Here is a 72,089-nt window from a genome sequence, read left to right as displayed (position 1 = left end):
GTTCTGATAGTATTTTGACAAAAAAGTTGCTTTGCCCATATTTTTCAAAGGTTATGCTTATTCAAATATATCTACAAATTTCAGTTTCTCATTAAAAATTTAATAACGGAATAGAGTGAGACAAAATTTTCATTTATTATATAATGTCCATCCTATTACGTCTTCCCTTTTCGTGGGCATTCATCAATTGACTGTAGATACGCATTAGAAATTTAGGCATAAGAAAGAGGTGACAACTTTCATAGGCACTGTTAGGTTTCTGCTAAATTTAGCAAGATCTTTGTTTTTCTGTTGCATCTCTTCACTTGTGCAATATCTTCTTCTTCGGTAAAGTCTCTCCTCCAGTTATACAAGTATTTATAAACTGATGAGTGTTGTTACAGCTTTTTTATGGCAGTTGATGAGATATAATATGCTTCAACTCCTGAATAACTTGAGAGCTCACTCTCAAGGGAAAGAAGTAACTGATACAGATATTTTGAAGTGGGTGAACAGGAAGGTTAGAAGTTCGGGCAGAACTTCTCAAACTGAGTCTTTTAAGGTTGGTTATTGTGGTACTTATATTTATGTCAAATTTTGTATCCTGAATCTGCATGTTATAATTGCTGCTAAACAAAAAAAAAAAAAAAATCCGCAAAATTTCAGGACAGGAGCTTATCAAATGGGATTTTCTTCCTCGAACTTCTTAGTGCAGTAGAGCCTAGGGTGGTAAATTGGAACCTTGTTACCAAGGGTGAAATTGGTATGTGAGGTGCAAAAATTACTTATTAATTGAGCTGTGAAGATTGAGTAGTCGTGTTTATTTATTTTTACCTTTTGCTAGTTACACTGTTGAACTTCCCCAACCTTCCTCAGAATAATTTTGAAAATTACTGATCGTCTATACTCTTTTTTTTTTTCAATATAGACGATGAGAAGAGATTGAACGCTACATATATAATCAGTGTTGCAAGGAAACTTGGCTGTTCCATTTTCTTACTGCCTGAGGATATCATGGAGGTATGGATGATTTAAGTTCATAATTTTGTTATTACTTATCTGGGAGAGCACGGAAACGACATTTTGACCAACTTTGGCAAGTCTTGTGGTTTGTGAAGAATGTGGCAATAATTTTTAGAAACTAATTGAATAATCTCCCAAGAATTCTGTGTTTAAATGTTTCAACATTCCAGAGAAAGATCATGTGGTTCTTTTTTGTAAAGAACAAGCCTTTCTAAACTCGATTATCTTTTGTCATATGGTGGCAGGTAAACCAGAAGATGATTCTGACTTTGGCAGCTAGCATAATGTACTGGAGCCTGCAAAAGGCAATAGAAGAGGGAGTTTCGTCTCCAATTCACTCAAATGGCGTTGCAACACCTGAGGCATCTCCAGCACCCTCTGTTTCTGGTGAAGATGAGAGCCCTTCCATTGGGACTGAACTTTCGAATTTAAGCATGGATGATGCTGCCTCGGATACTACAGTGTCCTCGCTTATTGAAAACGAGGAAGCACTGACAGGAGAATAAATGGTGATAGAAGCAGAAGAAGAAAGTGAATATAAATGTGCAGTTAATAGTTTATCTCCAAATATGAAGAAGCTAAAAAGATTGTTAAAAGAGGAAATGCAAAACGAAAACCATAGGACGGGAAGAAAAAAGAAAAGAAAATCTGTAAACACGATCCAGGGAAAGAAAAAGAAGTTTTGACTTCAAAATGTTATTTTCCCATGCATTCATTAGTAGGAAGTTCTAATTGTTAGATATATTCATATTCTTTAGACATGATCACGATCACGATCTTGGCAATAATTGAGTTGATGAAGAAAAATTAAGTCCTAAATGTGGCCTTTACCAGTTCGGTTCTGATGAGATGTATCCTGAGTTATTTCTTAAAGAATAATTCCCCTATTGCGTAGCCAGGATTTTGAAGATTTGCTCTCTAATTTAGGGAGTGTTTGGTTTCATCTTTCAAAATTAAAACTATATGATAATAAAAAACACAAATGTATATCATCAATTGGAAGAACTGAACATTGTATTTTAGTTCTTTCGTTTAACCTAATTTTAATTTTAATTAAATTGCAATTTTTTTCGAACATTGCAAGGCTTTTTTTTATGTTATTTTTGCACTTGACTATTTTTTCTTATATCTACTTTTTCTTATATTTGTTTTCCTCGTTAAATGAAAGCAAACGAAAGAGATAGCCATGCGTTCAGGAAATTTTTATTTTTTTTTATTTTTTTTTATTTTTTTTTTTGCTAAATCAAACTTGTTTATATATATATATATATATATATATGCGTGCTATAATTTGAATGGTCAAGAATCAATTTAAATATTAATATATAATTTCTCAAAATTAAATTAGATTTTGTTTGATAGTCCTAACATGTAAAAACAATTTGGATTTAGGAAGGACTGAATATATAAAAAAAATTAAAAATTTTGATTTTAGATGGCCTACCAAATCCAAAAAAAATAATAATTTGGATTTAAGGAGGTTTAAGAGACCAAAAAAATTAGAAATTTCAATTTAGAGAGGTCTAATAAGCCTAAAAAATTAGAAATTTGGATTTAAGGAGTTCCTAATAGATCCAAAATATTGAAATTCTGAATTTTGGACAAATCTAACACGTAATTGGATATATTTAATTTTTTTATTAGTTCAATGCTAGTTTCTAAAAAAATTATAACATTTTTTTTATTTTTTTATTTTTAGTTTTAAAATTTTAAAATTTAATTTAGAAATTAAGTTGTTTGAGTCTCAAAAATAAGAAATTAATTTTTTTTAATGAAAAAGACATAATAAAAACGAGTTCAAAAGTGTTATGAAAATAAATAATTTAATTAATAATGGTAACGTAGTTTTATTTTTATTTTTTTGGTAGGAAAGGGAAAGAAAAAACAACAAAACCAACACCTAACCCGGGATTAGCCTAGGGAAGCTAACCCCCACCCGATCATCCGACAGGATCGAACAAAGGAAGTTCAGAGGAGAAGAGAAGGTTGAAATTCCCGGCATCCTTTCATGGCGCTCCGCAGCAAGGCGATCAGCCACTCTATTCTGCTCCCTGTACACATGACAAAAGGAGATGATATCGAATGAAGAACACAATCTTCTGATCTCTTTAACAAGGTTTTGGCTACTCAAGCACATAGCCTTGTTGTTAGCAATCATATTAACTGCTTCAAGGTTGGTAACATAGTTTTATAACTAGATTTAGGCTCGTACAATGCACAGATTACATGATCTTACTATATTAAGCAAATATAATTTTGATATTAAATATTAACTAAAGTTATAAACACATATAGATGCCACCTATTGTGTCATTCTTCGACTTGTGAGAAATTTTTTATAATCAAATAATCTTTGGTGTAATTTTTCAGTTACATTTTGTAGCACTAATTTCTTCAATGTAGTTATATTTGGAGACATGTTTTTCTAATTTTTTGAGTGGTAAAAATAATAAGAATATAAACTTGTGCTGAACGGTTACATATGTGAGATTCTACTTATTCTCTTTTTAATGTGTGATATTTGAGTTTAACTCAAACTAAAAAGTTAGATTGGAATTGACAAATTATGCTTATCTATTGTAATTATAATTGAATTAAATGTCAATTTGGGACCTAAAGTTGGCTCACATTCAGTTTTGCCCAAAATTTAAGTATCAACTCAGCCTTGAAGTTAGCAATATTTAACAAATTAGTTCAAATTTAATAAGTTTTTAGGAATTAAAATTGATTGTATTTGGGATAATTTGTTAAATATTACCAACTTCAAATCTAAACTTTAATTTAGACTAAATTGAACATGTCAATCAACTTTAGATGTCAAACTGACCCTTAATTCGATTATAATTTGACAAACAAATAAACTCATTTGTATTTTTATGTATATCTAATAAAATGGATATATTAAATTATTCTCATATAGTTTAGTAATTTTATATTTGAAATAAATAAAAAAACCTATTTTCTTTTTGATATGGTTTTGTAAATATTATTTGAAAAGAATCTTTTTGTTTGGGGAAAGGAAACTATGAAATTATAGAAACAAATTCATTGCAACTACATGAAAACAGAGAAAATAAGAAAATAGAACATATTTCTGGAAGTAAAGCTACAATAACTTTTTCAGGAAGCAACAATTTCTATTGTTGCATATTTAATTTTCTATGTACAAATTATTACGGGTGCAAAAAAGAAAAAATAAGACAGAAAGGGAGAGAAGAACAAAAGCTTCAGGAAGGTTGGCTTGGGTAATTATTCAAATAAACATTGCTAAGTGTAAGGGTAACATCTAATTTATTAAGAACAAATAAACATAGCAATAGCAACAAATGAAAGCATCAAATATGAAAATCTACAGTAATAAACCAAAATAAAAAAGAGTAAAACATGTTGAAGACCATCCATATAATAAATTAATAAAATAAATATGCAGTTTACCTATATTTCTGTTAATTGAGAATTGAGAGGAGATAATAATCTGTATATTATATTTGCTTAGTTTGTGTTACAGTATACTTGTGTATAAATAGTAAAGAGATGCTAGCCCTAATTAGTTACAGAGAAACCTAATCAGAGTAGACTTGTGAGAGATGTATTCTAAGTGTACTAGGAAAGGTAAGGATAAGTGCAACTATGTGCTGTATGGATATATACGGTTAAATACAAAGTATATCACTAATACCCCCCCTTAAGCCGAGGACGAGAGCAAAGCGTAAGTCGTTGGCGAAGTATGTTGAACCGCGAACTGGAAAGTGGTTTGGTAAGTATATCGGCGACTTGATCCTCAGTAGGAATGAAGTGAACTGATAAAAATCCGGAGGCCACTTGTTCTCGGACGAAGTGATAATCAAGTTCAATGTGTTTGGTGCGAGCATGAAATACTGGGTTAACAGTGAGATAAATCGCACCGACATTGTCACACCACAATCGAACCGGTCGCGGGATTGGGAAGCGAAGCTCAAGCAGAAGGGATTTGATCCAAAGAAGTTCGGCAGTGGCATTTGCAACAGCTTTGTATTCACTTTCGGTGGATGATCGTGCAATGGTTGGTTGCTTGCGAGTGTTCCATGAGATAAGGCTTTTGCCTAAGAAGATGCAGAAGGCTCCCGTGGAGCGACGGTCATCGGGGCAGCCACGCCAATCACTGTCTGAATAACAGTGAATAGCTGTGATTGGTTAACTAGAGAATTTTATACCGCAGTCCTGAGATCCGTGAATGTATCGTAGTACTCGTTTGACCCCTTTCCAATGTTCGTCTGTTGGACAATGTAGGAATTGACACAGCTTGTTGATGGAGAAGGCAATGTCAGGACGAGTGAGAGTGAGGTACTGTAGAGCTCCAACAATACTCCTGTATTCTTCTCCGGATTGCAGACGAGTTCCCTGTTCACGAGATAGGTTGGGAGTTGTGGCCATGGGTGTGGAATAGGGCTTGCAATCGAGCATTTTGACTCGGGCAAGGATATCGCGAGCATATTTAGTTTGGGAAAGATGAATGCCATATGCAGAATACACAATTTCAAGGCCAAGAAAATAGGAAGCACGCCCTAGATTCCGTATTGGGAATTCCTGTTCAATCTGTAATATAGTTTTCTGAATCAAAGATGGATTAGTGCCAGTAACCAATATGTCATCGACATAACACAGGATGAATGTTTTGTCATGTGAAGTGTGATTAATAAACAAAGAGTTGTCAGCTCCAGACATAGTAAAACCAATGTTACCCAAAAAGTTTTGAGACGCAAGAACCATTCTCGAGGTGCTTGTTTGAGACCGTATAGGGATTTACGGAGTAAACACACATCATTTGGTCTGTCTTTATCGCGGAATCCTTGTGGTTGTTCCATATAAATTGTTTCTGTCAGATTGCCATGAAGGAAGGCATTGGACACATCCAATTGGTTAATGGTCCAGTTGTGAGCAGCTGCAAGAGTAAAGACAAGATGAACAGTGGTGGCTTTAACAACAGGACTAAAAGTTTCCTTATAGTCCAGTCCAGATTGTTGGCTGAATCCTCTAGCCACAAGTCGCGCCTTGTGACTGTTGAGCGATTTCCGCAAGTACACGGTATACGCTTGTAGTAATAAAAGATATCGATCCCATAGGGAACGTTTTTTTAACAAAACTTATTTATAATCGGTTAAATTTACTTTTAAGGTTTATAATATGGGAAAATCGTTTAATCGGTTTTGGTTTTGAAATTGCTAGAATGAGAATTAAATTAGAGTATGAAAACGTTAGAAAATATTCTGACTTAAGAATGAATTTGCAAGATAGGAACTTTTAGTACTTTTTAGAAAAGTAAACGAATGTATTCGTTTGCATTAAGCAAAGAAAACAACTTTAAACTTTGTACGAATTATAAAGATGAAATAAATGACGGAACCTCTAATTAATTGGCTTTGAACATGACAAAACCCTTTCGGGATAGTTGCCCTTAATCAAATTAAAACTCTTTCGAGATAATAATTTGCCTAAGTGTTCAACAAAGTTTCCTTGTAAAGATTTTGAATTAAACTACGTTTTAATGAAAACACCAGAATCAATCCACTTCGGCTCATTTACCAAAGTGCTGCATAAGAATCTATCGAATAGAACAGACTTTATTAGATGAAATATAAATTGATACAAGTTTACAGAGAACATGGAGCATTGAATTCTTCGACGGCGTGCAAGTGAACGGGTTGTCAATCCTTTCCTTGGGTTTCGTTAGAGTTTGTCAGGCTCAGGGGCGAATCCTCTACTCAATCTTCTCGCTGAATCTTCGTAATAGAGACTGGGTTGGTCCACTACCAAAATGAAAACTAAACTGGAACAATGTCTAAACGCTACTAAACTTGTTATTATTGAATAAACAATATGTGTACATCATATTGCTTTGAACAGAATCAAACTTCTAATCTCTGACTCATTTCCGAGTCAGAGTTTCTGCATAACTCTTGCACTAATCTTAAATTCTAACTCTCTCATTAATCATTTTTCAACTCTCAATCAACTCTTTATTTATAGATGTTGAAGAGTCGTGAATGAAGTGTCGTGTCCGTTGTGAAGAGTCGTGTCCACTGTGAAGGATCGTGTCCGTTGCGAAAGGACGTCTTTATCCACCCGAACGATCGCGTTTCTTGGAATTAAACATGTGTTCATTGTACTTGGCAGAATTTCTGCTCTTACCGAGAATGGAAATTCTCTGCCGAGAATGGGGGAGCATCAATTTGTACTTCGGACGAAGGGAAGGAGGGGCTGAGGGACGCATGTCGCGACCGAGAATGTGGAGGCCGCGGTCGCGGCATGGAGAATTTTTCATTTCTTCGCTCTCGTTCGTGTCCTCGACTTGGCGTTATTAATTTTCGTCGTCTTCGACTCCTTTTGTAGGGCTTTTCTTCTATTTTTGAGCTCTTTTTACTCCTATTTGGATTTTACCAAATATTTATGTACCTTGCATGAAAGAAACATATTCGAGAGTAAAAGCTTTCTAAATGGTTATAAATATCATAAATTCATAGCAATATTGATGTAATTATTGATGATATTTTAGGTATATTTTGGGCTTAACAAATCTCCACACTTAATCTTTTGCTAGTCCCGAGCAAAATTTCTCTGAATTTATTCTTAAACTAATCTCTTTATGAAAATAAAACATATATCTCTGTATTACCTTTTGAATTAGTTAAGCCGAAAAGACTAACTTCGCATGGCAAATTTATACGCAAAACATCAAACTAACTGAGTATAAATACGATATATCATTCGTCTTGTATTTCTAATTTTGAATTGAAGCATTCGGGACGATATAAGCATGCATGTTATTGAGTCTTTCGTCTCAAGGCATTTCAAAGCACAAAATTTTCTTTCCCAAACCTAAACTAATATATGAGATATATTAAATTTAAATAAGTACTTGGGTTAATTATTTACTTAGTTACGCCCGAGATAAGGGTGGTCTTGATCGTAACCTTATACGTATTTTATTGCTTGGTGTTTGCTTAAGAGGTACCGACTATGCCATGGGTGGACGCAATCGTTACTTTAAACTTATACACGCTTATAATTTTTGCTTTAAACGTTCCTTCCATACCTCGATTGTGATAAGGGTGGTCGCAACCGTGGCAAAAAGTAAACGGTACTTAATTTTCTTCCCTTTCATACCTCGATTGTGATAAGGTTGGTCTCAATCGTGGCCAAAAGTTAAGAATTCAACTAATTGATTAATTAATATGAATTATAAAATTAAAATTGAGAAAAAGAAAGATAGCACATTCATCCTATATTGACTTAAAATTCAACATGTATTATGGCTAAAGTTTCCTTAAAAACTTCAATTGGTGTTAATGTAAGACGAAATCAAACCGAGCTAAAAATTGTTAGTTCAATTTAATGTCTATAAACCTAATTGAAAATTTAAAATAAGATTTATTGTATCATGAATTGCATGATAAAAAATAGAGATTGAAATAAAGAATTTATTAACTTAAATACATTCACCCGTATACGTATAGAAATTGCCCAAAATAGGAGGTGAAAAAATTTGAAAAATATTACCCGTATACGTATAGAAATATTCTTTCTAACGATAATGATAACCTAAAAATAATCATATTAACTTATGATTAATTTTAAAAATATATGAAAATGTTAAGTTAATAAAAATAGTGTTAAATACATTGTGTTGCAATATATGTTGCATTTGCATAAAACAAGTGTTGCATTTATAAATGTTGCTTAAAAATTTATTCGTTGCATTTATTCGTAATAAAAATAAAATGATATATGCAATATCTCCTCCCACACTTAAATTGGACCATGTCCTCATTGGTGCAAAAATTGATAAAATACGAAAAATTGTACGAAATAAAGTATACGAAAAGAAAATAGATAAATATGAAATGGATTTTATCAAAATAGAAACTGAAATTATAAACTCCGCCTGTGAGGGTCACTTGGTGGCCTTTACAGCCGGTCCCAAGCCCGGACAAAGGAGGAGGGTTGCGGTAGGTTTGTGGCGGCCAGCGTAAAACTTAGCCACATCTTATGACATGAACCATAATATAAATACCGTTGGGGCGTTCCCTACTCAGCGACGCGCTGCACTTCCTAGACCCGGGTGTAGTGATAAATGTGCAAGGGTTGCTAGGTCGTCGCCCCGAAGCGGCGCGCCACCCCAGGACCCGGGGGTGGTGTCAAATATGCAAGGGTTGCGGGTAAATAAGCTAGTCCACGGTAATGGTAGGGGTAGGGGTAAGGGTACTAGGTTACGCTTTGGGACATGGAACATAGGTTCTTTGACAGGAAGATTAGCTGAAATTGTAGATGTTATGAAGAGGAGGAGAATAAATATATTATGCCTACAAGAAACCAAGTGGGTTGGAGCCAAGGCTAGAGAGATAGCTCCTTGGGGTTATAAGCTTTGGTACTCAGGAAAGGATAAGGGTAGAAATGGAGTAGGTATTCTTATTGATAGGGAGTATATTGATGAGGTAGTAGCGGTGTCTAGGAAGAGCGATAGAATTATGAGTGTTAAGCTAGTGATAGGGGATGAGGTTGTGAATGTCATTAGTGCATATGCGCCACAAATAGGATTAGATGTGTCTATAAGACAAGCTTTTTGGGATGACTTAGAGGAACTGGTGCAACAGGTTCCTAGGGATGAAAAAATGGTACTAGGGGGTGATCTCAATGGACACGTGGGTTCTAGGCGAGATGGGTTTGAGAGTGTTCATGGAGGGTATGGCTTTGGAGATAAGAATGAAGCAGGAAATGATATTTTGGAATTCGCATCAGCCTATGACTTGAGTATCATGAACACATGGTTTATGAAGAGAACATCCCACTTAGTGACTTATCGGAGTGGCGGTAATGCGAGCCAAATTGACTTCTTCTTAGTAAGGAGTGCTTGGAGAAAGAGTTATATTGATTGTAAGGTGATCCCTGGTGAGAGTACGACAACCCAACATAGAGTAGTGGTGCTAGATTTTCGAAGTAGGAAATGTATAAGAAAACAAACACCTCAAGTAGAGACTAAGATTAAGTGGTGGAAATTGCAAGGGGAGAATCAACAAAAATTTGTGGATGAGATGACCAAAAAAGATATTTGGACTTGCAATATGGATTCAGATATAGATTCGATATGGAATAAGATGGAGCATAGTATAAGGGAAGTAGCGAAGGAAGTTCTAGGGGAATCTAAAGGTAGCATGCCACCGGGTAAGGACACATCTTGGTGGACAGAAGAAGTACGACAAGCAGTAAAGAGTAAGAGAGAATCCTATAAACTATTGGGGAAATGTAGGAGTGACGAGAACTACGAAAAATACAAAGAGGCTAAAAGGGAAGTAAAGAAGGTCATACGAGATGCTAGAGCAAAGGTGAATCGGGATCTGTATACAAGATTGGATACGAAAGAAGGGGAAAGAGACATATATAGAATTGCTCGGATGAGAGATAGGAAGACGCGAGATCTCGGAAAAGTTAAATGTGTGAAGGATGTGGACCAGAAAGTCCTAGTTGGAGATAAGGATATCAAGGAACGATGGAGGTCCTATTTTGATGACTAATTTAATGGAGATCGCCAACAAGATGTTGGAGATATAAGTATCCATCACGATATGATAAATCATGAATGCCTGCGGAGAATTCAAAAGGGTGAAGTCAAAATGACATTAAGTAAGATGAAGTTGAAGAAAGCAGTAGGAGCATCCCTATTGAGATTTGGAGATGTTTGGGAGAAAGAGGAATCGAATGGTTGACGACGTTCTTCAACAAAATTTGGAGAAACAATAAGATGCCATCAGAATGGAGGAAAAGTACCTTAATCCCTTTGTATAAGAACAAAGGCGATGTCCAAGATTGTGCCAACTATCGGGGAATCAAATTAATGAGTCACACTATGAAACTTTGGGAGCGAGTGATTGAACAAAGGCTAAGGAGGACGGTGAAGATCTCGGAAAACCAGTTTGGCTTTATGCCGGGAAGATCAACTATGGAAGCCATCCATCTAATGAGACAATTAATGGAGCACTATCGAAATAAGAAGAAAGACTTGCATATGGTTTTCATTGACTTGGAGAAAGCATATGATAAGGTACCAAGGGAAGTACTTTGGTGGGCCTTGACAAGGAAAGGCATTTCGCGGAAATATATTGACATCATAAAGGACATGTATGAGGGAGTATGCACGAGTGTACGTACTAGTGTTGGGAAGACTGAAGAGTTTCCTATTACGATTGGAGTGCATCAAGGTTCCGCACTAAGCCCATTTCTTTTTGCCATCGTTATGGATGAACTAACAAGTTCACTTCAAGATGGTATACCATGGTGCATGCTGTTTGCAGATGATATTGTGTTGGTTGATGAGACGAAAGAAGGAGTGGAGATGAAGTTGGAACTATGGAGGCAAACTCTAGAATCTAGAGGCTTTAAGTTGAGTCGAAGTAAGACAGAATATTTGGAGTGTAAGTTTAGCGGCCGTAGGAGTAGGGAGGTAGGGACAATCACCCTAAATGGGAGAGTTGTTCAGGCCTCGGATTGCTTCCGGTATTTAGGATCTATTATCCAAACGGATGGAGAAGTAGATGGAGATGTTGCTCATAGGATTAAAGCTGGTTGGTCGAAGTGGAAGAGTGCTACGGGTTTCCTTTGTGATCCCGGCATGCCTAATAGATTGAAGGGAAAATTCTACCGGACGGCAATTAGACCAGCATTGTTATATGGTACGGAGTGTTGGGCAGTGAAACACTGCCACATCCATAAGATGTCGGTGGCGGAGATGCGTATGTTGAGATGGATGTGTGGTCACACGAGAAAAGACCGGGTGCGTAATGAAATAATTAGGACAAAAGTAGGGGTCACATCTATTGAGAATAAAATGAGAGAAAACCGACTAAGGTGGTTTGGCCATGTGAGACGTAGAGCGCTTGATGCGCCGGTTAGGAGAACCGAATAGTGGCAAAGGGATGTAGTGGTGAGAGGTAGGGGAAGACCTAAGCAAACTTGGAGGAGGGTGATCGAGAGTGATATGATTTTATTGGGAATTGAGGAAAATATGGTAGTGGATAGGACGGAGTGGAGGGAGCGAATCTGTGTCGCTGACACGACTTGATTTTCACGGTTTTATATGATGGTTCATGTTAGCCGACCCCGAATCATTTCGGGACTAAGGCTTTGTTGTTGTTGTTGTAGAAACTGAAATTATACCAAACGTTAATTAAAAACAACAATTTAAGATAAATGAGTGGAGGAAAGATAAGATAAAACCTATTCTTGTGAAAGTGAACCCAGTGGAGACGGAGTGGTCATAATGTCCTGACGATGAAAAAAATGATAATAACCGGCGTCATGGTTGACGTGTGTTCGCTCCGCAAAGTATGTATATAGGCATCCACCGCGTTTAATTGTGAACTCATCTCTTGATTGTTCTCCATAATATCATCAAACCGCAAATTCATTTGGTTCAAACTTTGTTGAAAATTAACTTGATCATTGACATTGTGCTCATCATCAACAACCCCTTGTGCTTGTGCTTAGGCATCAACATGCTCATCTGTCTCACCTTTTTCTTCATCATCATAATGCATATCGTCATCCCCACCAAAATTTGTCTGCTCATTACCATCCTTTGTAATACCATTACCATGTGAACTTGGACTTCCAACATCGAATTCCATAATACTCGTAGCATCCAAAACAATACCCATAATCAAAGGACACGAAATCCTTGAAGATGTAATCCAGAATAAACAAATAAATCTTGACTTCAAATCCTTTACCCTTTTTAATATGCCCAAAAAGAAAATAGGATAAAAATTTATTGAAAATAGAAATTACTATTATCCTTAATGAGCTTGCTAAAAGTGTACTTGGAAGTAAATTCATCTAAACTAGGCAAGATTTGTCCAAACCGGATTGGTTTGAAAATTGATGGCTTAACAATAAATTGTTTTTGTATGATATCCAAACCAAATACTCATCTTGTCATCCCCAACTTCATATATTAACCGAAATCCTAAATGTAATCCGCACATTCTTTTTAGAGTAGGAAAGAGTAACCAATACAATAATGTCTGTTTCACTATGCACGATGTCCATAATAGTGCTTGTACCACGTGCCTAACCCCATCTGAAATAATGCTGAATGGATCCATATTCAACATGCAAACAATTATTAGATGTAGAGGAAACCTGGTTAGTAACCTACTGATGTTTAGGCATTGTTGTAAAAAGAGTTATGTTATGGATGTGGTGTTTGGGAAAGATGTATTTTGGAGAAGGAAAAATTGGTAAAAAGTAAAGGTGATATGGTGTGGAATTAATTGTACTGGGAAGAGTTTGGATTGTGTAATTTGGGAAAAATAGGAGGTGATGTAAAGTTTGTGTAAGGGATAGGTAAATAGAGTTATGAATATAGGTGTGAGGAAGTAGTGTAGGAATAGGAAAAGGTTGCAAAATTGGATAAATTTGTGCCTATACCCGTCCTACAGGTCGCGTGTCGCGATCGAGAATTGCCTAGCCGCGGTCACGGCACGCGAAATTTAGAGAATTTTTCACTCTGATTTCGGCCTGTTTTCGCTGGACTTACTGAGAATATATAATTCTCGGCCGCGGATAGGTCCAAAGTGGCTGTTTATATCCATGTTGACTTGGTTTGTGTAATTTAATTGGTTAAATGTGTCCTGAATTTAATGTAAACTGTACCTGCACTTAAGAACACAAATTTAAAACATTAAATTCAAGGTAAACCATAGGTTTAGCCTTGATAAATACGGAATTAATGAATCAATTAAATGACCGAACTGAATTAAATGAATCATAAATTATCATTAACACTGTTAGAGAATTGAATTTAATCATGAATGTGCATTAATTCACATAAGGTAAATTAATCTGCTAAAAGATAATCAATGTAAGTTTATGTAGGTATTTATTCCTTCTTAAAACTTAAACATGAACCGTTTTCAAATTAAATCAGTATTAAAATAACGAAACATTTAACTGCATTCTATCTGATACAGATTCATATGAAAAATTGTATGTTTCATAATAATAAGTTCATACTGATATATGTAATAATCAACACGATATAAGTTAAAATTAAACTAAATAATGAAAATTTAATATAGTTAATAATGATCATAACTTATTAGCATTAAAGCGGTTCATACAGATTCATGTGATAATTGTGTAGAAATCTGAACAGACATAATGAAAAATTAAAAGTATGAAATCAAATGAAGTTTTATTGCATAACACATGTGTACATAAATGAACAAGAACATATGTACTAGAAAAATTAAAAACGATCCTATATACAATAACAAACAAATGAACAATTAAACAAATCAAATTTATTAATCACTTATGCATATTAATTCCGAAGCATTGAAACTGATACAGAGTAAAATTAATGGCAGATTCATGTTATTCTGGAGGTGTGCTTAGAGATGCAGGGGGCGCCTGGCTTTCTGGGTTCTCCCAGAATTTAGGGTTAGGTTCTTCCTTTTCTGCGGAGCTCTGGGTTATTCTTACTGGAATCAATCTTGCTAAAAGGCTGGGTGTTAAGAGGCTCTCTGTGGAGTCTGATAATTTGGAAGCAATCAAAATGATTTCTGAGAATCATTTTATGGGTCTTAACAGTCGCAACCTCATCAAAGCTATTAAAAGGCTTTGCTCCTCCTTTGAGTTCGTAGAGTTCAGACACATTTTTAGAGAGCAGAATCGTGTTGCTGATCGCTTGGCGGCGGCAGGCCATGAAGGGACGTTAGGCGTTACTACCCTTCCTGTTTCCCCTAGTTTCATCTCTCCTCTTCTCTTAGAAGATAGAATTGGGGTTAGCTTCCCTAGGCTAATTCCTGGGTAGTTTGTTGTTGTTCGTTTTTCTTTTCCTTTTCTACCAAAAAAAAAAAATTATAGACAAAATCATGGTGAAGGTTATATTGTTCCATATCAACATATATATATATTTAGTCAAATAATTTGCATAGTTAACATATACTAATAAAAATAACCAAAGAATCAAAAGTGGATATGTTTATCAAAATTGAAAAACATATGTGCAGAAACAGACTCAGATTTATCATATAAAATGAATGTTCATGAACTTGTTCAATAGTTATGAATGATTATACCGTATTAGTATGTAAAATATATGAAAAGTCAGATGTTCAGAAACATTTCTGAAATGAATACAGATTTATGAAAAATAATTACAGATTCTTGGACAAGGTTCAACTGTTTTAAGCAAAAAGAATTAAAGAATCAAACTTGACAGTTTTATTAAAATTAGAAGAACATATATACAAAGAACAGAAAGAACAAATACAAAAATAAACCTATATACAAACTATATACAACAATTAGTTTTATAATATCTTCGTTCTTCATTATGTGTGTAAATGGGAAATGGTGCATCATAGCATTCTAAAAAATCAGGACGCTTGTTGCGTGCAGCAGTAATCTTCTTGGAAGATTTATGCTTGGAATTCATGGTTTTGAGAAAAGGAAAAAGGCTCTGGAACTTTTTGAAAGGTTTGAATAACTGGAGAAGAATATCAGATTTTGTCTGAAAGAGATGAAAAAGTATGGAAATCTGATCATCTCTAATTATTTAATGATGTTAGGATGAAATAAAGAGAAATCAGATTCTGTCTGATAGAGATGAATAAAAAAATGTAAGAACAGAAGTCTGAACTTTGTCAATTACTTTATAATCAATCCAGGACAAATCAAGGTGTCTGTTGGGATTAAAAAGGTGTAAATTCACACCATTTGAACATGAACAAACTTAATTTTTCGAAATGTAAAGCAAAGTTTCACGAATTTAAAGAAGAAAGAAGGATACAGGTCTGATAGACGCCCGTGTCGCGACCGTGAATGGCGATTCGCGATCGCGGCTTTTTTTTTTTTTTACTCGCTGAAGTTACCGAGAATTTTAAATTCTCGGCAGAGAATTTCGATTCTCGGTAAGTTAAGAATTTTTTTTTAACTTCCTTTCCCTTGAAATTTTAAAAATCCTGAATTCTCTACTGAGAATTCACATTCTCAGTAAGTTCAGAAATTTTCAAAACATCAAACAAAAGTCACAATAGAGATTTTAATTATGAAACTTAAATTTTGTGTAACTTTTAAAATATAAACTAAACAAAAACGAAATGTAGGAAATTAAAATTTGAAAAACTAAAAATGTGATAATCCTTAAGAATTCCCAAGGAGAATCTAAATCGTGGACAGAATCAATTACTTAGACCGATTTTAAATAATGGTCATGTCCATGTAACTTACCTGGAACAATAATAATTTTTTTTACTAGCATTTTTTAGCGCTTTTTTTAAGCGTTTTCTCAATTTAAGAATCTAATGATTTCGGTTGAATGTCCGAACTTCTGGTTCAGGCCTCGAACAAAAAACTACGCAGATGAACCGAAACTTTCAAAACAATATTAAAAGTATACAATTCCTTCCTGGCGGATAAGGTAATTTCATCCTCCTTTTGATATATCTTTCTTTGATTAGCTATTTCTTAGAGAGATAAATGTAGGTGTTTGTAAGGAAATGATAAAAAAAAAGGAAATTATTTGGGTTTAGTGTATGAATTGATATCTTCTTAACAAAGAGATATGATGTTTTGGTGAAGGATTAAGTGTATAGAAAAGAGGTAAAGGTGTTTGGGAAAAGGTAAATTTTCTGGAAAAAATTATATGTCACGTCTGACATGTTGCTTCAAAATTTTTGCTTTCCCTTCGGATGTATCTGCATGCTTAATTTCTTTTCTGTAGACTCCTTCTGTGAATTTCATTAATAATCAAATCTCCAGGTTATCTGTGAAAAAACTTGAAATTTTTTTTTATCTGCAAACATCTAATTGCAAACGTTAAATAACAACGAGGATTTAGTCCTAGTGACCATCCTCAATAAATAAAATAAATACATAAAATAAATAAATACATAAAATATTATAAACCAAGGTTCGAAATAAAACACGAAAAATATAAATTTTTGTTAAAAATTTGGCGTTCCCCGGCAACGGCGCCAAAAACTTGTTGAGCGATTTCCGCAAGTGCACGGTATACGCTTGTAGTAATAAAAGATATCGATCTCACAGGGAACATTTTTCAACAAAACTTATTTACAATCGGTTAAATTTACTTTAAGGTTTATACTATGGAAAAATCGTTTAATCGGTTTTGGTTTTAAAATTGCTAGAATGAGAATTAGATTAGAGTATGAAAACGTTAGAAAATATTCTGATTTAAGAATGAATTTGCAAGATAGGAAAGTTTAGTACTTTTAGAAAAGTAAACAGATGTATTTGTTTGCATTAAGCAAAGAAAACAACTTTAAACTTTGTACGAATTATAAAGATGAAATAAATGACGGAACCTCTAATTAATTGGCTTTGAACGCGACAAAACCCTTTCGGGATAGTTGCCCTTAATCAAATTAAAACTCTTTCGAGATGATAATTTGCCTAAGTGTTCAACAAAGTTTCCTTGTAAAGATTTGAATTAAATACATTTTAATGAAAACACCAGCATCAATCCACTTCGGCTCATTTACCAAAGTGCTGCATAAGAATCTATCGAATAGAACGGACTTTATTAGATGAAATATAAATTGATACAAGTTTACAGAGAACATGGAGCATTGAATTCTTCGACGGCGTGCAAGTGAACGGGTTGTCAATCCTTTCCTTGGGTTTCGTTAGAGTTTGTCAGGTTCAGGGGCGAATCCTCTACTCAATCTTCTCGCTGAATCTTCGTAATAGAGACTAGGTCGGTCCACTACCAAAATGAAAACTAAACTGGAACAATGTCTAAACGCTACTAAACTTGTTATTATTGAATAAACAATGTGTCTACAGTATATTGCTTTGAACAGAATCAAACTTCTAATCTCTGACTCATTTCTGAGTCAGAGTTTCTGCATAACTCTTGCACTAATCTTAAATTCTAACTCTCTCATTAATCATTTTTCAACTCTCAATCAACTCTTTATTTATAGATGTTGAAGAGTCGTGAATGAAGTGTCGTGTCCGTTGTGAAGAGTCGTGTCCGCTGTGAAGGATCGTGTCCGTTGCGAAAGGACGTCTTTATCCACCCGAACGAGAATTAGATTAGAGTATGAAAACGTTAGAAAATATTCTGACTTAAGAATGAATTTGCAAGATAGGAACTTTTAGTACTTTTTAGAAAAGTAAACGAATGTATTCGTTTGCATTAAGCAAAGAAAACAACTTTAAACTTTGTACGAATTATAAAGATGAAATAAATGACGGAACCTCTAATTAATTGGCTTTGAACGCGACAAAACCCTTTCGGGATAGTTGCCCTTAATCAAATTAAAACTCTTTCGAGATGATAATTTGCCTAAGTGTTCAACAAAGTTTCCTTGTAAAGATTTGAATTAAATACGTTTTAATGAATACACCAGCATCAATCCACTTCGGCTCATTTACCAAAGTGCTGCATAAGAATCTATCGAATAGAACAGACTTTATTAGATGAAATATAAATTGATACAAGTTTACAGAGAACATGGAGCATTGAATTCTTCGACGGCGTGCAAGTGAACGGGTTGTCAATCCTTTCCTTGGGTTTCGTTAGAGTTTGTCAGGTTCAGGGGCGAATCCTCTACTCAATCTTCTCGCTGAATCTTCGTAATAAAGACTGGGTCGGTCCACTACCAAAATGAAAACTAAACTGGAACAATGTCTAAACGCTACTAAACTTGTTATTATTGAATAAACAATGTGAACTAATATGTGTGTACATCATATTAGTTCACATTGTTTATTCAATAATAACAAGTTTAGTAGCGTTTAGACATTGTTCCAGTTTAGTTTTCATTTTGGTAGTGGACCGACCCAGTCTTTATTACGAAGATTCAGCGAGAAGATTGAGTAGAGGATTCGCCCCTGAACCTGACAAACTCTAACGAAACCCAAGGAAAGGATTGGCAACCCGTTCACTTGCACGCCGTCGAAGAATTCAATGCTCCATGTTCTCTGTAAACTTGTATCAATTTATATTTCATCTAATAAAGTCTGTTCTATTCGTAGATTCTTATGCAGCACTTTGGTAAATGAGCCGAAGTGGATTGATGCTGGTGTATTCATTAAAACGTATTTAATTCAAATCTTTACAAGGAAACTTTGTTGAACACTTAGGCAAATTATCATCTCGAAAGAGTTTTAATTTGATTAAGGGCAACTATCCCGAAAGGGTTTTGTCGCGTTCAAAGCCAATTAATTAGAGGTTCCGTCATTTATTTCATCTTTATAATTCGTACAAAGTTTAAAGTTGTTTTCTTTGCTTAATGCAAACAAATATACCTGTTTACTTTTCTAAAGTACTAAAACGTTCATGTTTTGCAAATTCAATCTTAAATCAGATATTTTCTAACATCTTCATATTCTAATCTAATTCTTATTCTAGCAATTTCAAAACCAAAACCGATTAAACGATTTTCTATACTATAAACCTTAAAAGTAAATTTAACCGATTCAGAATAAGTTGTTGTTGAAAAACGTTCCCTGTGGGATCGATATCTTTTTTTGCATGATATTTTCCCCGGCAACGGCGCCAAAAACTTGTTGAGCGATTTCCGCAAGTGCACGGTATACGCTTGTAGTAATAAAAGATATTGATCCCACAGGGAACGTTTTTTTAACAAAACTTATTTATAATCGGTTAAATTTACTTTTAAGGTTTATAATATGGGAAAATCGTTTAATCGGTTTTGGTTTTGAAATTGCTAGAATGAGAATTAGATTAGAGTATGAAAACGTTAGAAAATATTCTGACTTAAGAATGAATTTGCAAGATAGGAACTTTTAGTACTTTTTAGAAAAGTAAACGAATGTATTCGTTTGCATTAAGCAAAGAAAACAACTTTAAACTTTGTACGAATTATAAAGATGAAATAAATGACGGAACCTCTAATTAATTGGCTTTGAACATGACAAAACCCTTTCGGGATAGTTGCCCTTAATCAAATTAAAACTCTTTCGAGATAATAATTTGCCTAAGTGTTCAACAAAGTTTCCTTGTAAAGATTTTGAATTAAACTACGTTTTAATGAAAACACCAGCATCAATCCACTTCGGCTCATTTACCAAAGTGCTGCATAAGAATCTATCGAATAGAACGGACTTTATTAGATGAAATATAAATTGATACAAGTTTACAGAGAACATGGAGCATTGAATTCTTCGACGGCGTGTAAGTGAACGGGTTGTCAATCCTTTCCTTGGGTTTCGTTAGAGTTTGTCAGGCTCAGGGGCGAATCCTCTACTCAATCTTCTCGCTGAATCTTCGTAATAGAGACTGGGTTGGTCCACTACCAAAATGAAAACTAAACTGGAACAATGTCTAAACGCTACTAAACTTGTTATTATTGAATAAACAATGTGTGTACATCATATTGCTTTGAACAGAATCAAACTTCTAATCTCTGACTCATTTCTGAGTCAGAGTTTCTGCATAACTCTTGCACTAATCTTAAATTCTAACTCTCTCATTAATCATTTTTCAACTCTCAATCAACTCTTTATTTATAGATGTTGAAGAGTCGTGAATGAAGTGTCGTGTCCGTTGTGAAGAGTCGTGTCCGCTGTGAAGGATCGTGTCCATTGCAAAAGGACGTCTTTATCCACCCGAACGATCGCGTTTCTTGGAATTAAACATGTGTTCATTGTACTTGGCAGAATTTCTGCTCTTACCGAGAATGGGGGAGCATCAATTTGTACTTCGGACGAAGGGAAGGAGGGGCTGAGGGACGCGTGTCGCGACCGAGAATGTGGAGGCCGCGGTCGCGGCACGGAGCATTTTTCAGTTCTTCACTCTCGTTCGTGTCCTCGACTTGGCGTTATTAATTTTCGTCGTCTTCGACTCCTTTCGTAGGGCTTTTCTTCTATTTTTGAGCTCTTTTTACTCCTATTTGGATTTTACCAAATATTTATGTACCTTGCATGAAAGAAACATATTCGAGAGTAAAAGCTTTCTAAATGGTTATAAATATCATAAATTCGTAGCAATATTGATGTAATTATTGATGATATTTTAGGTATATTTTGGGCTTAATAGTGACGTTCAATGGTTCCATCTGCTTTTAACTTCGTGCGAAACAGCCATCACGAGGTGATGATATTTCTGTCTGTTGGACGCGGAACCAGATCCCAAATGCGATTGGTGATTAATGCTTGTATTTCGGATGCCATAGCATCCCGCCATTCTGCTTTTTGATTAGCAGACGTAAAACAATTGGGAGTAGAATTTTTAGATGAGACATTAGTTTGAAGAGCCATAAATTTTCCTCTAGATTGAAGCGAGGAAAGCCGAATTTACATTGGATAACGTCGGACAGGTTCCGAGGTTCCCGGGGCAGTGCATAAATTTATAGGAGAGGAAGAAGGGAGTGATGTCGTGACCTGAAGTTGTGGGCTGGAATTTTATGCTGATGAGTTTGGCAAAGAGATTGGAGAGGAGAGGATGTTAATTGGTGAAATGGGTTCAGGGATAGGTTGAATGTTATTTGATGAAGAAATAGGCATGGTGAGGTGATGGTGAGAGTTTGATGAGGTGTCTAGCGGGTTAAGGCATGGTGATTGGTGAGTGGCATGATCAGGAGAAGAAGTGGAGGGAGATTCAGTGGCTGTTGGCTGAGATGGTGATGAGGGCGAGATTGTGGGAGAGTGGGAGAGGTGGTTATTGGGTAGTGTTGTGATAGTGGGAACCAAATCAGGAAAGGTAGAGGAAGGATTTGTTGTGGGAGTTAAGGTGGAATTTATGTGAGCAGGTAAATTAGTATTGGTGGATTTTTGGTGATGTGCAGGAATTGTATTAAGTGGTATTGAGGAATGTAAAAAGATGTTACCTGGATAAGGCCCGAGTAGAGAAGGAACCGAGACAGCAGCATTTGTGTCAGGAGAAGCGAATTCTGGTGTATGCACAGTGGTCGAGGCAGCTTGAAGAGGAAAAAGACTCTCACGAAACACAGCGTGTTTGCAAATGTAAATGCGATTGGAGTTGAGATCAAGACAAATGTGACCATTGTGATTGGGGGAGTCCCCGAGATAAACACATAAGCGAGATCAGAAGTCAAACTTATGTTTATTATATGGACGAAGTAAAGGCAGAATACCACATCCAAAGACACGTAATTTTGAGAAATTCGGTGTTTTGTTGAATGCTTTGGTGAATGGAGACACAGACCCAAGGACTGAAGTGGGTAGAAGATTAATTAAGTAAACATTGTGTATGACGGCATAATTCCAAAATTTTAAAGGTAGTGAAGCATGAGCTAAAAGCATTGAAGCTGTGTCGACAACGTGTCGAATTTTCCGTTCGGAAATACCATTTTGTTCGTGAGTATAAGGACACGCTAATTTATGCAAAATTCCTTCTTTAGCAAAAAAAGATTTTAGTTTTTGGAATTCACCACCAAAGTCTTAGTAAAAGTTCTTAACCCTAGCCTTATATTGACGAACAATCATTGCATAGAATTCAAGAAATAGGGAATAAACATCACTCTTATTTTTCAAACAATAAATCCAACTAAAACGAGTAAATTCATCAATGAAGATAACAAAATAACGATGTCCAAAATTTGATAAAATAGGGGAGGGTCCCCACACATCTGAATGTATAGATTCAAACATGTAAGTACTTGAACGAATAACAGACTTTAAATGAGATTTGGATAGTTTGCCCATTGGACAAGAAGAACACGCCTGAGTACTCTTGGATGAAGGAAGCTGATGTTGACAAATGATCTGAGATGCAGTTTGTGAATGACAGTGACCAAAATGAGCATGCCATTGTGCAAACGGAATCCGTTCTCCAACCAAAGCTTGCTTCAAAGCAGGAGGCATGATGTACAGTCCGTCTCTACTCGGTCCTCGCAAGAGGATTTCCTTGCTGGCCTGGTCCTTGATAAGAAAATAAGATGGCCAAAATTCAAAATAACATGAGTTGTCACGTGAGAATTGTTGAACAGAAATTAAGGATTTAGTTAAACGAGGCACAAGTAAAACATCTTTAAGATTGAAGTTGTGGAGAGAAGAAGACCCCATATGGGATATAGGCAAACCTTGTCCGTTACCAAACCGAATATTATCATGACCCTGGAATGGAATCATATTTCGAATATGTTGAGCATCATTGGTCATATGGTGAGTGGCTCCTGTATCAGGGTACCATGGCTGTTCCTGACCCATTCCATCATCCAAGGGAGGATATCCCTGAAAGTCCATACATGTGATGTGTGCCTGAGGACGAGAAGCTCTGTTTGGTGGCGCGCCAGGATGAAGTGTCCCCCGATTTTTCTTCTGAGGACATTTGTCAGCCTAGTGTCGAGTATCATTACATATGAAGCAGTGTCCCCGCTTGCGTTTAGGTTTGAGCATGGAGGCAGAAGAATCTGTTTTGACAGTGAAGTTCGCCATGGGAGATGGATCAGGACTGTGCTGAAGTAGTTCTTCTCTAATCAGTTCATCATATAACTCATACCAGTGAACAGGTTCTCCACGTCTGACATTGAGAGCCATTAAGACGGAGTGATACTCCTTGCCAATGTTTTTGTAAATGGTGGCAATTAACTGAGTGATAGACGGTGGACTGTCGGCTGATGTAAGTTCATCGGCAAGAGCTTTGATTTTCTAAAGATATGCGGAGACACTCATATCATGGCGTTGAAGTGAATTAAGCTCAATAGTGAGTTGGATACGTCTATTTTCTGAGACGGCACCATATGTGCGTTCTAATGCATACCAAACTGCACGAGCAGAGGTGAGATTGAAAATGGTGGAGACGACCTCCTCACTAAGAGAGGCCAAGATAGTGGCACAAGCAATACGGTCACGCTGTTCCCAGTTAACATAGGCCGGATTGAGCATGAAATCATCGGACTGAGTTGGATTTGCACTAGCAAACCGAGGAACATATTTAGGAGGTGAGGGAATCGCACCAGTGTAATTTTCATCGAAGACCCGCATTGCATCAAGGGTTGCCACAAGGTAAGTATGCCAAGTGCGATAGTTACGAGATGTCAGTTTGACACTCATGACAGGGATTGATGTTAAGGATGATATGGGATAAGAAAGCTGACTTGCAGGAGGTACAGAATCAGTATAGGTACCAATTGGGGGAGGGAATGGTGGTTCATGGGTTGTATGAGAAGGGAGATGGGGCTGGAATGGCTGGTAGCCACCCCTAGAGGTAGGAGGAAGCATTTGGTGATGATTTTGTGGGATTGGAGCAGGTCCATGTTGATGAGGAAGGCCAAAATTATTGCTGGTTGGAATAGAGGAGAAAGGAACAGGTGCACCAATGATATTTTGGGGTGGAAGATAAGATGAAGAATAATCGTATGGGATATACGAGGATTGAAGGAAACTTTGATTTTGGACAGGAAACAGATACGAATCAGTTACGGATTGTATCGGTGTAGTCGAAGGTGGTAGTGTCGTGGTGGCTGCCGGAATTGACTGAACCAGACCAGACATGGGGTGAGATAGGAAGGAGGATGTCGTATCAGTAATAAGAGTAAATTGGGTATCTGTTTGCATAGACGATAGGGAAAGAGAGGTCGTGGGATTCTGAAGAGAAGCAGCCGCAGTGATTGTTGCTGCCGGAATTGAATCAGAGGGGGCAGCGGAATTATACGGCGGGGAGGCGAAAGAAGAGGGACTTGCCGTGGCGACTGATACCATGTTAATTGAGAATTGAGAGGAGATAATAATCTGTATATTATATTTGCTTAGTTTGTGTTACAGTATACTTGTGTATAAATAGTAAAGAGATGCTAGCCCTAATTAGTTATAGAGAAACCTAATCAGAGTAGACTTGTGAGAGATGTATTCTAAGTGTACTAGGAAAGGTAAGGATAAGTGCAACTATGTGCTGTATGGATATATACGGTTAAATACAAAGTATATCACTAATAATTTCCCCCTACACCACTTCACCTGTTTAGTATAGTAAAAAACTGAATACACTTGCAGCTGAAAATTAACAAAAATGAAGGATAAGTAGAAGGAAATAGGATCTGACAGTGAGTGAAAAAAAAAATCTGTAGATTTGATGCAGGTAAACCAATCGTTTCCATTGAATGTCGAAGGCTCTCTCTAAAAATCTATCAAAATATTGATGTTGTTAAGTCTTACGCCAGGGTTTACTTCGACTTGTGGTTCACAGAATCTAACAGATACAATATATAGTGGAGAGGTGAAGGATAATTTAGAGAGATTGTTTTAGGGAAGGATTCTAAGAGTCGGTTTTGCTTAAATGTAGCTTATGGATAGAGAGGAAGTTACTTCCGTCGTAAATGTAGCTTATGGATAGAGAAGGAGTTACCTCCATTGGTTTTAAATATATGCTGGAGAGAAAAATCTAGCTTATGATTCAATAAACTATAATTTTCGGTTAATAATAAATAACAGTTTTAAAAATTAAAAAAATCTAAAAATTACATTTTAACCAAAACTCTAATATCACGACACATCAGCTAAAACTTTAATATTGCGCCAAGTGTGCTTTTTGTTTCCACGTTTTATATATATAATAGATATAATAGATAATAGATTATTGAAAAGTAAAATTTAAATAAATAAATACTTTCTAAAGTAAATTGAAGTTGTGGGGAATTGAACCTATGACCTTTTAAAAAAATACAAGTGTTTTTAACCATCTCATCTACCTTTAAATAATGAAATATTACTACATAGAGTCTGATTCGGGATATGAATCATGGGCCCAAAGGGCCAGGAAGGCCCAAAAGGCAGAAGGGCCCAGGGCCCAAGCACCCTCTATAAATACACAGCTCACATTGGAAGCTGGGGGCGGGTAAATCTTTCTATCACTTGCACATTCAGTTAATAGATTTTCTCGAGCCACTAACTGTCTTGCTCGTCGGAGTATCCGTAGGGACCCTTCCCGGCGCAGGGACGAGCCGTCGGCAAGCCAGACGACATCACCGAAGACCAGGATCACTGTGTTCGCATACCTGATTATTTGGTGCGGTGAACGTGGACTACGAGTGACTCCAGATCTTCAAACGAGATGCAAACCCCTAATGACTCGGCTCCAACTATAGTACCCGAAGCTGGAGCGACCAGCTCCATGACACACGCCGGAGGCGTGATCCAAAACCTTCCGATCTCCCCCAGAAACCTTGGGCCTTTGATGGAGGAGGTAGGCCCAGAAGAGGAAGAAGCCTTTAACACCACTCAACTCCTCAGCGCAATCCAAGGTTTTCAAACTACGCAGGCCGTACACACGGCAGCTCAGATGAAGATCATTGACCAGCAGAGAAGCCTGCAGGAGGAGAATGCCAAAATTTGGCAATACCTCAAGGAGGCGGCAGAGTTATAGAGGGAGGGAGCCTTCCCAAAGAAGGCCCCGGAAGCAGCGATCATCACGGGAAGAGGAGCCGGAGCCGGAGCCACCAGAGAAGGCGAGGAGCGGCGAGCGGGAACTACAGCCGCGGATAGCGAGGAGTTGCTGGAACTGAAAATTCAACGTTTTCTCGACAAAAGGGCACTCGGGGGTGTAATGGGAGGGAGCATCACCTCCAGCAAAACGCCACTGATGCAAAGGATTATCGAGAAAAGGTTCCCACGTGACTGGAAAGCTCCTCGACTGGCCCAGTACTCAGGGACCGAGGATCCTAACGATCATGTGGCGTCATTCATGAGCACCATAAATTTATACTCAAAGGACGAAGACATCATGTGCAAGGTCTTCCCCACCACTCTCTCATCCAGCGCGCAGGAATGGTATCGGGGACTTGCCCCGGAGTCCATCGATTCTTTTGATCTCCTGAAGGACCTTTTTCTCTCCCGCTTTGCCGCAGCGGCAAAGGTCAGGAAAATCAGTTCGGACCTCAACGGTCTTAAGCAGCGAACAACCGAGCCTCTGCGCAATTTCCTATCAAGGTTTCATCATATGGCCTCGCAAGTCAAAGGCCTCAACCTGGAGGTGGCCCACGACGCCTTAGAAAAGGGGACCACTTGCGAGCCTCTAAAGCAGAAGTGTTTCCGAAAGATGCCTAAATCTTTCGAAGAACTGATGACCATGGCACAAACGTTTGTCCGATACGATGACTGTGACCGACCCGCCGGATACGAGGAGACAGAGAAGGACAAGGCCAAAGGTGACACGCATAAACAAGATAGAAGCAGAACGGCCCCGGAATCGCGAGAGGAGGTCCGAGTTCGCAAGGAGGCTCCGATGCCCTTTCCAGCTCGGGCTGAGCGTGCCAACCCGGAGCGAAGGGGGGATCGATCCCGGGGCAAGGAAGTGCATTACGCCACTCAGCATCAGCCTCGTCGGTTCACACAGCAGGTTCCGGTCGGAGACAAGGGCAAAACCCGGGCAGAAAAGGAATACTGCAAGTATCACAGATCCTCTGGACACTCCATGGAGAACTGCTATCAACTACAGAAAGAGGTCGAGCGAATCACGGAGCAGGGGGCGCCATCAAAGGCGAGCAGGCAAAGAGAGCAGAGCCCGAAGCAGAGGGAGGCGGGGCGAGCAGAGGAGCCAAAGAGGCCAAGGTACCATGGGGAAATACACGTCATAAGGGAAGGAGCACCGGCACTTTCCGCACCGCCCGACTGCTCCCGAAAGAGAAAGGCGATCGGACAGACGTTAACAGTGCAGCCTCCACTCCGAACTAGCCACTCGGAGGCCCTTGTTGTCACCATTAGCATCGCAGGTTTTAAAACTCACCGAGTGCTTGTTGACACCGGAAGTTCGGTGAACCTACTCACCTGGGCGGCTCTCCGTGCAATGAAGAATACTCGCACCGCCCTCCGGGCCGGGACTTTCCCTCTGGTCGGCCTCTCTGAAATCGAAGTGCCGGTAAAGGGAGTTATTACACTACCGACTATCTTGGCCGAAGGGGTAGAAGAGGTCGAGGATACCGCGGAATGGGTGGTGGTCGATATCCCCCTGGCTTACAATGCCATTATCGGAAGGCCTCTCCTGGCCGCCCTGAGGGCCACGGTGGATATCTCCGAATTGTGCTTGACGTTGCCCTCTCCGCGTGGGAAGATCACCGTCCAGGGTGATCGTATGCTGGCCAAAAAGTTACAGTGGGAGGCAACTCAACCTCGAACAGCGCTCTACTTAGAGGACGGTCTGATGGACATGAGGGGTTACAATCCCGTGCCCATTGAACCAGTCGACGACTGTATCCTTGGGGATAGCAAGATAGTGAAAATAGGAACGAAACTCGCTTCCCCGCTGGCCGAGGAAATCAAGGCTGTCCTAACGGAGCATTCAGATGTTTTCGCCTGGTGCACCGAAGACATCACGGGGGTCTCACCTGAGAGAGCAATGCACAAGCTGAATATCGACCCCTCTGTCGAACCAATGAAGCAAAACATGAGAGTGCAGGCAAAAGACAAGCAGGCGGCAGTAAAAGCAGAAATCGACAAACTCCTAGCTGTAAAATTTATCCGCGAGGTCAACTATCCGGACTGGCTTTCTAACGTTGTACTTGTAAAGAAAGCCAGCGGAAAGTACCGTATGTGTGTAGATTTCACGAATGTCAATAAAGCTTGCCCCAAGGATTCTTATCCGCTGCCTAACATAGATTAACTCCTCGATCAAACGGTTGGTCGAAAGATCTTGTCTCAGTTTGACGCCATCGCCGGTTTCCAGCAGATCCCTTTGGACCCTGCCGACGCCGAAAAGACCTCTTTCATTACGCATGAAGGGACATATTGCTATAACGTCATGCCTTTCGGGTTAAAGAATGCAGGGGCCACGTACCAGCATTTGGTAGATAGGATGTTCGCCCATCTCATCGATAAGACGGTACAGGTGTACATCGACGACATGGTGGTCCTAAGCACCGAAGAGAGTGACCATTCGCGAGATTTAGCAGAAGTATTTAAAATCTTCAGAGCCTATAACTCAAGCTGAACCCGGAAAAATGTTTCTTCGGAATTCGCAGTGGGAAATTTCTAGGTTGCGTAGTGTCGGAAAAAGGCATCGAGCCTAACCCCGCGAAAGTCGAAGCCATTTTAGCAATGGAGCCACCGCGCGACCTGCAAGGGGTGCAAAGGCTCAATGGAAGAATCATCGCTCTGGGACGTTTCATCTCCTGCTCGGCTCAGTGATGTCTCCCATTCTATAAAGCAATCAAGAAAGAGCACCCCTTTAGGTGGTCGACTGATTGCCAGGCCGCGTTCAACGCCATAAAAACTTTCCTCGCAACCCCCCATCTGCTCTCGGTGCCGAAGCCAGAACGGGACATTCACTTATATTTCACCATCACGGATGAAACAATAGGGGTCGTTTTAACTCAGGAGGAGGGGACAGAGCTTTTTCTGATTTATTTCCTGAGCAGAGTGCTGAAGGGAGCCGAAATCCGATACTCCGAGGTGGAAAAAGCCCTTTTCGCCATCACACAAGCTTCAGAACGTCTGAGACCATATTTCCAAGCGCACACGATCATCGTCAGGACCAACTATCCGCTAAAAAAGGTCGTCCAAAGGCCAGAGGTTTCCGGGCGTATCACCAACTAGTCTGTTCGTCTCTCCCAGTTTGACGTCCGTTTTGAGCCCCGCACGACAATCAAGGCTCAGGCTTTATCCGATTTCATTGTCGAGTTTACCGGCCGTGCTAACACCGAACTTACGGCAACGCCAGCCCACACGGATGATGTCTGGACGATGAGCATCGACGGGTCTTGCGCTCCCGGACGGGCAGGCGCCGGTATAGCTATTCAAGGACCCAACAATCTCCACTTACGGTACGCCGTCCGATTGAATTTCCCGACCACCAATAATCAGGCCGAATATGAGGCCTTGATCGCCGCCCTCCGGCTATCAAAAACAATAGTCACTGGCCGGTTGACAATATGCTCGGACTCGAAGCTGGTCGTTAGCCATGTCAGTGGAGCTTATCAAGCAAAGGACCCGACGATGTGTCAATACCTGACCCTCGCCACGTCCCTACTCAATGATCTCAAAAACAAAGGAATAACCCTTGATCTGGTGTTAGTCCCGCGAGAAGAGAACGAGGAGGCAGACGCTATCGCTGCTCTTGCAGCAGGCGAACAGTCTAGTGACCCGCTCACCTTGATCGAGGTTACGAGTGCCCCAGCTTTTCGCACCGAGAATTCACTACAGATTGACTCGGCAGACGCCGCGGTAGGAGGATGGAGAAGCCCAATTATCGGGTACCTTCGGGATGGGACGCTTCCAGCAGATCGGACAGCGGCATCCCTAGTGGTCCAGCGTTCTTGGCGTTATGCATTACAGGATGGCTTACTTTACCGCAAATCAGCCACGCATCCCTGGTTGCGTTGTATATCTGACGAAGAGGGAGATCACTGTCTTAAGGAAATTCACCAGGGTGTATGTAGCTCGCATCAGGGAGCTCGAACAATTACGAAGAAGGCCCGGCTCCAGGGGTTCTACTGGCAGACTATGGATTCCGACGCAACGCGCCTAGTCCGCAGTTGTCAGGCATGTCAACTACACGCCAATACCCATCACGCCCCGGCGGCCCCATTCAAGGGTATCATCACACCATGGCCATTCGCAGTATGGGGGTATTGACCTGCTCGACCCTTTTCCAATGGCTTTAGCACAAAAGCGTTTCGTGGTTGTGGCAGTCGATCATTTTACCAAATGGATCGAAGCTGAAGCCCTTGCCAAGATAACCGCTGACAACGTCATCAGTTTTCTCAAGCGAGCTATTATTTACCGTTTTGGGGTCCCCCATTCCTTCATCACTGACAATGGGAAGCAGTTCGACTGTAATCAGTTTCGCGATTTCTGCACGGACTGGGGTATCAAAGGCCGATACACATCGGTAGCTCACCCTCAGAGCAACGGCCTCACGGAAGTAAGCAACCGAACGCTCCTTCGAGGGATCAAAGCACGGTTAACCGACCAAGGCAGGGCATGGACCGATCATATTGCGGCAATCTTATGGTCATACCGCACCACCCCGTATACGGGAACAGGCCGTACCCCCTTTTTCCTTGCCTATGGGTCAGAAGCAATGGCACCATCTGAAGTCATTCTTCGCTCCCCCCGACAGACCAATTTTGAAGAGATCGACAACAGTGTAGAGCTCAAGGAAGCTGGCGATCGACTCGAAGAAGAGCGCCTTGATGCTCTGTTACATATCACGACCCATAAGCAGAATATCGCGCGCTATCACGATAGAAGAGTTCGCCCCCACACTTTTCAGGTCGGGGACCTTGTGCTCAGAGACGCCGCAGCTGTGCAGTCCCCTTTAGCTCAAGGAAAGCTCGACCAATCATGGGAGGGTCCGTACAAAATCGACACTGTTCTCCACAACGGAGCTTACAAAATTGCCTCTCTGGACGGATTGGTTTACGACAATAGCTGGAATGTCCAAACGTTAAAAAGATATTATCAATGACATACGCAAATCATGTTTCACAATATTTTGGTTGCATCGTCTAACTATCATTTGGTTAATGATTTTGGGCGAATAGAACCCTATCACGTTCTCCGCCAACTAAGCATTCAAATGCTAAACGTTAAGGCTCTTCGATCATATCGAACGCCTCCTACATCGTCTAACTATCATTTGGTTAACGATTTTGGGCGAACAGAACCCTATCGCGTTCTCCGCCAACTAAGCATTCAAATGCTAAACGTTAAGGCTCTTTGATCATATCGAATGCCTCCTACATCGTCTAACTATCATTTGGTTAACGATTTTGGGCGAACAGAACCCTATCGCGTTCTCCGCCAACTAAGCATTCAAATGCTAAACGTTAAGGCTCTTCGATCATATCGAATGCCTCCTACATCGTCTAACTATCATTTGGTTAACGATTTTGGGCGAACAGAACCCTATCGCGTTCTCCGCCAACTAAGCATTCAAATGCTAAACGTTAAGGCTCTTCGATCATATCGAACGCCTCCTACATCGTCTAACTATCATTTGGTTAACGATTTTGGGCGAACAGAACCCTATCGCGTTCTCCGCCAACTAAGCATTCAAATGCTAAACGTTAAGGCTTTTCGATCATATCGAACGCCTCCTACATCGTCTAACTATCATTTGGTTAACGATTTTGGGCGAACAGAACCCTATCGCGTTCTCCGCCAACTAAGCATTCAAATGCTAAACGTTAAGGCTTTTCGATCATATCGAACGCCTCCTACATCGTCTAACTATCATTTGGTTAACGATTTTGGGCGAACAGAACCCTATCGCGTTCTTCGCCAACTAAGCATTCAAATGCTAAACGTTAAGGCTCTTCGATCATATCGAACGCCTCCTACATCGTCTAACTATCATTTGGTTAACGATTTTGGGCGAACAGAACCCTATCGCGTTCTCCGCCAACTAAGCATTCAAATGCTAAACATTAAGGCTCTTCGATCATATCGAACGCCTCCTACATCGTCTAACTATCATTTGGTTAACGATTTTGGGCGAGCAGAACCCTATCGTGTTCTCCGCCAACCAAGCATTTAGGTGCTGACCTTTACGGCTTTTCGATCATATCGAACGCCTAATACAAACGAGTTGGAATACGCCTAATCCAAGCATAAACATAAAAAACTCTCAACTTTCAGGTCATCTCACATGACGCATAGATTGAAATAAAATGGCAAATTACAAAGACAACGACGATCTTACACCACAAACAAAGGCACTACTACATAGAGCCATTACAGAAACTACTAGGGCAACACCAAACCGGATAAACAACACTAAAACATTCAGATGGGTTTAGGACGATCAGGGTCCGGGATTGCCTCCTCATCCATCAAATCTTGATGCATCGCTCTCCAGTCCACGCACTCATCGGTATTATGGCCGTTTTGCCTATGATACAAACAAGCTTTGCCCACATGGGTCACGCGATGGTTAGGGTTAGCAGGAACGGGACCCAGGCTACCCTGCCTCGCAAACTCTAGGAAAACCACGCTTCGCGATTTGATGGGATCGACGAACGTCGGTCCATATGGACGCGTTGGTGAAGCATGACGCCCTACCCGACGGTACTCCACCTCATAGGGCAAGTTCATCACCCTTTCCATCTCATCGGCTAGAAGCCTTTTGATCCAGGAAGGATGCGGATTGAGCACTGGAGCGATGGTCTCATCGGGGAGGAGATACCCGATGCCCTCATGAGACCATATTTTCTTTTCTGTTGTAGAAAGTGCGCTGACAACAACCTCACAGGAATCGGTGACAGATCCGGTATAAGGAACGGAATTCTCACTCTCCACTTTTCTCCTTTGTGAGGCCCATTCCCGGTTCATCCAGACAGGGGACGAGTACCTCACCTTCCTCTCCGCATCATTCTCCTCAGACGGGGGGCAATAAACATAAGGATGCGGCATTGCCGATATTGCCTTCTGCACCTCCAACACTCGGGCTGGATCGACGACGTCCCGAAGCGACATTCTCCCAAAGAAATTATCTAAAGAAGGAAGCGAAGGGGTGAAAGACGAGTTGCAAGTCCATAACGAAAAATCCGGCTCCTATTTATAGAACAACGAAGAAAAGACATGAAAGACATCACAATGAACTACAATCACATCAACAGGCAGAACATAATTAGGAGCAATACAATATCATAAAAAAGATTCAGATTGTACGAATCATCATTACATCTTGGAAAAGCAAAATCAACAAAGTACAGACTGCCTACTGCTTCTTGAAACGACCACAAAACTCAACAGCCTTCGCCTGGGCAGCCTTATCATAGACGTCCGGAGCAAAAATCACCTCCGGAGGAACGTTGTAACCCACAGAGTGAGCTACGATGATCAGCATCATGCGGTCCAGTTCTATGAGTTTCTCCTCGCGCTGACCAGCGAGAGCGCGAAGATCAGCAGCTTCTTTGCTCACAGCTTCCAGTTGTCGCTTAAGAGAGTCGTTCTCCTCGGCCAGCACTGCTGCCCGTCCCGTTTTCTCTTTCAAAATCTCCGCTACTCGACGAGTCCACCCAACTGCCATCCTGAGTAACACCCGGTATGCACAAATCTCCTCGACATCTTGTTTCAACCTCTGAGAAAGCTCCACTCGACCAGCCGTCTCTACTTTCAGCTTCTCAGACAAAACGGTATTCTCAGCCTCGCGACGATCCAGAAGCTCCCGCGCAGCCGCCAAGTTCTTATTCGCTTCCTCGAGATCACCAACAGATCTCCGCAAACCCTCTTCTATATCACGAAAAACTTGTTCGTCATTAACGCACATGTCGAAAACTCGGGTTGCGTTCTGGATAGACTGCATATGAGAACAAAAATTAGAAGACAAAAAGCTTGCAAGAAATAAAACAAGGCTGAAAGTGCGAATAGGAGAACTCACCACACCAAGGGCCGATAAGGTCTCCAGGCCCAAGTTCATTTTTGAAGCCCCCTCCATCCGCTGATGCTCCCCGGGAACCCTGGCCACACGGGCCATCGCGCGAGCCAGATCGGAAGTCATTATATCGGAATGCACTGACAAGTTCATAACATAATCTCTGAACTTGGAAATTTTCATTTCCATCCTCTTGACCATTTTCGGATGATCCCCTACTCGATCCGGCACATCAGCGGATAGCTCAGTCCCACCATCAGAACAGGGTTTCTTGACACCCTCGCTGGCCCCGGCAACATCTTCCCCAGCGGACTTCTCCCCAGCCACATATTCATCAACGGCTTTCCCCATATCCTTCTTTCTTTTCCGAGCAAGCACCCCATGGGTCGGACTACCACCTGTCTCTTCTTCAAGAGTGATCATCCCCACATTGCCCTCAGGTTCTTGGGCAACTGGATCAGCCACAGGCTTTCCTTGCGAGACATCAACTACCCCGTCAGCATCTTCCCGCGCATCGAGAACCCCTCCCATGCTTTGCACAACTTGGTTCGCATCCTCGAGTGAGGAATACGAAACCAATGAACTTGAAGCTCCTCCGAATGCCTCATCAGCGGTCTCCAGACCGACACTGAATTTGTTAGGGTCAAAATCCATACTGACACGGGGATCTCCTGGACCTGCACGCACAAAAAGGGAAAAGCATCAGATTTCCGAATAACAAACAACATATTATATACGACATAATTCACAAGGCAGAATAAGATCCCAGCCCCTCACCTACAACGGCAACATTTACGGAGATCGCCTCCAATTCCACCAACTCCCCAGCTTTGAAGTTGTAGCCCCGTTTCCATTTCTCAAAATCCGCAGCCGACCACCCTCTGAGTTCGGCCATCCGCCATTTATTCCAAATGTAGTAACCAGCGGCCAGAAAATGACGAACTAACTCATCTATGTCCTGCTTATGATCTTTGTCCGTCGGAAGACCTTTCAAATGCGTCACCAAATTCTCCTCGAATGGGAGCTTCGGTCGGGTTTTCAGCCACCGACTGGAATCCATGGGGTCGTCGTTCCACACAACCCGAAAGGGAAAATCCCCATCAAGCTTCCTCACCAAAAAGAAGCGGTGACGGTATTCGGATAGTTTATCCTTCAACCCACCCATCACTTTGAATTTCTGGTGGGAGAACGTGACATGTTGAGATCTTTGCCCTTTGCTCGGATTAAAAAACTCACGGAAGACTAGACCTGTTGCCCGATACCCGGCAGATCGACATAACGAATAGAAGGCGACCATCATTCTCCAGCCATTCGGATGTATTTGCCCAGGACACAAATCATATTCCTTCAATACCTCCATAAAAAAGGGCAGGAGCGGCAGCCGCATCCCCGATTCTAATTGCTCTTCGTAAATGATGAGCTCATTCGCGCTACCCGCAGAATGGGCTCTATTCTCTTCACCCAAAGCTACTAATTCATAGGGCTCTCCGAGTCGGTACACCGCAGATATCGCGCGGCAGATCTGCTGCGACGATTATACTATAGACATCTTCGACCGAAAGGGACTCCGGCCTCTTAGGACGCTCGGCTCTCTCAAAACGTTTACCCTCGCTACTGGAAGTACCAGGAGATCGCATCCACACTCTCTCACGCATTTCCTTGTAAATCGCGGCAAGGGGCCGCTCTGCAGTAATTAAACCCTCCAGCACAACCACCACCACCTCTAGAACGCCGGTGGCAACGCCTCCGGCTGGACGAATGATGGTAGGCAGCGGGCGAACAACGGATTTCTTCCTTTTCTTAGCCGCACCGGCTGCTGCGATATCTCCACTATCCTTTTCAGCTCGCCTTTTTCGCGATACCATTCGCGTCTGCAAAGAATCTCGAAGCGTGAAGTCACCAGGGGCAACCGGCGGCAGTCTGCTTAGGGCTCCCCGTGAAGAACCCTCTAACATAATACCCCTCCCCATAAGTCAAAATAAAGCAAAGAAAAACGCAAAAACCAAGGCTAAGGGATTATACGACTAACCTCAGCAAAAGATACGACAAACTCTGACGCAAGAAAACTCCCAACGAGCAACAGGTATCGGATAACCACCGGATGCTTACCGCGCGAACAAGTAGGGACAGACTGACACGATCACAGGAGAAAGAGAGCGCAGAAAATGAAAGCAAGCAGAGTTTTTTTTCCTCTCAAACAAATTTGAAAAATGAAATAAAGAGATTTCGTCTCATCCCTCCTAGTATTTATAGTTGGGGGAAGGAAAAAGGCGCCGGCACAACTCTAATTTTGCAATAAATTCTTACGGCGCACGAGTGATTAAAGTACAGGCGCAATCAATGCGGCACTATAAATAAGAAACGCATGCAGTAATCCCAAAGGTTTTTCCCACATTAATCCGAGGAGCCCTCTTTACGGCTGACCACCATTTATCCCTACGGGAAACGGATGCACAACCCTATCTTCTCGCATTAAATACTCGACTTAGCTCTTCGGTGGGGGGGACTACTTGATTCGGGATATGAATCATGGGCCCAAAGGCCCAGGAAGGCCCAAAAGGCAGAAGGGCCCATGGCCCAAGCACCCTCTCTAAATACACAGCTCACATTGGAAGCTGGGGGGTGGGTAAATCTTTCTATCACTTGCACATTCAGTTAATAGATTTTCTCGAGCCACTAACTGTCTTGCTCGTCGGAGTATCCGCAGGGACCCTTCCCGGCACAGGGACGAGCCGTCGGCAAGCCAGACGACATCACCGAAGACCAGGATCACTGTGTTCGCATACCTGATTAGAGTCTATATAGACTAATCTTAGGGGGAGTCGAAACTACTCGTGACCATGATGGTTCCGGCGGTCGGAGGGGCCTGGTCCCCCCCCCCCCTCGGGCCCCTCCCTATCCCTGCCCCTACCCTAGTTCTCCTAATCCTAGCCATTTAGAAATCTTAACTCATAAGTCTCGTCTTTATTTTGTTTTGCTTTATCTTTACTAAATAAACTTTTTGATTGATTTACTACTATGGTAAATTTGTTCGTACTCTTTATTATTTGGATTGTATTGTTGTTTCTTTTTATATGAGAAGATTTGTTTGTACTCTTTTATTATTTGCATTGTATTGTTCTTTCTTTTTATATGAGAAGTTTTATGGTCTTTTGTCTTTATATTTGGTTATCCAAATGTCGTGGTTTGCTATCCTAGATCAACTTCGTCGATCCTCAATCCCTCTCAGCCAAAGTCTAGAAATAGGCTTTTGAGTACTAAAAACTTAATCTCTATCCATGCCTCTATGAAGGATAAACTGGGAATAGAACGAAAGTTAGGTAGCGCAACGCACTTCAACCTTAACCGGAGGAGAATCTCATCGTTTAAGAGTATCCGCTATCCAAAATAAAGAAACCTTTTGAGTTGTAGCTTTACAACGCCACACCAATCCTTAGATAGAGCCTTATTAGTATCGACCTTGGATAGCTTGAGTACATAACAAGCACAAATGTTCTTTGCTCATAAGAAAGATTGAATAGGGATTTGAAACATATAAAGATGCTTCGCCAATTTGACGGGAAAACACACTGAGTATTGCATACTACTTGTTGGACAGAGACATGATAGAGTCGAGCCTCTTTCAAACCATTGCCCGCAGGACAGAGTCGAGCCTTTTATCGACTTATTCACCCTTTCCCTAGCCCACTTTCCACCTATGGATTTCCATTTTTCCTTCCCAGCTTAAGCCTTCTTTCGCTTAGGAACCCTATATTTTCTTTGACCGGCTTTAGGCCTTCTTTCCCTTATTTACCATTTCTTCTATGCAATGTGCCTTTGAACCATTATTGTATTCCTCCGGGGGTTGAGCAGAGGAAGATCTACAAATAAGAGTCAAGCCCAGGGTAGGGGTACTAGAGTTTGCTAAGGAGAGACTCCATCACTCATAGCAGACCACTAACGAAAACCTCTAAAAAGCAGCTACATATATATAAATGAATATCGTTCCCTCATGAAAGGCCAGTTCAAGACGTAGAAGTTTACGTTGAAAGAACACCAAGCAATGGACACGTGAATAGGCTGCTTGCAATCATTCAAGTGAGTCAGTGACTCACCGAGTTACCATGGTCCATCCGGGTCCCGATTCCGGACACTGAGCGAGCTTTAAATGAAGTAGGGGCTGCGTCAGCGACATAGAGGAAATAGTTTTTTTTGGCAGAAAGCACTATTTGGTCTCTCACCTATCCAAAATTTGCCTCTCACATATTATTTTGTCACATTTGATCATTGACTTATCCTAACTCATGACAATTTATCCAAATTGAGAGAGTTAACAGCTCCGTTAACTCCTTTCATGTGGCAAATTTTTACCTCCTGGACATGACACGTTAACTTTAATTTTTTTTGACACATGGTTTTTTTATCTGTAAAATATCATTTATTTAAAAAAAATAAAAAATAAAATCAATTCTAAACAAAACCTAGAACGCAAAGATGGAGAAACCTAAATTGTTTCAAATCCCTAAATTAGTTCAAAATTCTTCCTCCCCAATTTAGTATTTTTCCTCACCGATTGAAAAAAGCCTAAATCGCTCTCTTCAAAGAAACCCAAACGCCACAACTAAAGTCTCATTTGAAGTCAGGAGTAATACGGAAGTCAACTACATGTTTCAACCTAGTTAGGACTCTATATATATTGTCTCCTAACACTATGCCATTTTCTCTTTCACACAAGATACATGACAAACATTTATTTTCGTATCGTTTGAATTTTTTCATGACAGTATTTTAACATTATGTCATCTGAAGGCGTAATTAAAAACACGCTCGATTCACATGTGGCCTTCCGATGACACAATCCTGTCATCCAAAGAAAATGCACGTTTTCGTTAAATTTCACTTGCTCATCAGATGACACCTGCAATAAATGATTGTCATTGTATGCGGAAAACAAAAAAAGCGGCAAATGAAATTTCACTTACGCGGCCATATACCAAATTTAGGCGCTCGATCGTTTGACTGAAATTTCAACTCATATATAAACCCTTTCTCTCATCCCAAACCCCATTTTAGGTTACACAATCTTCATCCTTCTCATCCATCTTTATCTCCAAGGTTGCTTTCTACATGCAATCACTAGGAGTGAGCTCGAAATACGGTACTGGTAAGTCATATTTTCTTCATTTCTGGATGTATTAGAGTTTCATTGTTCCTTACTCTATCTTTTCCTCATCCAATTTACTTTTGTGTATGTCGATTTTAGCAGCTGGAATAAGGATCTATTGATTTTCAGACCTATCGTTAAAAGGATTAGATCTCTCGCTTAGATACACCGATTTTATTGTATTCATTGTTAGATTCACTGCTGAAAAGCTTGGGTCTTTATCTTTTTTAACCTAGGGCAATACAGTGCCTAATGCTGAAGATGTTATGAACTCATCTGATTCCTTTTTATTTGAACATAATATTTGCAGGGATAGTAAGAATGCTTAAGTACATGGGAAGACTGACTGAAGAGATTGTCAATCAGTTCATGTCTTTAGCATATGGGAAGATTTTTTTAACTTATTGAGTATATATTATTGTTATGTTGGTTTGAACTGATTGGTTGCATGTATGATGTTGTTGTGGGTGGTGCTGCTGAGATAGGTTTACAATATATCTTCCACTTGGCTTGTTATATGATTGAGTATGTGTATGTGTATGAAGCATGCTGGATTGTTTATGCTTGATGTTCTATTTAGGAAGCTAGAATTGTTTTGAGTATGTGTAGGTGTATGAAGCATGTTTATGTTTGATGTTCTGTTTAGGAAACTAGAACTCATTGAGTATATATATTGTTATGTGGGTTTGAACTGAACGATTACATGTATGATGTTGTGGGTGATGCTGAAATAGGTTTACTATATATCTTCCACTTGGCTTGTTATCTGATTGAAACCATCTAGAATGGTGATGGGTTTTCGATGCTATCAGCATAAGTTATGAACTTGTGGTTAGAGCATCGCAAACTTCATCACCGTGCTCACATTTCAACGAGTACAATCCAAGTGGCAAGTATATTGTAAAGGGTTAAGTATGTGCATTGCTATTAACTAATTGGTTGAATACCTTAACCATGCATGAAGTGATTGGTATGAATGTGAGTTATATTGCTATTGGTATGAACTGATTGGTTAGATAGAACTGTTTAGGAAGCTAGAACTCATTGAGTTTGTGTATGAATGATCATTGAGCATGTGGCTAATTAGGCATACTTTTAAGCTTTGAATGTTCATTGTGATTGGCAGTACTCTTATACCTATGAGTTATACTGCTAGAACTGATTGAGTATGTGTATGTGTATGAAGCATGTTTATGTTTGATGCTCTGTTTAGGAAGCTAGACTGATTGAGTATGTGTATGAATGTTCATTGGGCCTGTAGCTGATTAGGCATAGTCTAAAGCTGAAAATGTTATGAACTCACCTGATTCCTTTTTATTTGAACATGAGTTATGATGCTGAGATAAGTTTATAATATATCTTCTATTTGGCTTGTTATCTGATTGAAACCATTCAGAATGGTGATGGGTTTTCGATGCTATCAGCATAAGTTATGAACTTGTGGTTAGAGCATCGCAAACTTCATCACCGCACTCACTTTTCAACGAGTACAATCTAAGTGGCAAGTATATTGTAAAGGGTTATGTATGCGCATTGCTATGAATGTTCATTAGGCATGTAGCTAATTAGGCATAGTCTAAAGCTATGAATGTTCATTGTGATATGGGAATACTGTTATACCTACGAGCTATACTACTAGAACTGATTGAGTATGTGTATGCGTATGTGTATGAAGCATGAAGCATGTTTATGTTTTATGTTATGTTTAGGAAGCTAGAACTGATTGAGTTTGTGTATGAATGTTCATTGGGCATGTAGCTGATTAGGCATAGTCTAAAGCTATGAATGTTCATTGTGATATGTGAATACTCTTATACCTATGAACTATACTGCTATAACTGATTGAGTATGTGTATGCGTATGTGTATGAAGCATGAAGCATGTTTATGTTTTATGTTCTGTTTAGGAAGCTAGAACTGATTGAGTTTGTGTATGAATGTTCATTGGGCATGTAGATGATTAGTTACATGTATGATGTTGTTATGGTTGATGTTGAGATAGGTTTACGATATATCTTCCACTTGGCTTGTTATCTGATTGAAACCATTCATAATGGCGATAGGTTTTCGATGCTATTAGCATAAGTTATGAACTTGTGGTTAGAGCATCGCAAACTTCATCACCGTGCTCACTTTTCAACGAGTAAAATCCAAGTGGCAAGTATATTGTAAAGGGTTGTGTATGTCCATTGCTATGAATGTTCATTGGTTGAATACCTTAACCATGCATGAAAGCTATAACTGATTATGTGCATGCATCCTTAATGTTCATTGGGATTGGCCATACTCTTATGATGTTCCTTTTCACTTGGCTTTTTAACGTAAAAAAAGCATTCAACATGGTGATAAGTTTATGATGCATTCAGCACAAACAGAGTCCCTTGTGGTGATAGCATCATAAACCTTATTCCCAAGTTCATTGTTCAACGAGTACAATCCAAGTGGGAGGAACATTGTAAAAGGGTCAATTTAGGCTACTTGCATGTTATGATATGCCTTGCAAACGATAATATGTCTTTTGATATGACTTGAATATACATATACATACGAACTGAACAGCAAGCTCTACGTTATATTACAAAGGGGGGGGGGGGGTTAAGTGTGGCCTTTCGGTTCTCCTTCAAATTCCAAATTTCCTTTACTATCTCTTAGTCAAGATAGTTTAGGAAATTTGGATTTTAAAGGAGAACCACATTTGGAGCCCCTTATATCCACATTGCATACTCCTCAGTCCATCTCCAGGCGAGCCCCTCATAATCTTCCCTGTTGCTGAGGTATTGCTCAACAACTGCTTCTTGCCCAGGAAATGGCGCCTCAATGTGGGGCTGTAGTACTAGATCATATATATGCCACATCAGCTACAAAATGCATAGAATAATTAAATAAAAAAACATGATTAAGTGTTTATCAAATGAACTATATAAATGGTGGCATATCTATACCGTGGCAGTGGGAAAGGGAGAATGAGTAAGGAGATGGGGAAGATAAATCATCCGCTCAAGAGCGACGTTGAGATGATAGATCTTATTCCAGAAGCGAAATTGAGAATAAGAGGAGCCATTGATTAGTGTATGTGTATATAATGTCATGTAGGTTCATATATCTTAATGAGATAATTAAGTTAATATTACTGTTGGAGGTCTGTTTGGGAACTCCGGAGGGTAGCTGATTCTGATTTCAAATACACCCCTTTCATATGGGGTGTATTGGGGGCCTTTTATTCTGACCGTCCATTTGAAGAAGTTATCATCCAGAGGACCTGTTATCATCCAAGATAAGAAGAATCATTACAAGTAGAAAGAAGAAACTAGGAAGAGTTAAAGAACAAAATATGGATTGACATACCATCGATGGCCAGAAGCCACCCTGGGTTCTCCACATACAATTTCTCCATGTCAGCGATTACTTGTTCCCGAACAAGCGCAAGGGGATCCATTGTACAATGTAAGTTTTCTGGGTTGAATGCATGTACACTGAACGATTGTGATGTTTATTATTTATAATGATATGATATTGGTGGCAAAGTGAAAGGTCGTGAAAGGGGAAAGGTCTTTAGTGCGTTTAGGGTTTTGTATAATGATGCTAGTGTGTTAATGATCTGCTTTGGGTTTTGCAGATATCAAGACTTTGGGATTATAGGCTTAATAATGACTCCAAGATATGGAGATACATTAAGATCGATTTGTTTCAGAATTTGGATATGTATTGGTTATTTTTTTAGTTTTAAATAAAAAATGTATGTGTACAAATGTAAACAGATTATGATCATTGGTCTCCAATAAAATTAAAACCATTGATATACAGAATTTCATGTTCATATTTGAGTATGTTTTATTATTCAGGTAAAAACCAGAAATTCATACGAAGAAGAAGGCAAAAAGTGACATTTTAATTTTAAAAAATGTCATCTAAACAACAATAAAAAAGACAAAAAAAATAAAATAAACGAATCTATCATCTGAAAATAAATCCTTTGACATGATTGATTAAGACGTATGCCATCTAAAACAAGCTATAACAGCAGAAATTATTATACGAACTGTCATCACAAATTCAATATACCAATTTCCCACATGTCAACTTAACGGTTTTAATTATTAGTACGTCATGTAATGACATTAAAGGTGACAGTAGTAATAAATAAGGTGCATCGTAACAAGAGTAAGATGACAGTACACAAATAGGCTAATGTCATGTGTCGTGTCGTAACATGATAGAACCTAACCGTCGTCTGAAGGTGCAACAGAAGGTAGCGAGTCTCGTGACAGTTTTATATCTCGCGGGACGACGATTTTTAACCGTCGTCTGAGAGGCTATTTGGCGTAGTGTAAGTAGGAGTTCTTATATGAAGCATCGGGTCTTCCATTTCACTCGGAGGACCTCCAATTCACATTTGGACACGTTTATTATGACCCCACGTAATAATTAAAATAGTGGGTGCTTCTAATAATTTGCCCCTAAGTAGAGTTAGTTTAGGTTTGGTTTCTGTTTATATGTTGGTTTAGGTTTCAGACTCTCTGTCCTCGCTAAACCAAAACTCTATTGTATTTATATTAGGGTATTTCCATGGTTGAATAACAAGTAAATATTATTACAAAGATCAATACTTGTCATAGTATCAGAGCCATAAGATTTAAAAATCAAACCTAAACTAACTCTAACTAGGAGACATAATATATACAGAGTCCTAACTAGGTTGAAACATGTAGTCAACTTCCTTATCAAGGAGATCGATGGAAGATTGAAAATCCCCAACTATTCGTCCTCCTAAAATCGCAATTGAAGTGGTATTCGAAGTCGGATAACGATCTCGCCTATCGACAATTCAAGAAACGCATCCAAAATTCTCAATTCAAGGTATACATTCAAAATACCTTCTTAAGACACATTCGGCCTTTTAAAGGCAAATGCTATGAAACTAGGGCTGAGCGTGGATCTCGGAGATTCTTGAACCAGATCGCATACTCGTAAAAAAATCCAGAATTGGATTGAACCGCTGACTTTTTCTATAAGATCCAACTAAAGTACTATTGATTTAATTAAATACATTTATGGAGATTTTCAAATTCCTAATGTTAGTGAATAAATATATGGAAGATTCTAGAACCAGACCGAATATAAAAAAAAAGATCCAAAATCAGATTGAACTATTGACCTTTTATTTTAAACTGAACCGAATTGTACCGTTGATTTTATTGGATAAAATTCTGGAGATTTTCTAATCTCCGAATTATACCGAACCGTATTCATCCCATGTGAAACCGCAAATCAAGAACCCATTATTCCAAAGGAATGCGAAGATTCTTATCCACTGTGTTAAGAAAAAAAAAGTTGCGCCATGTTAATTTTGGGTGACAAATTTTTTCCACGTGCCATTAAGTTAACAGACTGTTAACTTTTCATCTAATTTGGGTGAAATATCGCAGATGATAATAGGTGGAGTGCCAACTATACTAATAATTAATAGGTCAGGATTAAGTGCACAAATTTTGATAGGTCAGGGTTAGATCTGGGCATGGACCGGCAACCCGCCCACCCGGCCCACCTAGACCCATATCCATTTAGTCGGACTTGGACACATGAAAATGCTGTCAGGTCCGATCCGGTCCAAGCCCGCATAAGCCCGCAAAAAATTAGACGGGTTTGGGCTTTACTAATTTTACATCGATCCGGCCCAATATACTATATATACTATATATTTATATAAATTATATTATATAAATATAAATTATAATATATTTTTATAATCATAAATTATATTATGATAAATATAAATACTTAAAGTTTTGTGCTGTAATTATGTTAAAAGAATTCATACTTCCAGGAAAAAAATGATGTGATCATTAGTTTTTTTTTTGGTTTAATTGCTTTTTGGATTCAATTAGGAATTTTATGATTTTAATTTCCTTTTAATATACAGATGAGTTTGGACGGGCGAGCTTAGGATTCGGATATTAGGCCCGAGCCTAATCCGAACCCAAAACTGACTAAATTTCTTGCGGACTGGACTAGGCTGGGCTTGGACTCCTCAGGATTTATTAAAAGCCCGACAGGTCCGGCCCCGAACCCGGCCCATGCCCAGGTCTAGTCAGGGTCAAGCAGTGCTTTTAGCCATTTTTTTTCAAAAACAAAAAAATTGAAATATCTCAGCAAGTGCAGAATAAAAGGGAAAATGTTGAGCGGTGCTTCCCAAATTATCAAGAAATCTAATAGAGCAAGATTTTGACTGTATCTCTGCTTCTGTTTCTGGTACACAATCTAACCAACTCCTTTTTCTGATTTTGCTTTTAATCGCTCGTGTTGTTCGTGATATTGATTTTTACTTTCTGTAACTGATCATACGTCCTCATCGTCCCTTCCTTGGAAGAACGTAAGAAAGAAAGAAAGAGTCAGTTACTTTTTCTTTGCACTGAAACAGATTGAAGTGATTGTTTTAGGTTTGAATTTATGGTTTAATTCTTCAGTTTGCGTTATTCTTATGCGGCTAAGAAATTTAATTCTCATGTCTTGACCTAATATTAGTGCAATGTTTATAGATTTCCCTTAGTGTCTGCTTGGATGGATGTTAACTAAAGGGAGATTGTTGTGAAGAAGTTTATTAAGTGGGAAGGTTTTTTGAGGGTTAAATGAAGATTAAAAAACCCTTTAAAAACCTCTAATTTCAGTCACTCCAAATTGGTGGATCTGAAGGTTAACTGAAATTACTTTCCAAATTTATCTTTGTCTTCTCTTCCTGCAAAAGGACATTGTCTTCCTTTTCTCATGGGGTGTTCTTCTGCCATTTATTTGTTTCTTAAAGTTTTCTTTTTGAAACAGAACAGACGAATGAAAAAAAATAAAAGATCAAGGAAAAGTTTTCTCAAAGTTTTCTTTTTAAAACAATACCTTAAGTTTGTATCCCAATTATAATTCCCACGTTTCCTATCCATTCCCATACACATCAATTGTAATTCCTTTTGCCAATTATTTGTTTTTCTTCTACAAATTGTTTGAAAGGGTCAGTGGTATGATTTTCTCTAATAACTCAAAATTGAAGACTAAGTACAGCAAAGAAGAACTGACAATAAGAGTGAGTTGCTGGGATGATGGAGTTTTAATAATAATTAAGGGTGGTTTAATAATATATGAATTCAACCTCCTTTTATGAAACCTCCAAAATAAGCAGGGTATATTATTTAACTTCATAACTCCATCCCCTCTATCCAGGCATAGTTAGTTTAATAACTTCATCTTACCTTACCTCACCCTCCCTCCCCATCCATTATTTAACCTCATCTAACCTTCATCTAACCAGACCCTTAATTTCCGAGTTAATGATAATCTGGTCTTGTCTAGTCGTCTGCAGTTGTACTATTTTCTTTGCTGGTTATTGGAATGAATCTACATGTTGCGAAGACAAATTTGAGTTTTGACTGCACTGTTAAATCCCTTCTCATATTTTTGGTGTTGCTAATATTTGTTTTTGGAACTTCTGTATCAGGGATGGCATCATCAGATGACGAGGCTGAGACTGTCCCGCAATCTGTATCAAACTACCATTTTGTTGATGATGATGATGCACCAACTTCCTTTTCAGATTTGCCACTTTATGGTAGTGAAAGTAAGAACGACGATAGTAAGAAAAAGGAACAGATATTTGTGCATGGGTCTGTTGACAATGGACTTCAGACAATACACAAGGAAGTTATAGCATGGAAGTTTGATTTATCCAATGCAAAGCCTGAAATATCGGTGCTCACCAAGGAGACAAATTGGATCAAATTGCATAAACCAAGGAAGAGTTTTGAGGAAATAATTAGGACAGTCTTGATTACAGTTCAATGTCTTCATTTTGCAAGAAGAAATCCAAATGCATTTGATAAATCTGTTTGGGATCACTTATCTAAAGTTTTCAGGTGTACTTTTGGAGGTTACCTGTCTCTTTTAGTTTTGATTTTGTTATGATGACAAGTTATGCTGATTATTGTTGAATTTGTAGCTTGTATGTGGTTAAACCTTCTCAGAATGACTTGGTGGACCACATGGATTTAATATCTGAAGCTCTTAAACAGGATAAGTCCTTAGAAAAGTCCAAGGTTAGTATTCTTCTCATTGTAAATCTTTTTTGAAGCTTGAAATCCCACTATACTCTGTGAAAGCCTATTTTAACTAGCATGATGATTTACCTAAATCCATATTGACATAATCTTATGATTTTTGGAATATAAAGAATGCAAAGATCAAAATGTAAAATCAATAGGCATGCTGCAAATTGAGCATGCCATTCAACACATAAATAGTTATTGCATGAGAACATTATTGCAATTAGTAAGACGAAAAAGTAGTTATGTTTTGCTGTATGTGGAATTAGTCGCCCTGGCTTTCACCCTTAAATCCTGCATTGCTTTCAATTTGGCAAGTGGGCTGTGGCAGGACAATTTATTATCTTTATTGATTATGTTAGAGTCCAGCCAGATCTATGAAGTTCTTAGTGGATGGTTAAGTAGTAAACTCCTCTTCATTGAAATTATGATAACCAATGACTCGTGACCTGGATGAATATGATGTTTGTGAACTTGTTGTTGTCAATGTTATCAATCAATAAAATAGAGGGTTGGTCCTTCTATTGGTTTTGTGGTTTTCCAATTAATGCCTGGATGATTATGCAATCTGCTCGTCGCTTGTGTCTTGTGTTCCCTTCTGGTTTTTATTCAAATAATTATTTATGGTTTTAGTTCTGTGATAATCATACATAAAAGATAGCATTGCATCTTTGAACAATAAACTTGTGTTGGTTTTGATGGTTTACTTGATTTCTTGAGTTTAAAGTGTCATACAATATGTTACAAAATTTTCTTTTTAGAATTATATGGTACAATAGTTATCTACTGATTTGTCAAATACGTATGATATTAACGACAATGTAATTAAATTATTGTGATTTGATAGTAGAATATAATAATTGTAACTAGCAAGAAAAAGCCTATAACAAAAGTTTATCAACTTACATCCACAGTTTATGTTGAGAAAGTCAACGTGAAAGGTAATGAAACAGTGATTTGCCAAACAGAATAATAGAAAAATAGAACAAGATGAAGATCTGATATATTGATTAAAACAAATACTGAAAGGAGAATAATGAAACGAAGATTTCCAGGGACTATCCCTCTTTCAAAGCTGAAAAGCTAAGAGCCACAATTGGAGATCAACATTCCATGCATCCTACCTACACACCCTACATAATATATAACTAATTTCTCTCCTCCTAAGGTCTAACTAACTTTGCCTGCACACGCCCCCTTTTCCCCCATTGCCCTTGGTCCTTCTTGTATATACCCTCCATACTTTACAACCATAAGTCACTTGGACCAACATAGGTGTAGCACTGACTTGTTCTTTATCAGCTTGATATATTCATATTTCTTGGGGCTTTAGCTGACTGCATGAGCTTCAGCTGTACTGACAATTCTTTACAAAAACCTATTTAATGCTAGATCACTTTGTGTATTTCAAAATTATTTCTGCATACCCATACACACTGAATAACTGGAGTGCTCATAAAGAGTGGTTCTAGGACCTCGTGATTGCCTCAAGTTTCTTGGTGTATTTCTTCCCTCTGTTTGACGACGGATGGCCTCTTTAATTTTTTTTTTTTTTTTTTTTTTTTATGTCCTCACACGTTCATAAGCTTACATGAGCAGAACATCACTGTAATTGAGAATATAAAAAAGCTTATTACTGTGTTTCTTTAGCTTGCTGCTGATTGCTCTATGGCATTTGGTGCTCAACGTAATTTATACGACTTACCTATTAAATTCAAATAGGTTAAAACAACCGGGAGCCTGCTTGAAGCCTTGTTAATTAGTTTTAAAAAATGGAATTTCAAATTGGTCGATCCATGCTAGCATTTGAGTCCTCTTTTTTCAGTTTCAGAACACAAGTCAGATGGCTGATTGAATTTAACTAGCTCTCCTCATACTTGCTGGACTACAAACAATCATGTCGTCTGAGAAGAACCGTTTTCCTCTCTTTTTGTAGCTTATGGTTATGGCTTATTGAAAATATAAGTTTAGGTTTCATATGTACATATGGAAAATTCTGTTTATTATATAATAATAATATTATTAGGATCGTGGTTGAACTTGATGTTCAAAGTGTGTTATGGAGTTCAGCATGCAGAATTCATCTTTAGTTAGCTTGTTGGTTTTATGACCAATTCATGCTTGTGATAGTGATCCTTTCTGTGGTATGTCTGATTGTGGAACATGGAGGAATATTATTATCAAAAGGTGGAACTCCTTGGGTTTACTTGTGGGAATTTAATCTTCTCTAAGTTCCTGGATCTGTATATGCTATGTGGTTTCCATAACTTTTTGTTCAGGCTTGCTTTGAAACACATCTATGCCTCTCTAGTCTCTACTTTCTCCTTATTCTCATTTCTTTCTCCTGAAGGTTAGTTGTTAAGAAATATGTAACCTAATTGATAATTTTTTTTTTTAAATTATTCGATGCAAGTCTTGCCTGGTTCTACTTGTGGAGTTTTATATTTTTTTTCCCTCAGTTGATTTGATCTTGGTTTCAGTGTTGCCAAAACAATTTTGGCTATCAGATAATTTTGATTTCTTGTTACTTATTTTTGTGATACAATGGTGTCCTTGTATTGTTTCCCAATCTGAGTATATAAGCCTTGTAATTTGTTATTAAATGAATGCATTGTTTGTTCAAAGACTAATAGTGATATTTATGTGTGCAACTACCATTTCAATGAACAGTTTCTACTCACATTTCTCAATAAAAAGCCAAGGAAGAGAAAACTTTCTAACGAGGTAGTGCTTTCATTGCCTTCATATTGTGTTCTCCTGCAATTGCTTTTTATTCAATATTACAATTTTGTTTTAAGCTAGCAGCTCATGTATTTCAGGATGTTAAATCTGGGACTATGTCTGGATTTATAGTTAACGACGTGGATGATGACATGCTTGAAGATAGTGAGGATGCTGATCAGGAAGAGGATATTTTTGATTCCGTTTGTGCATTTTGTGACAATGGTGGCACTCTTCTATGGTATGCTGCTATTTTGCTAGTTCTGTGCACAAAAACAGAGGCTTATTTTGAAGATTGCATATAATATACACACACATTGCATGCACACACACATTGCTTGCCTTATTTATGAGCATCTCTTTTGGTGGACGTATTACTTTTGAATGATTCTTTGATTGTTTCATTCGCAAACCTGCTATTTTTATCATCATATAACTTTTCATTTTCTTGTTTGATTTAATTATAATGTTACATTTTGCCATATATCATCAGGGGACCCATTTTGCCTCATGGTTCAACAGATACTAGGATGCTGGATGACATCCTAGCTTTTTGGAAGGCTTTGAATAAGCCTTTGCTGAATTTTTATTTATTTTTTGCATGTTAAAGCTAACTGAAATGAGAAAATAGTTTCCGAAGGTATCTTTTGAGTTTATGTCTTAGAATGTGTATCGAATCGTTATTTTGTTACATAACTACCTTTTTCTTTAAGCTGCATCTTTGAAAATTTTATATGGTAAAATACCTGTCTACAAGTTGTATATTGTAATCAAATTTGTATGGTGCTTCCTTTTTGAAGTTCAGTTTCTTGGCCGGTAGCTCTTTGTTTTTCCTACCTCAATTTTTATTTTTTATCTTTCTTTCTGGCTTAGAACTTGTTTGATTCAGCTGAGTGATAAAATTGTATTGAATTCTTGTTGTTAGAATATAAATTGACCAATACATATATATATATATATATATATATATATATATAAACAATTAATAAAAGTAAAAAATTGTTGTACAAATATTAACCTTAAATAAAACAATGGTAGCAACTATCAGTATATATAATTATATACGAACAAATAAATTATTTGTACTATGCATAATCACTGTTATCTGAATCGTACAATTCGAGTTGAGTCAGCTCACTTCGAGCTGACTCTATAGGCTGAATCTAAACTGATCAGGAATTGGACGATTCACTGGTGCATCGGCCGAGCCTTCCGATTCCACCGATTCAAGAATTATGAGATTTTTTTTTTGCAGTAATTATGTCTTTTAATTATTTAGGAATCTGTTGAGTTCTATTAAAGGAAGGAGAGGATTTTTCGTTGCATGCTACATCAAAACAACCAATAAGATAAAATAAAAAGAATAGAAAATTAAAAAAATTATAATCAATATTCAAAACAGATTACAATTTACAACAATTGTTGTGACTTTCCAATTCCATATTTGTCTACAGATGAAAATTGAAATACATTACCAACAGTTGGTGAAAAGGATATAAAATTGAGTTGATGGAATCAGCTGTAATTGGGATTAGAATCAGTTATAGGTGCGAAACAGCTATCAGCTGCCTCAGATCTCCAAATAAAGCATCCTTTTAGCTCTCTCTAATCTATATTTGGCTTTGCTTTTATCTTATAATGTAGTTGCGACGGAAGTTGCATGAGGTCATTTCATCCAACAGTAGAGGATGGTGTGGACTCTCAATGTGTATCTCTTGGTTTTTCAAGGAGGGAATATGATGTATGTAACTGCTGTCTATGTGTGTTGTTATCATTTTACTAATCTTTATTATCCTACAACTGTAGTATTCTTAGTCTTCCTTTTGCTGCAGGCGATAAATAATTTTTATTGCAAGAACTGTGAATATAAACAGCATCAGTGCTTTGCTTGTGGAGAGTTAGGCTCCTCTGATAAATCATCTGGTGCTGAGGTATGAGGTTGCTACATGAAATTGAATACTCCCTTTATCTATTTTTTCATTCTACTTTACATTGTTGCCATACAAAATGCCGCTTGGTGTATGATATTATCCTGCCGTGACATTCTGTGGAAATCAGTTTCAGAAGTTGGGAGATTTTATCTTACTATTTTGCTTGTTGATGGAACGAAGATTTGAAGCATATAATTTTCCTTTTCTCCTGATATTGAAGTTAATTTAACTCAGATTAGTGGATAATGCTTATGGCCAAGTGGTTGGTGGTTACTTGATATATAGCTCTTTGAAGCTATAGTTTTTATAGGATGCTATTCATGTGCTCTTTCTCCTGATTAGAGGGGTAGACCGATGTTGAATTGAGTCTTTCGAACCTATTCTTTAATATCTAGCCTTTGTTTGCATTTATTTTCTCCTTTTCTCCCATTCTGTTCTTGAGTTTTCTGGATCTTCTGCTACATATGGTTAATCTAAATTTGTTGCCCCTTTCCTGTCTGGTATATGTCCAATTTTTCGAAGTATCATTTTCTTTCATATTGCTAACTATACTTAGGTGAATCAAATAGGTGGCTCTGCATGTTAATATGCATTGTGATTTGATTGCACACAGATGCATTTAGTTTTGAGTCTCAAGCTTAGTTTGGCTATGCGATGGTTACTCAACTTATGTCAGATTAGAGCAACTATGAAGTTTGAACCAGGAATTTGCAGTTTTCTTCAAAATATCTTGTTCTTCTTTTCTTATTGTCTGTTTTGGCCTCTAGTTCTGGTTGTCTAGTTGGATATCTCTTTTATGAGGGAAATTAAAATGATGCATTGATCAGTTTTTGCCCTAGATCTCTGTTCGCGTGGATGTTCTGGAAAATATATATATATGCTTAGGTCCCTTGAAACTTTAAATGGCGTCGTCTCATAACCTTAGAGATTGAGTTACATGGTTTAGAATAGTTATTTTATGAGGTAATTATTTTGCTGCAATAGTTCATATTTGATAGAATTTGATAGTGTTTCTTAATTTTGCTTGAAAGATTTTATGTCATTGTATTCTTGAATTATTTAGAAAATCTACATTTATAAAAGAGAAAAGTACAAAAATAAACCTTGTGGTTTGTCTAATTTGCAAAGACTGTACTGTGGTTTAAAAATTTGCTAAGTGGGGTCTGTGCTTTGTGAAGTTTACAAACTCTGGCGTTCCATCAATAATTTTTTGTCGTGATTATTTACCCCAAAAGGGAGCAATTTGGACCAATTAAAAAAACGGACTTTGCAAATTAACTAAACCACGAGTATTATTTGACCGAGAAATTGACTGATAGATCCTTTAACTGCAAACTTCACAAACCTCAGACCCTGTCTGCGAACTTTTAAACCACGAGATTGTCTTTGCAAATCGGCCAAACCACGTGATTTATTTTTGCACTTTTCCCTTCATAAATTGTAAAAATAAATCTGGATTGTTTTATTGCCACAATTGCTGCTGTATCTTAAAGCAGAGTCTATAATTTAGACTGAGTTTCTGATTCTTTTATTTATTTATTTTGCAATGACATTACAGAAGCTAAGAATTGTTATCTGGATTTTCTTTTGAACTTCCACACTTTGGTAGTGAAATATTTCTCAATCAATTGGACTTCAGGTATTTCAATGTGCTAGTGCCACCTGTGGTCATTTTTATCACCCACATTGCATTGCAAAGTTACTCTACCAAGACAATAAAGTTGCTGCTAAGGAGCTTGAGAAAAACATTGCTGCAGGTCATGGTTTTTTTACTTGTCCTATGCATAAGTGCTGTGTTTGCAGACAAGGAGAGGATAAGCAGATAAAGGAACTACAGTTTGCTGTGTGCAGGCGATGTCCTACATCATACCATCGAAAATGCTTGCCAAAGTACCTAGCTCTCCTATCACTTGCAAGTGCCATATACTGATATTATTGTATCTTTTTCTTCTTAGTCAATGGTTACAATCTTTATCAGGGGTATTGCTATTCAAAAGAAAGAAGAAGAAGAAGAAGCTGAAGAAGAAGAAGATGATGATGAAGATGACGATGATGTTGAAATAAGGGCGTGGGAGGGTCTATTGCCTGGCCGTTTACTATTATATTGCTTGTGAGTATCACATTTGGGTTATAATTTTTCTGTCTCACATAGATAATTACATTATTTGCAATTTCTGTGTTCCTAAATTTGGGTTTTTTTCGCTCATCCCTTCCCTGTTACTAGTAAGCATGAGATCGACGATGAGCTTTCAACTCCAATCAGGGATATTAGGTTCCCTGGTGTAGTAAAGAAGAAAGAAGAACATATACCAGAATTGCCTGGAAGCTCAGGAAAAGTTTTATCAAATAAAAAAAAGCTTATCTCAAAAGACTCTTTTTCAGAAAGAACTAGTATGAAAGAAGAATGGGAACCACCAGCGAAAAAGGTTGCAAACTTGAAAAGAAGTGAAAATATATCATCTGGATTAAAACCATCGAAGCAAGTGAAAGAAAATGACGCATCCAGAAAATCCATGAAAGGAAGTATTACATCTGATGCAACAGAGGTGAAGAAGTTTGGGAAAGATAATGTGAGAAAAACTTCTCTGGGTGATAGGTTATTTGCCTTGGTGAGTGAAAGTTCTGAAGTTAAGCTTGGGAAACATGAAATGCTGACTAGTGAACCTGATAATACCATGACACTTAAGGCTTCTACAAAGAAGTTGAGCATTGAATTACCTTCTTTAGATGCTGACACAGAAAGAAGGTGATGAATAGAAGCTATCTCCTTCATGATAACTGTACCATTTAATGATTTGTGTTTTCTATGTGTGTACTACTCATGTCTTATTATGCAGTAATAGATATATTTATTTCTTTTGTTGTATAGAATGTTGGCTTTAATGAAGGAGGTTGAATCTTCAATAACTTTGGAAGATGTTATCAGAAAGCGTAAAGCACCATCTACTCATACTTCCTCATTAAAACAAACAGTTGAGAAGACAATTACAGCAGGAAGAGTGGAGGGTGCTGTTCAGGTACATGCTTCTTATTTGTTTAGCTTCTTTTATAACCGTAGACCATAAAAGTCAATGATTTCAAATACTTCCAGTTTTTTATTTGTTCAGCATCATTTTCTCTAGAAATGATAGTTCATTCCAATAAATATGCAGGCTATTAGGACAGCTTTAGAGAAACTAGAGGCTGGATGTAGCCCAGAAGATGCAAAAGCTATTTGTGAACCAGAGGTTTTAAATCAGATTTTTAAGTGGAAGGTGTCCATTCTCGCCAATTACTAATTTCTATAGAATACCTCAATTTATAGGATTCTATTTGTTGCATTTTTCTTCAAATAAAACATGCTCACACACGCGCACCATAGTAGTATTTATGTGATCGGTTAACATCATGGTTGAATTTTATGTACCTTATACTCACATGAGGATTCTGTTTGTTGCATATTATGCCCCATTGTTGGTGTTCATATGGTTGATGAACATAATGGTTGGATCTTATATTCCACATTTCAAAGTTATTCAATTTTAGGGCTATCAATTGCTATTACGTATATAGGGCAATTTAGAGGAACTTATGTTTGTTGCATGTTCCTCAAATAAAGCAAATACATATACATGTGCTTGAGGCACTAGTTGAAGCAACTCAAAGCAGATAATAACTGAAATACTTGGCAATGCGTTGAGTTTTTTGGTGTTAAAGCAACTTATTTCTCAATGTTATTAACCTGTGCGATTGGTTGATTGTCTCTAGAACAAACTTTCAGTTTATCTTGCACCATTTCTTCGTGGGAAGCGTTATACCTCCTTTGGCCGCCATTTTACAAAAATAGAAAAACTTGAAAAGGTAATCATATTCTCTTTACTTTTAGTTATCTACCTCCGGTTGCTCATGTGTAATACTATGATGTTTGTTAATTTTACATTTCTTATATGAAAAAAATCAATTTGTTATCCTGATTCTTTACTGCCATGCATTACTTGCCTTCAACTTAAGTTTCCTTTACTCTCTCTGTGGCAACTGTATTTATTGCTTAGGTACATTAGAAAGTTTGTGGAATTCCTAGGTTTATGTGCTAGTTGATACATGCTGTATTGGACTTTCTGTTCCTTTATCTGGTTGAGTTTTCAACAGTCTCACATGCAAATGTACTATTTTGCTCTGATTTTACTTCCACTTCTTTATTGCAACTTGCAAGCCTTCTCAAGCTCATTTTTAAACCAGGGTTTTATGGCTCATGGTATATATATATATATAGTCCATGAGTTGATTTAAATGTTGTATGTCAGTTAAGTTTATGTTAAGATTTTTTTTTTGTTAGATAAACAAGGGACATAATGATTTCCATCGATAAACCGATTAGAAATCAGGATGTATGGAACAAAACCAAACTGATGAAGGGTATGCAAATAGTTGTTAAAAGCTCGCCTAATGCCTCAGATGTGCAAGGCACTAGGCCGGGCACCTTAGCACCCCCAAAGGCGTGCACTGTTGCCAAGGCGGTGGAAAAGTGTGCTTTTGTGTGCCAGGCCGTGGTAATAAGAGGCGAGGCGAGGCGCATCCATATATTACATGGGTTTTCTTTAGGGTTTTTTTAGGATTTTAATCTCCACTATTGGATTAGAAACATCCAGTGTCCAAATAAACAACAAAAAAAGAAAAATAGACTTTGAAGAGAGGCCTAATACACAATAGGAAACTGAACTTTGTAGATGAGAATTGTCAGAGAGATTAATATAAGGTCTATGATTGGGCCTTAACTATAAGCTTGAGCTTTTAGTTCAATTGGTTCCATGACATGGTATCAGAGCCAGTTTGACCAAGTGTTCTAGGGTTCGATTCCTGGCAGCCCCATTTGTTGATTTAATTGCAGGGCATGGTAATATGGGCCTGTGTTGTACACGGTGCAAGCCCAAGGGGCATTTGCCTATGATTGGCCCTTAACTATAAGCTTGAGCTTTTAGTTCAATTGGTTCCATGACTAGAATGAAGATTATTAGATCCTTGAAGAAGAATTTGATGATAGAAGAGAGTGATGATGGCCCTTGCACCTTAGTTCGCCATGGGCCTTTAATAACTATGGGTAGGGGTCGGTTCTAGTCAAAGCGAATATTATTGGGGTGGTTCAATTTGGATCAATTGAACACTTAACCTATTTTCCTGGGGTTTTTCTTCCTCTTCCCACAAACAAAATTCAAAACCTTTTCTCTGTTTTTTTTTTAATCTTTTTTTTTTTCTGTAAATAACAGTCTTTCTTTGCCCTAGCCAAAAAAAAGGAACGAGAAAGTTTGGTAGCAATAAAAGATGAAAAGAATAGCTCCTTTTTTTAATTTATTCATGGCTAATAAATCATTACACACCTAAACTTGTCACTTTTTTCCTTTTGGCACCCTGAACTTCATAGTTATTAAAGGCGCAAGGGGTCCTGGAGCCTTGGCGCATGGCGCACGGCGATGGCGCGCGCCATAGCGAGACAAGGCGCACTTACAAAAATAAAAATTATAAAACTATAAAACTAACATAAAAATGCAATGAATACTAAATCATGAAAATATCTTAAGCATAAATAAAATGACTCTGTTTCTCACTCTTCAAATGACTCTGTCTCTTCCTCTTCAAAGAGTCTCTTCATCTTCTAGTTAGTTAAAACGTATAATCTCTCTCCTTTTTAATACTTTTTGTTAATAGAACACGTGTTCCATTCCAGACATATAAAAATAAATGCCAAAAATTCCAAAAAACAGCCCATAACTGCCAAGGCGCGCCTTGGTGCGCCTTTGGCAACTGCCTCTTGGCGCAAAATGGCGCACCAGGCGCGCGCCATGGCAGTTGCGCCTCGCCATGGGGCTGCCATGGCGCTGAGGCCTGCGCCTGGTGCGCCATGCGCCATAGGCGCGCCTTTAATAACTATAACTTGTACTTGGACTTATCACTCACAAACTTGTCAATTTTGGACCTTCGACACTCTTATTTGCTTACTTGGGAAACTTCAAAGTTGACATGGCACCAATATGTTAAACTTCCTCACGAACCTATTCCATTTCATGTCAGCAAATAAGTGTCGATGGTCCAAAATTAACAAGTTTAGGCGTGTAATAGAGTAAAATACAAGTTCATCCTATTGTGTTTCATCCACCTTCACATGTAACATTGTGCATTGAATAAATGGCTTAATGTATAATAAATAAGAACCGTATTAGCAGTGGCATAAAGTTCTATTAAAAACATAGAAGAATCAAAAGACACAGATTTGAAGTTCGGTGAATATACCCAACGATTTTAATCTTTAAACTGAACTTAACCAAATCTCAATCTTCTTGAACTGTGTAATGCTTGTAACTGGCTGAACCGAAATGCATGTTTTGGTTCTAGTTGGTTTTTTGGATTGGTTTGCTTGCTCGGGGTTATTCTAGATCTCACCATTAACTTTGCTAAACCTAGTTCATTAGATATGGTGCACAAAGAGATTCCGAACAACAAAACATTTTATATTTGAGTATTTTATATTTGGGTGTATGGAATTCGTATTTTATTTAATAGAATGGGGTGTATGAGCTGTTATATGCAATTTGTGTACCTATTAAGTTTGTTTAGAAAAGTCACGTTGTTGTGCTTACTTTGATGTTGCTAGATTAATTCAATGCAATATTTTCTGATGTGCAGATTGTTGATATGTTACATTGGTACATAAAAGATGAGGATATGGTAAGAATACAAACTAATTTGCTACTTATATTTGGAAGTTCCAAATGTTAGATTGGGCACTATTTTTTGCACGAAATATTATGCTTAGTATTTTTTTTTTATGCTTTTTGTGTAATTTTAGGCTAGAAAGGTTGGTGATTGGACTATATTTAAAAGGCAAATTGATCTATATCGGCATAAATCCATTAGTCTACCTACCAGATTAGTTTGTAGTTGTTGGCATTCATAGGCCACCATATTATTCGCCTTTTCACCTTAACTTCTTTTCATTTGGATAAAGACTAGGTAAAATTATAAGATCCTTTTAACAATGTTTTTACTAAATCAGTGGAAATAGTTCAGTGTACCTGAGCATAATTGTTAGAGGGCGTGGACAAAAGCTCTAATTTTAACTCATGAGAAACACTGAAACTCCAGTTTTATTTTCTCCCCTGATCCTTCAAAATATATATGATGGGTAGTTTTTTTTTTCTTTTCCGGAAGATGATTAGGTAGGAGGCACGTTTTTGTCTCTTATGTTTTCTCCACGTTTATAAAATTCCTTCTCTTTTAATACACCGGTAGTTGCTACACTGTTCAACATGATGAATAGTTTGCAGCCTTCTCTACAGTCCAACTAGAGAACTAAAGTTCCAAAATTCGTACCTATGATCATTTTTTTATTCCATTGAAGTATTCCGGATAACTAACAGGGACAATCTTCCAACAACTACGATAGAAAAGTTTCTTTTTCAGATAATTTCACAGTTATTGGAATTTCTAGTCAGGTAAAATTACGATTTACATAACATTAGGAGCTTATTAAGGGAATTTAGTTCATTTCTCGTGTAATGCTATATAAAAACCCTTGTACTTGGTTATGATACAGCACGTTCATCCGCTCATTTTTACTCATGTATCAGAAACTCCTTTCTGTGGAAATTTTGATATAAGAATTATCTATTCTAATGTTCTACCACTTACAGATGTCTAAATAAATCCTACAGTCTCTACTAGGGACAAAATGTCATTTTTAAGTCTTAGTCAACCCTTCCTTAGAGGGACTTCTGGAGTGGAGTTAGGCATAGCTTTTTAAATTTATACAATTTTAAAATATCTACTTTTGAATTTTGATAGTTCCCACTCAACTTAATTAAGTGTGATTTATTATTCCATTTTATTTGGCAATCCAAATTTTGTTTGATCAATGATGTCCAATTCCCTTTGGTTCTTAATGGTGCTGCCTTTCTGTATCATTAGAACTCCTTTTCTTCTCCAGGAAGTTGGTTTTGTCAAAAATGATTTGAGAGTTTTTGAATAGGATCTTGATGTCGTGGATGGAAAATATGTCCTAAGTGAATGAATTTGCGGTTTAGCTTTATTTTGGATGTTCTAAAGAACTACTTGGGTGCTTAAGAATCAGACTTTGTCTTTGCAATCACTCTCTTGTCTCCTTGCCTATTTCTATTTCTACTTCAGGTAGTTCTAATGGAGTGTCTTTGGCTGATGTTCAATGGAGTGTTGGCAGTTGTGTGCTTCTCTTTTCTCTTCATTGATACAATCAAAGTACCTTGTCAACCAAACCTTGATCCCAACATCTTTGAAATTCCTTGTCAACTGAACAGCATAAAATAGTTAACTTCCTTGTCATAGTGTCCTTTCTATAATATTAACAAGGTCAACTGAACAGCATAAAATAGTTAACTTCCTTGTCATAGTGTCCTTTCTATAATATTAACAAGGACAGTTTCACTCTATGCAAGTTGTTATCTCCAGTCCTTACCAAAGATTTCTCTTGACTATGTTCTTTGGTTCCAAAGAACATTCGAGGAACCTTGTGTTTTTGGTTCTATTATGAAGATATTTCACATATAATTTTGTATGTTTTTTGCTACTTGGCAAAGAGAGTTGTTTGTTTATATGGAATAAGGTGCAATTGCAACCTTAACATAATTTGGTACTCAGTTTTTCCCCTGAATTTTTTTTAAATGTTTTTCCACTGATGTTAAAAATCTAATTAATTAAAGGCTTTTTGTTCCTATTGTTTGTGTTTTGAGGCCACCAGAATTTTACTGACATTACACTTGTGGTAAAATATCTTTCATGCCAAATACATGGTTACTGATCATTTTTGTCAACAGATTGTCGACTTCTGTTGTGGTGCCAATGATTTTAGTTGCCTGATGAAAAAGAAGCTTGAAGAAACAGGGAAGAAATGCTCATACAAAAATTATGATCTTATTCAACCAAAGGTAACTTCACCTGGTAAAGGAATTATTATGAATCTATATTGATTGCTGAATTCATTTCACTGACAAATGATGCAACTATGTGTAAAAAATCTGTGACGACCCCTGAGGCACATTTTGGCGCTGTCTGATGTGGTTTAAGGAATTCTCTAGTCTCTTGCCTTGCCTGTTAGAAAGCAAAGCTTTATTTCCGAAAGCAAAGAATTAAAAACTGTTAAAAGTTAGGTTTACAAATGAATGTACCTTCCCAAATAGCTTCCACCTAGTAACTTTGGAATATCTGCTGCTTGTAATTTGCAGAGAATAAATAATATACATTGTTTTTGAACTCTGAAAGCTACACCTGTATATATGCATACATAACTACTTTTCAATGATTAAGGCTATAATAAAGAGATTCCTATAATTAAGGGATTTTAGATCATCTACAGCAGCCCTCTACATTTATTACAGCAACGGATAGTTACAGTAGCATGTAGACCTATACAACAGCTATATCCACTCTTTTTTTTTTGGTAATACTGTTATTCAAAATCAGTGATTGACAATTGCTATAACTATGATGTATTACCGTCTTGAGTGCAGGGTTTATGTACTTGCATCTTTGCATGCATTTTTTTCTATTTGATTGTTAGATTTTTTGTTTCTTGTCTTCGTAGATTGACTTTAATTTCGAGAAGAGAGATTGGATGACTGTTAATCCAGATGAGCTGCCAAAAAGGGGTTCTCAGTTGGTAAGGAGTCATCTTCCATTTTAAAGAATCGGAAAACTGGTTTGATGTGATGTTTTGTCTGACTATAAGGTATTCTGAACTTGAGCAGATCATGGGACTAAATCCTCCCTTTGGTGTTAAAGCAGCTTTGGCCAACAAGTTCATTAATCAAGCTCTTAAATTTAAGCCGAAACTCCTTATTCTGATTGTTCCTCCAGAAACAGAAAGGTGTTTGCTGGCACTTGCTCTTTCTCTCTCTCCTTCCTTTTTTTTTTTCTCTGTGTCTCACATGCATGCTCATGTTACTCTTTTCTAGGTTAGATAAAAAGAATCCTCCCTATGACCTTATTTGGGAGGATAATCAGTGTTTATCAGGGAAGGTAAATTTTGAATATGATGATGCTTTTTGCATTTCAGCATTGGCTGAATGTATATTGTTCTTGATGGTTTCACCCTTAAAATGATCCTTTTCAGTCATTTTATCTGCCTGGATCTGTTGATGAGAATGACAAACAAATGGATCAGTGGAATTTGACTACTCCGCCTCTCTATCTTTGGAGTCGTCGTGACTGGAGTGCAAGACACATGGCCATTGCTCAAAAGCATGGTCATTTACCAGTGCAGCAGGAGGGATCAAATTTGAAAAATTGTTTATATGATAGTAATGCTTCAGAATTGACAGATCATCTTCACATGCAGAATAAAGAACCAAGTCACAAGGAAAGTGTGGCTGAAGGTCATAGAGAATGCTCCCCTCGTGGTGATGTTGTCAAAGAAAACCATGATAGTCATGTTCCCGAGAGAAAGCAGTCTAAGGAGACTTCAGGGAAGAGAAAGCATGATGAATATAAGCTTGGCGGAAGAATAAATGAAAAATTGTCAGATGGTAAGAAGTCTCCTCGTAGCGATTCATATCGTTCCTCAGCTAAAGTGTTTGATGGTAGATCCTCAAAGGAAGGCACAAGATCCAAGTCTCCTGAAATGCAAAAGCATGCTAAGGCTGTTGAAAATAGACTGCTTGATTCGGAGCATAGGAAATCTAGTTCGCATATGTCTCCTAGAAGCGATTCATACAAGGGAATGCCTCATGGTGCCTCATCGAAGTCTCCTGAAATGCTTTTGGATGCTGATGCTGTTGAGAATGAATTGCGCAATCCAGAGCATAGAAAGTCTAGTTCAGATATGTCTCTTGGAAGTGATTTAAGCAAGGGAGTGCCTCATCCTTCCTCATCCAAAGGGGTCGATGGTAGATCCTCATGGGAAAGTACTGCAACCAAGTCGGCTGTTGCAAATAGATTTCGCAATTCGGACCGTAGAAAGTCTAATTCACGTAAGTCTCGTAGAAGGAATTCATACAAGGGAATGCCTCATCGTTTCTCACCTGAAGTGGACCAAGGTAAATCCTCATGGGAATCGAAGTCTTCTGAAATGCTTTCGTATGCTGAGGCTGTTGAAGATAGATTGCCGAATTTGGAGCATAGAAAATCTAGTTCACGTATGCCGTCTGGAAGAGCTTATGGTGACAGTATTCATGATGATGCGAGTAGGAACTACAGCATGAACTACTATGAGAATTCACGGGATTTCCATGGATCTTCTCGTTCCGACATGGACTATCATTCTAGTGGAGCCATGAGAGAGGATACAGAGAGTGTTGGCCGTAGATCCTACCCTACAGAATTGGAAAGGGATTTGGATGCACTGTCACAAGTGCCACGTTATGGCCAAGATCCTGATTACTCTGCTGAAAGAAATTATATAGGTGTTGGACATGAGCCAGCATATGGCCAGATGGGAACACTTCCATCAATCCCTTCCAGGCATTTGGGTTCGGTTTCCGAGTCCTACAGGATGAACATACCTGCTATGCAACCGGCTACAGAGTCGTATAGGATGAACATGTCTGCAACGCAAAAGTATGCACCGCGATTGGATGAATTAAATAGTACAAGGATGAATAACATGGGTCCTGATCCATCCATGTTGAATACAAGTAGTATGTACAACCCTCTACAACCTCAAGCTGTGTATCATCATGTTGATTCAATGGGCTTTGCTCCAGGGCCTTGTCGCCCCTACTCGCACCAGAACTCGTCAGGCTGGATCGACGAGTAAATTTAGAATTTATGGTTTCATGTTTTGAATATGTTAAGAGGTTCGATTTTATTTGAATCAGGTTTGATAAGTGGTGCATAGTGCACTCATTCAATTCTGCCCGGGTGTGATTCAGAAATAAGTATTCTTAGTTTCTTATCCCCTGTTTGAATGAAATATTTTTGGGGAAGTATCAATTTAGGTTTTGTGTCCAAAATATTACTAATATAAACTTAATGTTTACAAAATAGTATCAATTTAATCCTTTTAATGGAATGTAAAATTCCATCCGTTAAGTTCTGAAAAGTTACTATGTTCACAATTTTAATATGCCACGTTGGATAAGTTACTAAAATAGATGTATCAATTTAGGTTCCATTGAGACTTTATGTTAACATTGCTTTAACATGAGACCATCAATTTATGCAGAACATCGGTGATGTTTATACATGGAGTCTAAATTGATACTCCCTTAAAAATCTTAAGCTTATTTTGGTACCTTATCTAACGTGGCATGTTAAAATTGTAATGTAGTGTTGAGTTGAAAGAACATAATGGATAATGTGACACGTTCTGTTTGTGAGGTCTAAATTAGTGCAATTTTCTAAACGTTAAGCTTATATTGGTACTATTTTGGATGTGAAGTCTAAATTGATACTTTCTCAAAAACTTTAGGTCTATTTTGATACCTTATCTCCATAAAAAAATGGTTTTCGAATTTTTACAGTAGAAAATGAAAAATTGAACGTACGTGAAATGAATACGCTATGTTAATCGAGTTTTATGTTAAAAATTGACTTTTATAATTATCAAAGGTTTAATGTGAACAAAAATAAATGTCAGAGATTTAGTGTTTAAATAAAATATATATTTGAATAATCTAATCATTTCTCTTTTAGTTAACTCTTATTTACTATATTGTACCACTCATTTGTTGGTCCCATATAACGTGACAAGGTTAGTTCCAAGGGGGGGATAGGAACTAATTAAAATTTTGTCCGTTAAGGCTGACTTCTTTTCTTAAGAAAAGGTTTACACAGCGGCGCTAAGTAGTTTTAAGACACAAGCTTAGTCAACTGGTGACTAAGACTGTTTCTTTCTGTGAGTCAGGAGATAGCACTTTGAGTCTATTCCTGAACTCAGCTTCTTAGTGCACTCAACTCAGCGTGAGTTCGTTACTTAGTTTTATAGCAAGCAATATATAAAGGAGTTTAAGTGTTAGAAATATGTTACTCAGTAGACATATCCTGGTTCGGCCTCTCCGCCTACGTCCAGTCCCCTGAACGCGTTCCGAGCTTTTTGAATTCTCTACTGAGCTCTTTAAAGGTAGAGCACGAAACTTTTTACAATAGAAGCTGAGTATACAAAAGTACCTTCCTCTATACCTCTACTCACTCTTATAACTGCCGCTGAGTACTATAACCGAGTACTCAACTTCTCCTTTCTATTCTTCTAGAAATGATAAAGTGTTTGTCCTAAACAACAATTGCTAAGACACTTTAGATGAATGAAATCACTCTAGACTTTTACACAATGATTGGAAATTGGTGTAAGATTTTGCTTTTCTTTTCTCATAGAACTTCAAGTATGAATTTGGTCAGCGTTTCGACTAATTGAAGATCTGCCTCGAATGAAGCAATTGAGAGGCCTTTATATAGTGACACTTCAAGCACCGGTAATTTCGAATTTCGAAATAACCGTTGGAGGCTAACGGCTTCCTGTCGTTGTCACTCAGGACGTGCTCAGTGTCATTGGCCAATGAGATTCTTGCATCTTCTGTCTACGGCAGTGCTCAGCAGCTTTTCGTCAGATAAACAGAATGTTTCGACATTTACGGCAAAGTCTTCCAGACAGCTTCCTGCGCCTTCTGAACTTTACCCAAAGTAGAAATACTTTGTCTATAAGTTGGTTCTGTTCTGCCGCTGACCTGACTGCATTGTCGCTTAACTCAACAGCTTCCTCTTGAAGCTTTTGTTAGAAGGCTTCTCGATCCTTCTTCATGCTGAGTCGTCGTTTCACTTAATACGACTGCGTTTTATCTTCTTGGGCCGTGAGGTCTTGATCTGTTGACTTGGGCTTGACTTACACTTGTGGGCCTTTAGGCTTTTTATCTTGATGTCTTATAAATTAATAAACTCAACATTGAACAAACACATTAGTGTGAATAAGTCAAAACATTTAAATTTAATGTGTTAGAATATTTTTTTATCATTTACTTAAATAATTTTGTCAAATCAAAATCATGTGGAAAGGTGTTTCAACAAACTCCCCCATTTTGATGTTGGCAAAAATATTCAGTGAAAAACTCAGTGTTGAGCTCCCCCATGATAGTTGACCTTATATTACTCAAGATACTCCCCCGTAAGGGTTGAGCTACTGACTTAGTTTTACTTTAAACATTTCAAAGGTTTAATCAAGTAAGTCTAAGGTCAGTTTTCAGAAATAGGTCAGCTCATGGAACATATTCTTTTTAACTCAGTTTATGTGGAAGATTTAGATATCAGAGAGTGCTGAGTCTATCTTTGTTCAATGTGTTTTAGTTAAGAAGACATATAAAAGAGGTCAACTTATAGATCAACACAGCAGACAATCATAAAGCAATGTAGACAATTAACATAGTTGATTTAATGAAGATGCGTTAACTATTCAGCACAAAACATAAGTAAGCATCACATAAAATTGGTCAATTTTGAAAAAGGTAGATGCATGCATAGTTTTGTATTCAGGATCAGCACAACAAAATACATAAGGGAAAGACTATAAGTTTAACAAAATTAAATCTAGCAATCCTAGTCAAGTTATTTTTTCTTGTAGTTAATTTGGACATCATGCTCTTTAGCTTTTCCCTTTCCCTTGGATTTCTGCTGACTTCCTGAAGCTTCTCCTGATTGTTGAGTTCTTTGAGCTTGTTCTTTCTCCCCCGTTTTGTCAGCATCAGGAGGAGGAGGAATGAAGGTGTCGTTGAGGGCAGCATGAGTTAATCGGCCAGAGAATGCCTTAAGCCTGCGCGTGCTTTCATTGATGCCATCAAAAACAGGAACACCCTCATCCAAGACAGAACGTGGAATCCTGATAGCCGAGGCACTGAGCATACTCAGGATGTATGCTTGAGACTTTCCAACCCAAGTTATACTGTCAGTCAGCATGGCATAGGCTTGATGAAACATCTTTAGCAAAGCCGAGTCATAATAATGACGTTGAACATTTGAGTGACGCACATGGTTGAAAGTGACTCGAGAGTACCTCAGAATTTCATTCGTCTTGAGTTGGTCAGTTTCCATCTCTTCCTTACTCAAGTTGAGTAGACGGACAACCTCGCTAATTTGCTCAATGGAGCATTGGGAGGAGGAAGAGAGTTGCTCGTTGGTTCTGGCTTGCTCAGTGTGAAGCTGGTTGAAGAGTTGATGAACTTCAGCAGAAGTTGCATACATTGTGTTCGTAGCTGACAGATTATGAAGTTGACCCTGAAGAGAGTTCATGTGATTGAACATTGTCAGCTGGAGTTCGGCCAGCTTTGTTATTGATTCATGTCTGGGCTGTTGAGACTGAAGTGAAGTCATGACACTCAGAAGATCCTTAAGACCTTTGATTTCTGTGAGAAGCTGAGTGACAGACGAAAGTTGAGTTGGCTCAACAGGAACTGACCCAACGGCATCGACATTGGTTTGATGGAGGTCCTGGAGTAGAGCTTGAGCTGAGTCAATGATTCTTCGACCAGACTCAGAAGCATTCAAATAAGAGTAGGATCCATCATTATTTGGCTCAGTTGCCGGAGTACGAGTAGAACCGGATGGTAGAGGTGTTTGGTTCTGCTCAATATTAGAAGTGCCAGCATGATCAGTGGCTGGTCTTGAGTTGATATTGCCAGCAGGAGCTGACTGGTTAATATTCTGCACTTGTGTTTGTGGAAGAGGATGATCGGCAGAATTATCTACTTGCTCAGAGTCAGGCTGAAGCTGACTGGTTTGAAGAGTAGGAACTTCGAGCACTTGCTCGGTATCACCTTGGCTTAAAGGAGCAGTTGAGTCGGCATGTTCCTTAGGCTGAGAAACAGAGGCTTGCTTTTCCTGTTGCTCTGGTGGAGACTCAGTGGGATTTGAGAAGAACTTAAACTGCATATCTGAAAGGTCGGTGATCTGATCCCGCAAGGGTGAGTCACTCATAAGGTCAATGACAGGGGATTTATGTGCCTTCTTCTTAAGTCTCCTTAATCTCTTAGTCTTTTGAGGAGAGGGGTCAGCAGGAATGGACTCAATTGAGTCAGTAGGTGAAGTTGCCCCTTGATCAGTGTGATCCTTTGCTGCTGGCTCAGCTTCTTCTTCAACCTACTCAGTGTAGGTTGTTTCATATTGGTCAACATCTGATGGCTCATGTTGTTCAACATTTGCTGTCTCCTCAGCATCAAACTGACCACCCAATTCTTCTTGATCTTGGTCAGTGGGATTTTTCTTAAGAACAATGCCCTGACTTCGCACATAATGAGAGTCTTCAGAAATGATGACTCCAAGTGGGGCTACGTTAATAGGACTTAACCCAGAAGAGATTTTCTTCTTCTTCTTCCTAAGTGGTTGCTCATCAGTAGTGTCCTCTTTTTCTCCTTCTTCCTCAGGCTCAGCTTGCCTTTTGAGGTTTTCTGCTGACTTAGGCTCAGCTTGTCCTTGTGCCACTTGAGGCTTTGTTCCTCTGGACACAAACCGAACCTTCTTCGGTGGAGAAGCAGCATCTTTTAAAGAGGTCTGAACAGCTTTTCTCTTTCTGTCCTGTTTGTCAGCTTGAACTTGCTTTCCCTTCTTCCCTTTTCGGGTCTGCATCCCCTCGGTTTCCTGATAAGCGGCCCCTTTTCCTTTCTTGGGCACAATTGGTTAATCGTAGAATAGACCAAATAATGCAGCTGCAGTAATTTCTGTATCCTCGGTGTGGATTTCCTCTACCAAGCTCACCCGGTGATCTTTGAGGATTCTGGTGATAATGGAGCCTAACCTAAGGGTTCCAGTACTTCTTTGAAACCCACCGATTATAAAGACTGGCATGTTGATCGGCTTATAGGTCAACATGTGCCAGATGAAGCACTGCTCAAAGTTTGACGTTGAGTTGGTGGAGTTGACCTTTGGAAAGAGGAAATTGGTCAGTATGTAGTGGGCCATCTTTTGATGTTGACCCATGGAGGTACTCGAAATTTCCCCTATATGACCAGGAGGTTTACAAAAATCAGCGGAATACTCAACTATATCTTGGTCACCTGATTTGTGAAGTTTTGCTCATTCGTTTTTTAGTTTTAGCAGTGAGGCAAGGTAAGCAGGGTTGATGAAGATATCCTTCCCTCGAACCTTGGTGACCATGTAGTCCCGGTTATCATCAGCGGCTCTAAGGTTAGCATAGAACTCCTTCACTAACTCAGGATAGGTGGCTTCTCGAACCAAGAACAGCTCGGTCCAGCCGTTCTTTGAGATCCACTCACAGAAGGGTTGCTCAGCTTCCACAAATCCCTTCGAAAACCAGTGAGAGTGGTCAACCTTATACCTCCTTACGCTCTCGTAGACTAGGGAGTAGGTGCGTTCCACCGGTTTCTTTGCCTTGTCCTGCTTTTGTTTCCCTTTCGAGGAGGTAGCTTGGTCAGCCTTGGTTTTCTTCCTCGGTGTAGTGACCTTAGAGTGGTCACGCTGACTAGTTTCTTGAGACTTGGTGGGAGTCTCTATATTCCTGCTGAGCAGGAGATGGAGGGTTTTCATCGGAGCGGTTATCGTCGTTGTAACAGCCTCCGGAGAGATTCTGAGAATCCGACATGATTTTCAGAGAAATTTGAGAAGTTTGGGAATTTTAGAGAGAAGAGGATTTGAATACCAGAAATTTCTAAACGTAAAGAGGTAAAAGTGGGAAATCGTCCACTATTTATAGAGGTGTCGAGTTGATCTGAAGCGTTGAGGTGGCCATTTGACCTCGAGATACTCAATCGACAAAGATTCTGGCATTTATGGCACATTCGGCATATGTATTTTCTAATTATTGCGCATACATCATCCTAGGTGGCTATTTAATTCGCGTGTTTCGCATTAATTTTGCAACGGATCTTTACTCAGTGTTAAGGATTTCAAACGTTTAAAGTTCTGAGTAGTCAGTGTTACGCAAAGGAATTATTCGTGTGCTTAGTAGCTCAGCTTAAGATAACCACTCAGCATGTATATCTACTCAGCATGTAATAGTTATTGATTTAGCACAAATCATTTAGCATGGTAATTCACTTAGCATGCACATATAACATATTATACTTGGAATTTATTGAAGAGGATTAAACATACCAATGGCTTCTCTAAGTATGTTGAATTGCTCTCGAGCTAGTGGCTTTGTGAAGATATCAGCAAGCTGCTCATCCGTTGGGACATAGGTCAGCTTGATCTCTCCCTTGAATACATGATCTCTGATGAAGTGATGTCTTATACTGACATGCTTCATCCTGCTGTGCTGGATTGGGTTCTTTGATAGGTCAATGGCACTCTTGTTGTCACATTTGACTTCAATTGTTTTAGTCTGAACGCCATAATCTTCAAGCTGTTGCTTAATCCATAGAACTTGAGCAACACAGCTTCCAGCAGCAATGTACTCAGCTTCAGTGGTTGACAGGGCTACTGACGCCTGCTTCTTACTGAACCAGGACACAAGACAGCTTCCAAGGAAATGACATCCTCCTGAGGTGCTTTTTCGTTCAAGTTTGTCTCGTCCGTAGTCAGCGTCAATGTATCCAATGAGTGTGAAATCATGAGTATTAGGATACCATAAACCTGCATTCACTGAGCCTTGCAAATATCTAAGGATTCTTTTTACAGCTATGTAATGATATTCCTTAGGGTTAGATTGATATCTAGCACAATAACATACTGAGAACTGAATGTCTGGCCTACTAGCAGTTAAGTAGAGTAGAGAGCCAATCATACCTCGATACAATCTGCTGTCTACTGACTTACCATTTTCGTCAGCGCAGTGGACAGTGTCAGTGCCCATAGGGGTAGATATTGACTTGCAATTCTCAAGTTCATACTTCTTCAATATCTCCTTAGCATACTTAGTTTGACTGATGAAGATGCCATTTTTCCCTTGTTTGATTTGAAGTCCAAGGAAGAAGTTGAGTTCTCCCATCATTGACATTTCAAACTCAGTCTGCATCTTCTTACTAAATTCCTTGCACATTGACTCGTTAGTGGCACCAAAAATAATGTCATCAACATATATCTGAGCCAGTAGGGTATCTTTACCCTTCCTCTTAATGAATAAGGTTGTATCAGCTTTACCTCTGACATAATTTCTAGTCAGCAGGAAACTGGTCAGCCTCTCATACCAAGCACGTGGTGCTTGCTTGAGACCATACAGAGCCTTTTTGAGTTTATAAACGTGGTTTGGGAACTTGGGATCCTCAAACCTTGGAGGCTGATTAACATAAACTTCCTTGTTTACAACTCCATTAAGGAATGCACTCTTAACATCCATTTGAAATAATTTAAAGTTCATATAACTTGCATATGCACATAAAATTCTTATAGCCTTTAGCCTTGCCACTGGGGCGAAGGTCTCACCGTAGTCAATACCTTCTTGCTGACTGTAGCCTTGAGCTACAAGTCTTGCTTTGTTCCTGACCACGTTTCCTTGTTCATCCAGCTTGTTGCGGAAGACCCATATTGTTCCTATGGTCTTCTGGCTTCTTGGATTTGGCACTAAGTCCCATACTTCATTTCTTCTGAACTGATCAAGTTCTTCTTGCATTGCACTCATCCAGAACTCATCGTGCTCAGCTTCAGCGAAGTTCTTTGGTTCTTGAACTGAGACGAATGCTACGTTGCTGAGGTATCTTTTGAGTTGATTTCTTATCATCAGGGTGTTTTCAGCAGCATCAAGAATGACACTCTCTGAGTGACCTCTTGGTATTCTAATCTCTTTTGGTAGAGTGATGTCTTGAGTTGGTTGTGTTTCAACAATCTCTGCAGGTATAGATTGGTCAGTGAAAACAATTTGGGTTTCACTTTTACCTTTGGTCAGCCCTTGAGGTAGTGACTCAGCGGCTGTTTCTTGGTCAGCGGGTGCTGAGTATGGATCATCCTCAGTCAGCTGCTTGTCTTTTCCTACAGGGTTAGTTTCATCGAACTCAACGTGTACTGACTCTTCTAAGACCTGAGTTCGTTTATTAAAAA

General features: G+C 38.5%; 2 protein-coding genes across 3 annotated transcripts in view; both read left to right on the top strand.

Annotated features, from left to right (window-relative positions):
- Positions 1 to 1,900, top strand: part of LOC136219151 (fimbrin-1-like) — a 7,296-nt gene extending 5,396 nt beyond the window's left edge. The window contains exons 13-16 of the mRNA XM_066006414.1: positions 384 to 541; positions 646 to 742; positions 908 to 999; positions 1,248 to 1,900. Coding sequence (XP_065862486.1) covers positions 384 to 541; positions 646 to 742; positions 908 to 999; positions 1,248 to 1,508 — 608 coding nt within the window. The 3' untranslated portion in view covers positions 1,509 to 1,900. The remainder of the gene's footprint in view (positions 1 to 383; positions 542 to 645; positions 743 to 907; positions 1,000 to 1,247) is intronic.
- A 43,675-nt stretch (positions 1,901 to 45,575) lies between these two features.
- Positions 45,576 to 64,177, top strand: LOC136219150 (protein ENHANCED DOWNY MILDEW 2). Of its 2 annotated transcripts, XM_066006412.1 has the most exons (19): positions 45,576 to 45,694; positions 46,926 to 47,340; positions 47,424 to 47,520; positions 50,197 to 50,250; positions 50,346 to 50,488; positions 51,892 to 51,988; positions 52,080 to 52,178; positions 53,818 to 54,068; positions 54,157 to 54,288; positions 54,403 to 54,924; positions 55,048 to 55,195; positions 55,331 to 55,432; positions 55,926 to 56,018; positions 58,836 to 58,877; positions 60,998 to 61,108; positions 61,765 to 61,839; positions 61,928 to 62,046; positions 62,135 to 62,198; positions 62,293 to 64,177. In XM_066006412.1, exons 2-19 carry the CDS (start codon positions 46,928 to 46,930, stop codon positions 63,931 to 63,933), a joined length of 4,203 nt encoding a protein of 1,400 aa, XP_065862484.1. In that variant the 5' UTR covers positions 45,576 to 45,694; positions 46,926 to 46,927; the 3' UTR covers positions 63,934 to 64,177. The 2 variants fall into 2 exon arrangements, with proteins under 2 accessions (XP_065862484.1, XP_065862485.1); XM_066006413.1 differs by lacking the exons at positions 45,576 to 45,694; positions 46,926 to 47,340; positions 47,424 to 47,520; positions 50,197 to 50,250 and adding an exon at positions 51,702 to 51,794 and having other exon boundaries at positions 50,350 to 50,488.
- Positions 64,178 to 72,089: the final 7,912 nt, after the last annotated feature.

The sequence above is a fragment of the Euphorbia lathyris genome, chromosome 2 (genome assembly GCF_963576675.1).
Source record: "Euphorbia lathyris chromosome 2, ddEupLath1.1, whole genome shotgun sequence".
Taxonomy (NCBI): Eukaryota; Viridiplantae; Streptophyta; class Magnoliopsida; order Malpighiales; family Euphorbiaceae; genus Euphorbia; species Euphorbia lathyris.
This window is presented reverse-complemented; position numbering and strand designations above follow the sequence as displayed.

Excerpts from the sequence above, each read along its gene's own strand:
- LOC136219150 (XM_066006412.1), top strand. The coding sequence starts at position 46,928 with ATGGCATCATCAGATGACGAGGCTGAGACTGTCCCGCAATCTGTATCA. Across the intron at positions 51,989-52,079 it reads TTTCAAGGAGGGAATATGAT|GCGATAAATAATTTTTATTG; the intron begins GTATGTAACTGC and ends CTTTTGCTGCAG. Across the intron at positions 62,047-62,134 it reads GTTCCTCCAGAAACAGAAAG|GTTAGATAAAAAGAATCCTC; the intron begins GTGTTTGCTGGC and ends ACTCTTTTCTAG.